Genomic DNA, 72,089 nt, shown 5'->3' on the forward strand with positions numbered 1-72,089 from the left:
CTATTGTAATGGATGAGTTAACTATAGTTAGAAGAGGTTCAGTTACCGCTGGTAATACCTCTTTTAATAACTTTGATGGAACCGAGTCTGCAGGTAGCACAATTTAAGGAAGATTTTTTTTTTCTAATTCTGATTGTGGGAGTGGATGAAAAGCATCAAGTTTTTCTCCCAGTATGCGATTTAAATCGATGTCAACCAAACCAGATGACATACCAGTTGTATTACTAATAAAAGGTTTTATATTTTGTCTAATATTCTCTATTTTATTATCAAAAAAATCTATAAATACATTACTAGTGAGGTTTACTGGAATCTGAGGTTCTGCGCCTGCTTGATTTTTTGTAAGTTTGGAAATAGTATTAAAAAGAAATCTAGGATTGTTTTTATTTTTCTCTATCAGTGAGGCTAGGTATGCTGAGCGTGCTTTAGCGAGTGCCCGTTTGTAGTCAATGACCACCTTTGGAGGTGACCGCCTACCAGGTGAAGAGGCAGTTGGAGAAGCTGAAGCCAGGAAAAGCTGCAGGCCCTCATGGAATTGTCCCAAGAGTCCTGAAGGTCTGTGCCTCTCAGCTGTGTGAGATCCTCCAGCAGGTGTTGGGGAAATCATCATGTCTGGTTCCTGTTGCAAAAAAAGTCTCAGACTTCCACTCTCAATGACTACAGACCAGTGGCTCTCACATCTCATGTCATGAAGGTCCTTGAAAGACTTGTTCTGACACATCTCAGACCTCAGGTCAGCCCTTTCCTGGACCCCCTGAAGTTTGCTTACCAGCAGAAGGCTGGAGTGGATCATGCTGTGATCAGGCTCACTATCATCTTGACCAGGCCAACACATCTGTGAGAGCCGCCTTTTTGACTTTTTCGTCTCAAGTGCTTTTAAGATATCTAAAATGACGTCACTGGATTCGTCATTTTATGAGTCACACATCCGTAATTCTTATTCAAGATATCTCTAACGTAATTATGACTAGTCAAAATGACATTTTTAGATATCTGAATTAAAGAAGTACGTGCATTACGCCCCTTTTGCGATGTTGCCGAGTCGTCGAAACTGCTGCCTGCGGAATTTTGGGTGGGTAAAATGGCGTTAGCTGTTCTTGAAAAAATTGACAGAAAATGCCACAATCTTGAAAGAGCTCAACAGTATGGATTATGCGGCACTAAAAATAGTATTAAAAACGCGAGAATGTGAGTTCGACTGTCCTGACATCGCGTACAGACCACTGATTAGCTAGAGTGACCAGATGTCCTCTTTTTCCCGGACATGTCCTACTTTTGAGACCTAAATAAATGTCCGGGGGGAATTTCAAAATCGTCCAGGGTTTTGTTCGACTGACTCAATCATAATACATGTACAGTGCATTGTGATTAGAATTGCCACTCCGTTCCATTCCACTTAATTCCAGGTTTTTCTGTATCGCAAATTAGTCACGTATTTCTCCTCAAATCTATCTACTTTATATTGTGTGTGTGTGAAGAAGAAAGTGTGGGCCTGTCAGTCTACCCCCGAGTGTTTACAAGCGAAAGCACGTGTGTCCGCCGGTTCTACGGCAATGCCGAAACTAAAGTGAACGTTTACGGAGGAGTTAAAGAAAAAAATTCCTGTGCTTCCGCCAGGGTCGTGAACCATATGAGGCAGAGTGCTTGATGTGTACGGCAGGTACTATGTGTAAAAATTGCATTTATTGAACACCACAAAACAACAGACACCATGTCATTTGTGTCATATCAAACACAGATACACCGATGACCCCGGCAAAAAAGGTGTCCTCCTTTTCAGAAACCCAAATCTGGTCACCCTAGATTAGCAAATACAAAGAGTGCCAAGTTTGGCGCCAAAATGCTACGTAAATCTGGGACGTATTGACTAGACAAAATGATTATTGAAGATATCTACAAACACATTCCGACTAGTCAGAATAATTATTCAAGATAACAGGAATAAAAAAAAACATCTAGATAAAAAATATTCAAGATATCTGCAATTTATTTGTAGACATTTTTAAATGACTTTTGACTAGTCAAAAATACAGTTCTGGATATCTCTAACTTTGTTATGCCTAGTCATTACTTACTTTCAAGATATCTGATATTTAATTTGCACTAGTCAAATCTTAGTTTAAGATATCTAAAAATATGTTTAAGATATCTTAAATAATGAGTATGTTTAAGATATCTTTAATTAGAATAATGAGTCAGAACAAAAAACGAGATATCTGTAATTGACTTTTTGACTAGTCATAATTGACTAGTCAGTAATTAATTGCAGATATCTTGAACTTGAGCCTCCATACAAATCAACGGTGAATATGACGTAATTTAGTCAGAATGTAATTGGAGATATCTCAAATTGACATTTTGCCTAGTTAAAATATAATTAGAGATATCTTAAATTAAATATACAGATATCTGTAATGTAGTTACAGATATCTCGAATGTAAGTGGGGTGAAGCCCATTTTATGTTAAAACGGCCTTCGATACAAACAGGACAGAAATACAGTGTGAGTCAGGCCTTATGTGACATCACAAACAGGACAGAACTACAGTGTGTCAGGCCTTATGTGACATCACAAACGGGACAGAACTACAGTGTGTCAGGCCTTATGTGACATCACAAACAGGACAGAACTACAGTGTGAGTCAGGCCTTATGTGACATCACAAACAGGACAGAACTATAGTGTGAGTCAGGCCTTATGTGACATCACAAACAGGACAGAACTACAGTGTGTCAGGCCTTACGTGACATCACAAACGGGACAGAACTACAGTGTGAGTCAGGCATTATGTGACATGACAAACAGGACAGAACTACAGTGTGTCAGGCCTTATGTGACATCACAAACGGGACAGAACTACAGTGTGTCAGGCTTTATGTGACATCACAAACAGGACAGAACTACAGTGTGAGTCAGGCCTTATGTGACATCACAAACAGGACAGAACTACAGTGTGAGTCAGGCCTTATGTGACATCACAAACAGGACAGAACTACAGTGTGAGTCAGGCCTTACGTGACATCACAAATGGGACAGAACTACAGTATGAGTCAGGCAATATGTGACATTACAAACAGGACAGAACTACAGTGTGTCAGGCCTTACGTGACATCACAAATAGGACAGAACTACAGTGTGAGTCAGGCCTTATGTGACATCACAAACGGGAAAAAACTACAGTGTGAGTCAGGCCTTATGTGACATCACAAACAGGACATAACTACATTATATATATATATATATATATATATATATATATATATATGTATGAAGAATTTGGTTCCAAAACGCTATAAATCCATTTTGATCAATTTGAGTAAAAATGTGTTTTCTTTAGCAAGAAAGTGGTAGGCTAAAAACCACTGTTTTCTGTTTCAAACTATCAAATACCATACTAAGGTTAAAAAACACAAACAAATCAAATCAAGATTTTAATATTTAAAGATTTATTAAAAAAAAACAATTCGTTTTTTCGCAAAAACGCAATAAATCCATGCCATGTTTTTTTCAAAATGTCTTGTATATCCTTTGGCATAAATAGAACATTTTTTTTACTGAAAATGTGCAAAATACAATAATAAATAACTGTAAATTGTACATCTTAATATAATAGTTTGACCCTTGGGCCTAAAAACACAAATTTCAAAACATTTCATTAACGAACAAGACATTGTCACGCTACAGCCCCGAACCCCTCCCTTCGAGCGTGTGTTAATGTTCTCCGTGTCTTTGTATGTACGTCTGTGTGTGTGTGTGTGTGTGTTCACTTGTCTCGTTAGACTAATGTGTTTCACGCGGTGCTTGTTAGGCTACGTGTATATAGTGTGTGTTTGTATCGTTTGGTGCTCGTCTTTAACGTGACATTCGTTGTGTGTGTTAAACCGTGTCAGCACGCCGTGAGCGTGTACTGTTTAGTGTATTCTACTGGTGTTATGATGCGCCGTGAGCGTTTACTGTTCAGTGTGATTGACACCTGTTTCAAGACGCCGTGAGTGTGTCCATCGTCAAGCTCAATACACGTAGCCTTTGAATGCACCTCGTCTTTGCATCCTCGACTCCCTCGCACCCGTTACAGACATAAATAGTAAAATAGTATAACTATTAACATAAATAGTATAGCTGCTATACGAACAGGCTCCTCTATACCATCAAAACCGTTCATTTTAGCGGACTTTGAGAGTGAAAAACGAGATATATTTTAACAAAGTAGGCTACAAGAAATGCCGGGCGGCTCAACAGGTCGCGTCTATGATGTTTCCATATGTGGTGGTGCGCTGTGATTGGATGAGTGGAGATGTGGCGTTCTGCGGGAAATCAGGATTGGCGTTTGTTGCATTTTGGAAAGAAAGAGAGAAAGCAGGGCAGTATTACACGGCGGATGTGGCGTTTAGATCAAAATTGAATATTGGCTTTTCAAGAGTGGTGAAATGAAAAAAATGTGAAATGTGCCATATTTTGTCAATTGTGATTTTTACACCCCAATCGAAATTTGTCCTCCGCTTTTAACCCATCTGTGCAGTCAGAACACACACACACACACACTAGTGATTACTAGGGGGCTGTGGATCACACGTGCCCAGAGCGGTGGGCAGCCCTAGCCCGGCGCCCGGGGAGCAGTTGGGGTTAGGTGCCTTGCTCAAGGGCACCTCAGTCATGGCCTGTCTGGGAATCGAACCCACGACCCTCCGGTCACAAGACCAGTTCCCTAACCGCCAGGCCATGACTGCCCCAACTGTCACATACCATTCTGATTCCGGCTCTAACTAATTTTTTTTTAATGGCGTTTATCGCGTTTTGGAACCAAACTCTTCATATATATATAGTGTGTGTGTGTGTGTGTGTGGGTATTACGTGAAGGGACCTTTCTGGACTTCCATAGCACAAAAAACATTTCTTGTTTGAAGTTACAGACCTATGTATGTTTTATTTAACTGCAGTAAATTTACAAAAAATTATTATTAATAAAATTATAATAATTATTATTATTGTTTGTAATAAATGCAAAAATTGTATTTGATGTCTGGAAATTTATTTATTTGAGTGGTAGTTAAGGAGGCTTATATTTTAAGTAATACAAAAGCAAATAAATTAAGGCAAGTGTTTGCATGGATTTTTCTATGTTGGTAGAATTAAAAGAAATTAGTTCTGACAACTTAAATTTGAGTGACTAAACTTTGAATTCATTTAGTTGTGTTTATTTAAAAAACTAAGTATGTTCAACTTAATTTCCAGCCCTCCGTCAACTCAAAATATTTAAGTTAACTCAACATATTGATTTTAGTTATACTGTGATAATTTATTTAAGTGTATTTATGTTACTTAGATGGGTTACATATACAGCAAGTTAAATCAACTCAAAAAGATCCATGCAAACACTTGCCTTCATTTTTTTTAAAGTAATTTTAACACTTCATTTTTTACAGTGTAGGCAGGACAGTATCTCCGCCAGAGACCGTATCTCCGCCCCGACATTCGTTAGGATACGCCCACCAGTATAGACACTTGACGTTTTACAAAATAAACAAAGGTAAAAGGTTTTAATACTGTTGTCGAGAGTTTTGCTGTTGAGCGCGTTCACGTTTGAGCGTCTGGTATTAGATGTCAACCAACATCTAGGTCAATCACCTTATCGACACACCCCTTTAGATAACACTCAATAACTTCTATAAAATCTGGGTCTTATAGAATTGACAAAATATAATTGCTCAAAAAACTTATTTTACGTGTAATAAAAATTCAAAGTTTCTCATCTGGCCCGTTCACTTACATGGGAATGGGCAGGGTTAAAACTTGTACTGCAGCCAGCCACTAGAGGGCAGCTGACACACGGAGGCTTCACTTTTCACTCGTGTCGTCCAGTCCACTTATATATACGGTCTCTGTTATGAACGTATGTAGAACTGTATTTTAAACACTAATTTGTCATTGTATGGTTTGGTAATGATACATATTGTGATGAGGTCAGAAGAACCTGTCTCATCCCCATTATTGCAAATACTCTATGATGTGATGAATTAATGTTATCACATGTTTTATGAATCATGTTGTGCACTGGGAAATGTATACTTACCTGTGTTGGAAATGCAAGGGAGTGCGGGCGCCTGTGTTGTGTATGTGTTATTATTTGTCATATGTGTGTTTTTTATGTTAAAGCCATTTTATTGCATACCCCTATGAACGCACCCCAGTCGGTAATTGGTTTGGTCCAATTAAGCAGATGGTGGGGTTATGGGTATATAGGGACAGAGTGCAGTGAGAAGAGAGGATTGGTTTTGTAGAGGTTGGTTTGGTTTCCTGAGTGTGTCCGTACTGGCTGCAGTAAGTCAGTGAGAAAGAGGTTGCTTTAACGTGCTATGGTTAGTGATGGGCAAATGAAGCCTCTTGAAGCAATGAAGCTTTCCAACCCTTTGCTTTGCAAAAAGGTTCATTACTCGAGGCTTCATTCATCACTCACTAGTGACATCTGCTGATGAAAATAACAGCCTCGTCATTCAGTTGGATCATACTTTCAAAGATTTGTAAATGCAATATTGTCACAAAGTTTCAATCAAACTCATGTTTAGTAACAGGAGAATCAATTAAATCATGTTTTAATTATTAAAATGATTTGTAGCCAATCTAATCCTTGACCATTAGTGGTTGTGTTGGGTTTTCTTGTATGTCACATGGACTTATTTGACAATGAAGATATGTTGTACTTTACTATATTGGGAATTGAGTGATTGTTGAGGCAGACTGAATATTTTGAGTTAGAAAATGATTTAAAAAAAAACAGAATGTGTTTAAAATAATTGCTTCTTGGGGGTTCTAGATCTGGTTTGGCAGTCATGGCCTGGTGGTTAGGGAAGGGAAGTGGTTAGGGAACTGGTCTTGTAACCGGAGGGTCGTGGGTTCGATCCCCAGACCTGAGGCCATGACCGAGGTGCCCCTTAACCCTCAATTGCTCACTTATATAAAAATGAGATAAAATGTAAGTCGCTCTGGATAAGGGCGTCTGCCAAACGTAAAATGTTTTTAACATTACAAATAAGGTTTGCCTCTTCCAATGGTTTTTAGTCTGTTTTTGATGTGTGAATCTGATATACATCCTGATCAAACAAAAAAGAATTTAGAACGTTCCAGATTTTAAATTTAACCACCTACTACAACCCACGAAGCAACAGGGTTCATAGCGCTTTTATTTAGAAAAACGATACGCAAAATGAAGCAATGACGTCGCCGATGTAATGCGAGGCCTCGTTTGTTGCTGATCACGTGATTTTGCTCAATATGACACAAGCTCCGAAGCGGGGCTTCATCGGACACGCCCCTTTTTACTCGGTACACGTCTCGAAGCCTCGCTTCAGATGTCCCATCACTAGCTATGGTGCAGTTTAAAAATCTGATGATAACCTCAAGATTTTAACATTCGTTTGTTTTCTTTGTGTGTACAAGTTTTTCATTTCTTTTTGTCCACGGGTGCTGTGAATAAACTTACCCATTGGGATTAGAAACATATCCTTCAAGCTTGTCTAAATCTCTCTGCGACCAGTGATGGCTTAGTTACCTTGAAAAAGTAATCCGATTACTGACTACTGATTACACCTTTTAAAAGTAACTTAGTTACGTTACTGATTACTTGATTTTAAAAGTAACTACGTTAGATTACAAGTTACTTTAGTAGTTACATTCAGCAGCAAAATTAATTTTTCCAATACACACTTTATTGGAAGTGCATTTTAAACAGTAACAATGTATTGAAACAGGTTCGGTAACTGAGGCAGAAACTGCTTAACAGATAACAGGAGGGAAACTTTATTGATAACGCACCCCTGGCGCGCGCAGGCCCCGCCCCCCCAGTGTCACTTAAAAGGCTAAGACTCCTTGAGTGGCCAAGTGTCTGTCCGTTAGGGAATTCGCTGTGAGCAGTAGTAATCGCTACAGTATCTCCTGACATTACGTTTGTGTAGCTGCGCGGTATTATTTGTAAATTTATTTGTAAACGTAATACAAGCGAACTATTCAGTCAGACACCTTGTGAAACGAAATACCATTACAAATTCAAGCATTTTAAAGTAGGCTACATTACCCAAAATTACAGCACTTTTCAAACATGGAACACAGTGCAACATTAAAATTCTATCAGGTAAATGTTCCTTCCCCTGTTTTTGAGGGGTATTTCTTTATACTACCACGTATCGTTACGGGAGGAGACCAAAAAATGACTTGTAAAACGTGCTCGCGCTCTCACAGGGTCGCGCGCATCATGCGGAGTCGAGCGCTACGGTCAGACTCAAAAGTAGAACTGAGCCAAGAAGAAAGCAAAAATATATATTTTTACTAGGGAAAATAAAAATAGTAACGCACAGTTACTTAGATAAGTAACTTTAATCTGATTACTGGACTGGAAATAGTAGCGCGTTATATTACTCGTTACCGAAAAAAGTGGTAAGATTACGCGTTACTAAGTAACGCGTTACTGACATCACTGTCTGCGACATAGACTCAGCACTCCGCTTAGGAATCATTACGACCAAAGTCTGGTATTTGAACACAAGGGACCTGCGGGCGACCGATGTACCCCCTCTCCCGATGACACACATTTAAGTAACTTACACTTTATCATGGATTATGGGAACAATGTCACAACATTAGACATGGCGAGGAGACTGGGATTGTGTCTGTAAGGAGGATATATCTGTTTCACATGGAAAGCAGTCAATATTTGTGTCAAATTAAATGTGTTTTGTTATAGCACATATTTCTATTGCAAAATATGCTGTCACGAAATGGAAAAGCATCACAAAAACCATAAAAACATTGTTTCTATATAATTCAGTCTGAAGGTGTTTTGCCATTATGGCCACTAGATGGTAGTCAAGCTACATTTATTTGATCATAACCAAAGGTCATTTGTCTTCTAGACTGTTTTTTTATTTGAATTGTTTGAATATATTTTTAAAAATACATACACTGAAATGTATACAGCCTTCATAAGCATTAGAAATGTAAGGAGTGTTGAATGCATTCATTGCAGTAGTGTTGAATGCATTCAAGTAGTGTTGAATGCATTCAATTGATTAGAAACAATAGTCTTGAATAGTTTTACCAACAAATTATATAAATAACAGTGAATAAGAATAAAATAACAAAACAACAACAAATAGAAACAAAACATGAAGCACATAAATCAGTGAATCATAAAATTTTAATCAATTTCACTTACATTAAAGACATCGAAATGAACATTTATCTCTTAAAGGAGCCAATTACTCATCAATCATTACTTAACGTGTGGTGTTGTAGACACTCCACCAACTTCTGTAAGGCCACAGTTTGCCTCTCACTTGACTTTTGACTATCAAATTATCACATTACTAGGCAAATGAGAATATTTGCCCTTCTGCTCTCTCCCAGAGACTAGATGGAGCCTTTCCTTTTGACCCACACACACAAACCTATATCAGCCCACATGTCAGTCTCATTCAGCCCTTGGTTATCTAGTAGAGTGGTGTGGGTATTGGCACGTGGTGGGGGCCCTGGGGTCACCCTTGTGATTTTCTGTGCAGCCATCCTGCCCTGTCTGTCATACTGGGAGTTGAATCATGTTTTTTTGCTATTTGAGGACAAAACACTTTCATTCAAAGGTGATAAACCATGCTGTGGGATGGACAGCTCTGCCGCCTCTTCTTTGTCATTGTCTTCTGCCTTCTGAAAACCTGAAAAATACACCCTGTGCCTAATTGAAATGATCACCCAGTTTCAGCACAGAGAGAACTAGGAGTAGTCTTCTGTAGCATGTTGACAGCCTCTGACTGCATATCCCCAATAGCAAACAACGATTTCAAGAAATGTAATTTTTACTTCTTTAGTCTGAAATTGCTTTTATTTTGTCTGAACTTGTGTGACCTATGTGTGAGGTCATAAAGTGGAATGTGTGGTATGTTCAGCAAGAGATTCTCTTTGTAGCAATAAGACCATCATCAATCAAATTTTATTTATATAGTGCTTTTTACAACAGTTGTTGTCACAAAGCAGCTTTACAAGTGTCCGAGTCCAAGCCCCCAATGAGCAAGCCAAGGGCGACAGTGGCAAGGAAAAACTTCCTAAGGGCATGAGGAAGAAACCTTGAGAGGAACCAAGACTCAGGGGGGGAACCCATCCTCCTCTGGCTGACGCCGGTCACCATGACAACAATTTAAAGAACGAGAGAAAAACAGAAAAGATGTGAGGGATAAAATCCATCTTGGTGTAGATTTATAAACACGAGTCCTTCATGTTATTCCTGTTTAGTTCTATCCATCATCCTTTATCCATCATCCACACTGGTTAGTCAGGGCAGTGGGTTGATCCTCCCTCATATCTGGTTAGGCAGGAGGTGGCCGGCCCAAGATGGATCTCTGGAAAGGCTCGTCTCTCCTCATCTCGGTGTGCCTCGAGTAGGCGGGCAGCCATGTGGAGAAGATAGAACAGGGAAAATTAGCTCTGTATAAGGACCTATACAGGACAGATGAGATTATAAACATTTCTGGAATGTGGCAAGAACTCCGGCATCAAGTTAAATTATTACAGCCTACCTGAAAAAGGCAGAACCAGAAGGTAACAGACTTGGGAGCATTCTGAGACATTAGCATCCATCCAATGCAACAAACTTGAGTGACCACATGCAGTGACAGGATGACAGCACCGGTGCCCCAGTCTACCATTAAATCCTTCGCCTATGAACCCCTGGATCTGTACCTTTATATAAGGGGGGATATTAATTATCAAACGCTAAACTAAACAAGTACGTTTTCAACCTAGACTTAAAGATTGAGACTGTGTCAGAGTTCCGGACACATTCTGGAAGGTTATTCCATAGTTGGAGGGCCTTAGAAGAAAAGGCTCTTCCCCCTGCTGTTACCTTATTAATTGTTGGAACTAATAGGAGGAACCAGCACCCTGTGATGATAACTTCCTGGAGGTACTAAGGAGCAAGCCCGTGCAGTGCTTTATAAGTCAATAAAAGACTTGGATCAGTCTGTTTTCAGAGCCCTCCACAGCACTGAATCTATGCGCTATGAGCATCCAGCAAACTAACAGTTTCCACATATCCATGGCCCGTCCTTTCTACATTTTCGACAGGTGTACTTGGCACACACAGCACACCGCTCTGAGCTGTGATTTCTGTTGCAGTGTATCTGCACCTGACACTGCGTCTTCTTTCCAGGAGCAGGTGGAGGTCGTTGCTTTTTCGCCATTGTCTTTTCCTGTAAGAACCGACGCCGAAGTTCCTCAGCAAGACCATGTAAAAAGTCTCTTCTTCTCTCCGTGGACCCTGTGCATGCCTTGTATAAAATGTGTGCGTTCATTGCTGCCAAGTCTAGCATGTTGTAGAACACTGCAACTGGCCACCTGCGTGTTCCTGCGCGGACGGTATACCCACGCACCTTCTGGTCCATGACATCCACACCGCACTGCAAAGAAGTAAAAAGGTTATATATATGTTATATGTCAGAAAAAATGTTTTCATAATGTATGACCAAAATTCAATAATGTGACATTTATCAACATACCTTCATGATGTTGTAGTCTGTGATCGTGTTTGGTTTCCTTTTGCGCCCTTCGGAGATCGTGACTTGTTTGTGCATTGTGCTGAGAATGCAGACTACTTTGTTTTTTTTCGCAGCGTACGTTGTCAGTATGACACTTCCTGATGTGTAAACATGTGTGGAGAATTCCTCACGTCCCATGGTGTTTTTTGCTGGAGGAGGAATTTCCCTTCTGATCTTGTTGATTGTCCCAAGCAGAGCTGTGTTGCGTGCTAGTAGTCTGTTGGCCAGAGACAGGGATGTGAAGAAGTTGTCGGTGGTGACTGTTCTGCCCTTGTCCAGATATGGCTCCATGAGTCTCATGACGACATTTTCAGGCAGTCTTTCTCCCTTGGAACGACTGGGGTCCTTTCCCAAATATGGAAGAGCATTGCACATGTACTTGGTCTTCAAATCAGCAGCAATCCAAAACTTTATGCCAAACTTGTCAGGTTTTGTAGCGATGTATTGCAGGAAAGGACAGCACACCTTAGTTGGAAAGAGCTGCTCATCAACGGTGATGTGTTGTCCTGGCGTGTAACACAGAGTGCAGTTACGTACAAAACATTGCCAGATGTCCGAGATTGCAGCAAATCTGTCGCTCTTTACACGTTCTGCACGGGTGTCCTTGTCATCAAAGCGCAAGTAACGCATAATTTCTGTATAGCGGTCACGCGACATCGTGTCCCTGACTGCGGGCACAGCGTACTTCCTAGACCAACAATCGGCCATCGCTCCAACTGGACAGAGTATTGCCCGCAGAAAAAGCACTGCGATGAAAGCCATCAACTCGCTGACAGACAGGTTCCAGCTCTGATCCGCTCTGTGGGCTTCATGGACCGTGCAGTGTGTGATGGTCCTCAGCATATCTATGTCGATCAAACACAGAAAGCTCTGCAACCTGCTTGTGATTCTGCGCTGTATGAGTAAAAGAAAAACATTACTTACATGCAATTAAAATAGCAGGCACAATTCAGTTTAGTGTTTTCTTCTATACATCTACAAAAACAGGAAATATAGCTGGCCAAATTCACCTCGGTACTTTTCTTGTATACATCTACGAAAAGAGTTTTACGTTACCTTGGCATGCTCTGTAGGTCCTGCGGTCTCACTGAACGTAAAAGTAGTGTTGTCGTGTCCACGACTGTGTACAATATCTGTCTTTTCCCAGGCGGTTCCATCTTTTGCGTTTATGTTTGTTGCAGGCCTACTGACATCCTTAGCAACAGAACGCTTCTTTCGTGGAGGGCTAAGGTTTTCATCATCCGATTGTCCACTCATATCTGTGCCACTTGAAAAAGCCAGATCAGAGTCTTCAGCACTAAAAGAAAGTTCCTCTCCTCCATCGGAATCGCAATCATCCATGGCTTTCAGAAGAGTCAAAGCTTGCAAAGGAGTGCAAATCAATCAATCAATCAATCAAAGTTTATTTGTATAGCGCTTTTCACAACACATGTTGTCACAAAGCGCCTTACAGGATTTAAAAGGTTAACAATACTACGGGTCCAGAACCCTAATGAGCAAGCCAAGGGCGACAGTGGCGAGGAAAAACTCCCTAAGATAGTGGGGAATAGGAAGAAACCTCGGGAGAACCAAGACTCAAAAGGGAACCCATCCTCCATTGGGCAGCCCGTTAACACACAGATTACACAAAATACAGACAAATACACAAGTCACACACAAATCACACAATCAGACTAAGTAAAGGTAAAAATGAAAGTTCTGGGTTATGATATTGTCACTGTAAATGTCTGTTGATGAACGCCAGGCTTTCATTCCGTGTCGGAGCAGCGATGCTGGTATTGTAGGCTCCGACTGCAATGTTACTCTCCAGGTGAACCTCGGAGAAAAGATACGAGATGTAGTAAATATGTAACAGATTAATCAAAGGCCAAACTAAACAGATGAGTCTTTAATCGAGTTTTAAACATTGAGACTGTGTCTGAGTCCCGAATAGAGGCAGGAAGATTATTCCACAATTGTGGAGCTTTAAAAGAAAAGGCTCTTCCACCTGCTGTGATCTTTTTGATCCTAGGAACAGTTAATAACCCTGCGTCCTGCGAGCGAAGTGAACGCGCTGGGTTATATTGTTCAATAAGTTCACTAAGATAGTCTGGAGCTAAGCCATGCAGCGTTTTATATGTTAATAAAAGTATTTTATAGTCAATACGGAATCTAATTGGCAGCCAGTGTAATGACGATAGTACGGGACTAATGTGATCAAACTTTTTAGTTTTTGTTAAAACTCGTGCTGCTGCGTTCTGAACCAGCTGGAGTTTGTTTATCGATTTACCAGAACATCCAGCTAGGAGACTGTTGCAATAATCTAAACGAGAGGATATGAATGCATGGATTAGTTTTTCTGCATCACTAATATTTAATATGTTTCTAATTTTGGCAATGTTGCGCAAGTGAAAGAACGCTACCCTAGTTATATTATTAATATGTGTATCGAACGAGAGATCTGGGTCTATTGTGACGCCCAAGTTCTTTACCTCTGCGCTGGGGGTTATAGTAAAAGAATGTAGATTCAATGCTGCATTATGTATCTTGTCTCTCGCAGCCCTAGACCCAACTATTATCAATTCTGTTTTATCGGCATTTAGTGCTAGAAAGTTACATGCCATCCAATGTTTTATCTCTTCTACACATTTCTCAATCTTACTGTTTGCGCCTAAATCATCGGGTTTTGCCGATAAATATAGCTGAGTGTCGTCTGCGTAGGAATGGAAACTGATGTCATGCTTATGCATAATTTCGCCTAAGGGTAACATGTACAGTGTGAATAGAAGTGGTCCTAGGACTGTCCCTTGTGGGACACCATATTTAACCTGCACAGATTTAGAGGTTTTATTATTAACAGGATATTAAATCCTCTTGTGTGCCATCGTAGTGTCCGTGTCTTCCTCGCAGAACAGGAAAAATATATGAAACGATTCACCTGTGTTCGTCTGTCCTTTTTAATCCCAGCTTGGAGAAGACCACACCCCACCCATCTTCGACAGTCTTATTCTTGTGTTTAGCAGTAGTAGTAACAGTAAGAGTTGTAGGACGGCATTTGTCGCGCTTAACTGTGCTTGCCTAAACTATCTCATATTGTAAAATTGTACTTTTTGTGACTTAGCGTGGAGTCCTTGTTCCAGTTGGTCTAAATGTGGTGCTGGAGGCTTTGGAGGAACGTGGCATTTAGCTCCGCCTCCTCCAGTGCTCCAGTGTCTTCAAGCAGGTCCTGTAGAGAAGTATAACAGAGGCGCGCTGGGTGTTACAGCTTTATTGTTTCACTTTAAAGTAGCGTAAGAAACGTTTAGCGATGTCTGGAAGAGGTAAGGGTGGTAAAGCTTTGTTCACACGGCGCTGTTGTTAGAATTATGAGCGGCAGAGGGAAAACCGGTGGTAAGGCTAGGGCCAAGGCCAAGACCGGTGGACTGAACTTCTGAACTTGTCAGTGTGATGTTGAGGAGCTCCCTGTGGGCGTTGTGAAATGGAGCCCAGGGGAGTTTCCCCACCAGTGGCCGCGAGGCACTGGGTTAGACTCCGCTTTACCGGAGAAGGAGTCACACCGAACCGCTCCAAGGTCGGGGCGAACCTACTACATAGCCAGTGGATTAATGCAGCTGATATACATTCTTTTATTTTCCTTCAGAATAGAAAAGACTATGAGATCTGCTTCACTAATGAATCAGCTTTACTGAGATTCACAGACATTTTTAACAATTCTTCAGGAAATGAGTTTTGGAGATTGTGGGTTATGACAACATCAGCCCCACAGGATGTAAAGTACATTGTAGTAAAATTCTGGACTGGACGTGTCTCCGATGGGGACATAGAGTGTTACATCACACGCTACTGTGAAATATTACAGCCTGTACACAAACCCGTAGATCAATTCGGTTTATGGTACGGAGTTAGGCGTTACAAAGTCAAGGTAAAGAAGTCTCCGGATGGAAGCTTGACCACAATTCCCAACTCCATCTCCATAGGCCCATACAACGGCACTATCTCATACCCAGGACAAGTGCAGAGATGTTTCGTGTGCATGAGTGCTGACCACCAGGCAAAAGATTGCGACGAAACCAAGTGTTGGAAATGCGGTAATTTTGGCCACAAAGGGAAAGAGTGTACAAACACCGTGGTGTGCAACCTTTGCCAAACAGCAGGGCATCTTTATTTCCAGTGCCCGAATTCGTATAGCAACAAACTTAAAGCACTCAGGCCGACCGAGGAGGTGATCAATGAGATCTTGGAGGAAAACCGCACTATCGAGTCTACACAGCAAACAGCGCAGGAGACGGTGGCAGATCCGGACACCGGAACAGCAGAGACACCGACGGAAGGACAGCTGATGGGCATCGACAGCTCATGGGAGAGTGACAAGCAGCAAACCAGCGCTGATGACTCCTCTACTTCAGCTACTACAACGACCTCTACATCTACCAGCTCATCGGATGGTACAGAGGACTCCGTAGGAACCCAGTACACCCCGCTACCAGGGACCATCACCGTGGATAAGGAGACATCTACATCTCGCTCCGGATCATCCGAGACCGCGCAGAAACTTCAATGTAAACAAGGTGACGCTTTAAATTCTTCCACTGTGATAATAACTGCTGAAATTGACAATAAGAGCGATAAAAGACGTAAGAGGGAATCCCCCTTGCAATCTATTTCTAAAAAAGCTCGTGAATGTCCTTCTGTTAAAAATAAAAAAAGATGACGAACCTTAATGTAACCTCTCTAAATATAAGAGGTATACAATCCGAAAAAAACCGAGTAAAGAAAATAGCTGCTCTTTTGCAGAAGAAAACTGACATTTTTTGCCTTCAAGAACTAAGACTGACCTCTGCACAGGATGTGGAAGATGTTAAAAAAATGTGGATTAATGAAAATATCATAATTTCTATTGGTGAAAACCGAGCAGATGGAGTTGCTGTACTGTTTAACATTGATGTAGAAATAATTAAGATTCGGCATATTATACCAGGAAGACTGCTGATGGTTGATTGCTATATAAAAAACCAAAAGATTAGAATAATTAATGTGTACACCCCACCAGATAGAGCAGGAAAAATGAGGATCCTTCACAAGCTGTATGAATTATCTGTTGGATACAGTACTATATTATGTGGAGATTTTAACACCACCACACACAGAAATGATAAATTTCCACCTAGCAACTCCATTTCTAGAGAGGGTAAACTGCTGAAAAGGGTTTCAGAAACATGTAAACTCAAAGATTCATTCAGAGAAAAATTCCCGGAAGATTTTGGGTTTACTAGATTTGACAAAAAAATAAAAACTAGAATAGACAGGATCTATGTATCTGACAAAATCCATGTCATGATTTATAAAACTGAATACCTGGTCGAGTCGGATCACCTAGGTGTTTCTGTTAAATTAAGCTTTGACAACAGAGCTCAAATTGGGTATTGGAAATTAAATACAAACTGTTTAAAAAATAAAGAATTAGTTGGTGAATTAACAGACGAAATAAATAGAATTAAGGATCTAAGAGTTTTAACGAAATCAGACAACCACATGTGGGCTATTTTTAAAAAACAAATAACTGCTTTCTTTAAAAGGAAATGCAAAGATCTTAACATTCAAAAAAATGAAAAATATTACTCATTGATTTCAAAATACATAGAACTCCAGACTAAACAGATTAGAGATGAAGAAGAAGAGGAGGAATTATACAAAATCAAATCAGAAATAACGCAGATAAATGATGATCTTACTTTAAATATTCAAATACAAGCCGGTGTAGATACAATTCACTCAGGAAATTTACAAACCATCATCAAACAGTTACAAAAACGCAAAGAAAGTAAGTATATAAAAGGCATTAAGGATGATTTAGGTAATGTGATAACTGATGAAAATGATAAACGGAACTTAATAGCTAAGACATGTCGTGAAGGTTCGACTAGGGTTAACGTCGATGATCATGACATTTTGAAATTTTTAAGCAATTGTAAAATAACACCAAGCATAAACGATGATGGTCTGACAAACCCAATCACCATTAAAGAAGTTTTAACTGCTATATCTGAGTTAAACGTAGGGAAAAGCCCTGGCCCAGATGGCCTTCCATCAGAATTTTATAAATTATGCAGCTCAAACATCGCCGACTTATTGGTTAAAATGTATAACGAAGGTATCAAAACAGGAGAGATGCAAAAAGATTTTTATCATTCTGTTGTCTCCTTGATCTTTAAGAAGGGAAATGAGAATGATTTGGACAACTGGAGACAAATAAGTGTAATGAATATTGATTATAAGATTTTAGCAAAAATTGTGATGAACAGAATGACTAAAACATTACAGAATATAATAGATAGTGAACAAACATGTGCAATTAAAGGAAGATTCATGTGGGATAATCTTGGTATGTTAAGGGAATTGATTACAAACAATATTGGAAGAGAGTTTTTTATTGTTGCCTTAGACCAAAAGAAAGCTTTTGATTTTATATCAAGAGAATATCTGTGGTGTGTGTTAAAATATTATGGCTTTCCTGACAAATTTATTAACATTATTAGATTGCTGTACATGAGATCCAATGTTCAGATTAATGTGAATGGGATTTTAACTGAAGGATTTGAGGTACAGAGAGGGGTTAAACAGGGCTGCCCTTTAAGCGCAGCTCTGTATGTTATTGCAATCAGTCCTCTTTTAAACATTATTAAAAATGATAATAGGCTCCAAGGCGCCCGAACTGCCTCTAACCAAATAATAAAGGTCTCTGCCTATGCAGATGACGTGACTATATTCATCAAAAACCAAACAGAATTAGAGGTGATTAAACAGCTTTTTAAAGAATATGAAAGTGTCTCAGGAGCCAAACTCAATTCAAACAAGACTGAAGTTGTGTGGATGGGTAAAAATCCAGCTCCTCCTTTAGATATGGAGTGCAAAAAAGAGATTAAAATTTTAGGTATAATATTAACAAACGGAAAGTGTGCTGAAGAAAACTGGAAACAGAAAGAAATTGAAGTCCAGAACGAAATTGACTTGTGGAAAGTATCAAATTTTAAAAGTAGAATAAAAATAATTAAAACCTTTGTGCTCTCAAAATTGTTGTTTTTAGCCACTGTCTTTCCACCAGATAAAAAAACCATTAACAGATTGAACAAAATGTGCGTCAGATTTATCTGGGGCTCAAACAGAGAGGTCACAAAGAGAGAACTATTGTTTAAACCTATTGAGAAAGGAGGCCTGAACGCAATGGAAATGGGAAACAAATTAACGATAGCCTTTTGTAAAAATGTGGCACAGGCTATAGATAGACGCGCAGATTGGGTAGGTGACAGAAAAGACTGGACTAAAAAACGAGGGAGAGGGAGACACAAAATACCTGATTTTAAGCTTTTATATGGTGACTTTATATCAAAACACTCTGAAACCAACATAGACTGGCTAAATATGACAAACAAAGTAATCTATAACAAAATCATAGCAAAAGAATACGGGGGTAATTTTTGTTTTAAATACCTTACACCTAACGAAATGGATGTAGGGATAAAAAACCTCAGATGTAAAGATCTCTCAGAAAATATGAGAGACGTAATGTGGTTGATTGGTGTGGGTAGATTATCAGTCAGGTGCGTTGTGAAATGGAGTTGCTACGTTACCACCAAACTGTGCCCTATAAATGGATGTAACAACGATGAGACTGTTGAGCACCTTTTGCTATATTGTCCCCGCTCAGCAGAGATATGGCAATACATGAAAGAAATCGGGCTTAATATTACCATAAACGAAAAAGCTGTCATGCATGGCATATTCATAGAAACACTTCCAAAAAAAGTTCACAACCTGTTTTGGCTAACAATCTGCATAATAAACAATAAAATTTGGAAAACAAGATGCAAAATGATAATAAACCAGTGCCATATCTCTGCTGAGACGGTTTTTAAACAGATAAAAATCGAATTGAGGAGACAACGGACGGTCGATAGAAGGACAATTAACACACTGCCATGGGACATTTTGGATTTTTGATAGTGAGTAATTGAATGTAAAGGAAAAAAAAAAAAAAAAAAAAAAAAAAAAAAAAAAAAAAAAGGATGTATGTGTGTATTTTGTTTATTGGTGTATATTCCCACATGTTTTTTTTTTTGAATAGCTGCTGAAAACCAATAATAAAGATTCAGTAAAAAGTAAGGGTGGTAAAGGTCTTGGGAAAGGAGGGGCTAAGCGTCATCGCAAGGTTCTCCGTCCAGGGCATTACTAAACCCGCTATTCGCCGTCTGGCTCGTCGTGGCGGTGTCAAGCGTATCTCCGGTCTGATTTACGAGGAGACCCGTGGTGTGCTCAAAGTGTTCCTGGAGAACGTTATCAGGGACGCGGTTACCTACACCGAACATGCCAAGAGAAAGACCGTCACCGCTATGGATGTGGTTTATGCTCTGAAACGCCAAGGACGCACTCTGTACGGATTCGGAGGTTAAACGCTTAACTCAACACGAAACCAACGGCTCTTTTAAGAGCCACCCATATACTCATTTAAAGAGCTGTTTCAGGCGTTTACTGGTAACCACAAGCGTCAATTACTTAAACGCGCACAGAGAACGTTTTGTCCGACTTTGCTTTTTGAATGTACTTTTATTAAAATCATGGAAGGGTCAATACACAATCATTGCAAGATTCATAATGTCAAACATACTATTAAAACACAGCATACACATTAAACCATTTACATTTTATAGGCTACATGAACTCTTGTTACTTGTTATTTCCCCATATAATTTCTACACAATTTATCACACACAATGTCCGACTTTGCCGTGACCTACAACAATTTTAAAATGCACGTTGTAGTCTCTGAATCCTAAAACATTTAAATGAATGGACATATTGAATAAATGAAGACGCTTTATGACGAATAATGCAATAATAACCAACGTTATGACCTAACTAGTTTAGAACCTCATCCAAAGAATTTTAGTATAATAAAATGATAAAATAGAAATTCCTTTTGTAAGCAAAACTAATCAGGAGGTTTTGAGGCTCTATTATAGTTTTTGTTTGAAAATTGAAGGCAGAAATGGCTGGGGCAGGATTAAGAGGTAAACGTTATGGCTCGTTTATATATATATATAAATTTGAGTTGACTTGACTAGATATTAGATTATTAGACTCATTTTCTTCACTATAGTGAATGTAAAATTTAGTTCATTGAAAACGAGTGTTTTGTGAGACGAAAAGTGAATGGAACAAAATAACATTCAAAAAGGTCTTTACGTGGATTTAAATACATAGGCTACTGTTATCTAAGGGGTGACTAACAACATCGGATGATGTTGTTTTTGAGTATTTTCAAGCTGATTTGAATTGGGTCAAAACTAACCCGCTAACACCAAAGATGTGTGCAGTTTTCTAATACAATACAAGTTAAAGATCTACACCAATCAAGGTTCTGATTCCTATATTTAAATTGAAAGTCCCCATATACTAATTTATTTAGGTTCTTTTAATGTTTTTATTTATTTATTCTGTATAAACGATATTTAACTGTCTTCCAATTTCTACAGCTCCGAAGCTTACATTATTCCTCATTTTATACATTCACTCAATCTTTGTTACTTCTGTTATTTCCCCAGATAAACCGTACACACAATTTATCACCCAAAATGTCCGACTTTGCCGTGCACTACTACAATTTGCCACAATTTAAAATGCACGTTGTAGTCTCTGAATCCTAAAACTGTCACGTTGAGGACCCCGGCCCCTCCCTTTTGGGCGTGTTTACGTAGTCTACGTGCATCTTCTGCGTCTGTGGATATTCCGTGGTGATGGCTATGTCATGTGATAATCCGTCTCACCTGTGAATCGTCTCGTAATCACGTGGGGTTAATGTGGTTTGTCTATTTAATGTGCGCTCGCGCAGTGTCCTGTGCTCGTCGTTGTCTAGAGTCTACACGTTTCTGTGTAAGTGTCAGATGTTCCTCGTGCGCTATTGCGCAATCTATGTGTGATTCATTAAAAGTGACGTCCCTGCAAGGATTGTGTGTCTCGTCCTTCGCTCCACCCCGATCGTCACAGAACGACGAGCCGAACAGAGACACCCGAACATGCCAGGATACGCCACCCGGCCTAAGAAGGCGTTGCGTCCCAGCAAAAGGCACCACCGCTCTTCCTCCTCGCCCCCGCGCCGCATAACCTCGCCGACTCGGGAACAGCTGATGTCAGACCCTGTATGCGCCCTCCAGCTGACCTCAGCCCAGAAGGTCGAGGAGAGAGACCCTGATCTGGCAGAGATCTTCCGGCAGGGCGCGGTGAGAATCTGGAGGGAGAGAAACGCTCCTCCAGCCCGCGCTCTCTCGCCTCTGAGGGTGGGCTCGTTCGTCATGGGTGCTACCGAGTCCACCCCAGAGAGCGAGTTCGGAGAGGAGGACTCCGACGAGGAGCAGGAGGAGGAGGGAGAGTACCCCCCCTCGATGAATGACGCATCCACGGTGGACTATGGTGGAGAGGAGGAGGACTACCCCCCATCTCTGGACGATACCTCCACCGTGGACTACTGTGGAGACGGAGAGGGCTACCCCCTGTCGCTGGAAGACGCGTCAGGACTCGACTACGGGTCAGAGGAGGAGGAGGAGTCCGAGGAAGAGGACTACCTCCCTCCGCCCGTTGGTTCCTCTTCCGTCAAAGGAGAGGGGGAGGAGGTCGACGTTGGAGACTACCCTCCGTCGGAGCACTCGGCATACCCCGCCGATTACGGTGAGGAAGAGGAGGAAGAACGTCCGCGGTCCGTGCACTCGGATGTCTCAGAGTGCACGGACAGCGACATGTACTCCGAGGAGGAGGTCAGTCCACCCCCCTCTGAGTGTTCGGTTGGGACGGTAAAGGGAGGGTGGAGTACACCCTCCGGTCGCTCCGGAGGAGAGAACATGGACTGCTCTCGGGGTGGCAGTCCGGAGCAGCCCATGAGTTGGAGCCGGGGCAGCGAGGCGGAAGACATGGAGGTGGAAGAGCCCACAGCCGACTCCGGAGAGCGGTCGCGAGGCGAGAGGGACATCCCCTACGACCAGCTGGGGGGAGAGTCCACCCGCCGCGCTGCGCCGGGCACGTCCGCCAGCCGCACTGCGTCCGGTGGAGGGACTGCAGCAAGGGCAGGAGGAGCACCGCCACCCGCAGTGCCAACTGCACCAGTAGCTCCCGACCTCTCGCCCCTCATCACTCTCCTGCTGGCGCGCAGCCTGGCGCCCATGTCGTGTGTGTGTGTTCCCGTGTTTGTCAGTCTTGCCCTTTGTGTACCAAACCCGTTTTTCCCTCTTGTGCCACTGTGTGTGAACGTGCCTGTGTGTGTGTTTGTGAATGTGCCGTTTAATGTGTTTAACGTCTTTTCCCCCGTCTTTCCAGGGAGGGTGTGCTAGGCGATTCGTGACGGACGCTTCGCCAAGGGCAGTCACCTCCCAGACGCAGGACTGAGCGCGTCGGATCCGCCCATCGTCGTGGGTTCAGGGCACTCGGTCCTGTTGGCACCCCGGGACGGGTAGTGCCCTTGGAGGGGGCGTCTGTCACGTTGAGGACCCCGGCCCCTCCCTTTTGGGCGTGTGTTTACGTAGTCTACGTGCATCGTCTGCGTCTGTGGATATTCCGTGGTGATGGCTATGTCATGTGATAATCCGTCTCACCTGTGAATCGTCTCGTAATCACGTGGGGTTAATGTGGTTTGTCTATTTAATGTGCGCTCGCGCAGTGTCCTGTGCTCGTCGTTGTCTAGAGTCTACACGTTTCTGTGTAAGTGTCAGATGTTCCTCGTGCGCTATTGCGCAATCTATGTGTGATTCATTAAAAGTGACGTCTCTGCAAGGATTCTGTGTCTCGTCCTTCGCTCCACCCCGATCGTCACAAAAACACGTTTTATAAAATAAATGGAGACGCTTTATGACAAAATAATGCAAGGAAACTGCATTATTGAAACTCTAATGGTAAATAATTTTATGACAATATGACATTATTTAACATTCTATGTCTGTTCTAATTATTTCAAGTCTTGCCATCTTATTTACTTTATTACATTACTTTGTCTATTTTAATAAATTGTCATTTTATTATTTTATTTTATTATGTATGTTTCCTTTTTTTAGGTTCTTTTAATGGTTTTATTTATTTATTCTGTAAAGCACTTTGAGTATAAATGAAAGGTGCTATTCAAATAAAGATTATTATTACGTTTGTAATGATAATCAAAGTAATGACCTAGCTAGTTTGAACCTCATCCAAAGTATTTTAGTATAATAAAATGATAAGATATTCCTTGTGCAAGCAGAACTAAAGAGGAGGTTGAAGGTAGAAATGGCTGGGGCGGGAGTTAAATGTGTCCATCTGTGCAGTTAGAACACACACACACTAGTGATTATTAGGGGGCTGTGGATCACACGTGCCCAGAGCGGTGGGCAGCCCTAGCCCAGTGCCCGGGGAGCAGTTGGGGTTAGGTGCCTTGCTCAAGGGCACCTCAGTCATGGCCTCAGGTCTGGGAATCGAACCCACGACCCTCCAGTCACAAGACCAGTTCCCTACCACCAGGCCATGACTATGTTTTCTTTTACAGTATCTCAGCTTGAGTATATGTGCGTGTGTGTTCAAATACACCTGTATGTTGACGTGTGAGAAATAGTGCGAGAGTATATTTAATATACTACAGGTGGAGAGTTGTAACACCATGAATTCCACCGATCATGGATCAGATATGAATCATATGATCATTCCAGTATTTACCCAATTCCTCCCTGATCCCATATGGTGAATATCAAGGATGGAAACAGGCACATGCAGATTCCATTTAGAAAAAACTGATTTCGAGGTAATAAAGAAGGGCAAGTCAGTCAGATCAGTTGTGAAGGCACATAGTATCTGTGATATAACACACACACACACACACACACATTGACATTGCTTATTATTTGACCTCCATGTTCTTTACACAGGTACAATGTATTAGAGTGTTCATCAGGGCCGGCGCCAGAACATATACAGTGAGGGGGCGTCAGAAAATTTCGGGGGGGGCGAACGTAAGTTAACAAGCATGTAACGATTGTCGAGCGGCCGAGGGGGCACCATGTAGCGATTGTTGTAAAATAAATGGGTCTTATTTTTTACATTGAGGGGGCGGGACACCTCGCCTGAGGGGGCGACGCCCCCATTCGCCCCCCCGTGGCGCCGGCCCTGGTGTTCATTAAGTATAATGAACCTATATTGTTAAATAAGTTTGTTCTATTACACAAATTTACACACACACTTGAATAAAACCAAGTGGATATGAGTTATGGTCAGTCACAGAGAGAGAGAGAGAGAGAGAGAGAGAGACATTGTTCTGGATTGTTCTTTCTTTATTTTATTTCAAAAACCTCTTTTTAAAGCATATTGCATGGTGTGGCCTCTGTTGTTGCTTGTTTTGTCTAATTGTTACAATTTACCCCAGCATGTGTTGTAACCTACCCTGGTAGTGGGGTAGATTGTAACAAAGGAACACAATGTATTCAACTCACGAGGCCAGTGCTATTTGAATTGAGTTGCCATTTGGTGCCATTTGTAGTAAACACATGTGTGTACTTTGTATAAAAGTTTGAGAACTCTAGCTTAACCCTCCTATTATGTGCATCCTTGTAAAACAGCCGTACTGTTTAGGGTCACTTTAACCCTGGTGCATGTTTAATTGTTCAAAAGATGTCTGAAACCAAAAAAATCCTAACAAACAGTGTGAATATTTAATTACTAACTACATTACTAATTATTCTATCAATATTTAGTGCAATGGTGTTCCTTAGTTGTAACAGGTAATGGTTCAATTAGGATCGTTTTTCATAAAAATGTGAAAATTTCCATGTTCAAACTATGATACCAAACACACACAACAATCTCATACACTTATACACACACAAAAACACACAGACAAAAACACACACACACAAACACACACACATACACATACACACACACACATTGACATTGCTTATTATTATTCTTTACACAGGTACATTGTATTAGAATGTTCATTAAGCATACATATTGTTAAATAAGTTTGTTCTAGTACACTAATTTACACAAACACTCCTGAATAAAACAAGTAAATGGCCGAATAGTGCAACTTAACCAACCCAAAGGCTCTTTTAAGAGCCACCCACACTTTTCACTGAAAGGTATTTAAATCTTATGGTCCATGTACAATGAATATTTCCATCTTCTCCTTCCTGGGTACTTTAAAGGTGGGTACATGCTGAACACACCCCCATTAGCCTTGTGTTAATATGCTTAGGCTATGTGACATATATAATATATATTTGACTATAGGCTCTGCTCTAGCCTACAAGCACATCAAATCATCTTGCACACTATTATGTTGTAATGTCCATTGCCCACATTGACATGATTTCCATTTGTTACATTTCATTAGTTGTAAATTCTTTGTACAGCCCTCCATAACTTATAGAATCACAGCATATAAAATCCTTTACTCCTTATTTTTTAAATAGAACTTCAAAATGTTCTTTAGATTTTTTTTTTACATAGAATGAAGAATAATAAGGCAATAATGTTAGCAGTTTTCAAACACAACATCAATTCAAAGTACAGAACACAATACAGAAGGTGAGGGGTAAACAAATGAGAAGGCCTCCCAGTATTATTCTAATGGATTTACTGTTATTGTAAGAGTTCAGCTGTCTGCTATCTTGTGGATAACTTTTCATAATTTGTTTTCTGTCATATCTTGGTTTCTCAGATTTCATGTACACATTTGCTGACATGGACACAAACAAAACATACTAACAGTGATAATATTACAAAATAATTTTCATTCTTCAATTTTCATTTCATTCTTATTCTTTCTACAGTGGTTCTGTAAAACCAACTATTGCTCCTGACATCTCTGATTCAATGGGTCATTTATGAATGGTTAGGAATGTTATTAATTGTGTTCTTCGTTTTTTGTCATCTTCCTTCTTTATCAAAACCCAATTCACAAAACCTCTATAAACACAATATTTATTGTCCACAAAAGCAAATGCTGTTCACTGTAAAAACAAAACTCTTGTTTTGCAAAAAATAATAATTATGTATTGTGCATTATATAGATTGTATTGAACCAAGGCTTCCCTGTACAGTTGCTTCATGCGAATTTTGTTGCGTATCAGGATTCGATCACTGGTGTCTATGGTGAATCTACTGTATGTTGGAAATGACACAAAGGACACATCATTTTAAATTGAAGGGCTCATCTCATCCTGCTTACCAGATTTGTTGCCTACACACTTTCTCAAAAATAATTCTCCCTATAGCAATTGATCCTTTACTAAATAAATAAAAAACTCTTCCCTGAACATTTGCTATGTATCCAAGTCATTCAAATGAGCAGTAATCCTACCACTTATCAAAACGACTAAACTTGACAGGCCATTTATTTCAAAGATCTGAGAAAGTTTTAGCTTAACAACTAAGCTCATGAATACCTGATTCAGAACAAGTTAAAGGAAATCTTTCAGTCAGGGTTTAGGCCTCAACAGCAATGCTGATCAAAATAATTCATTCATACTAGATGTGAAAACAGCAATTTCCTGGTTTAAATCTTATTTAGCTTCAGAGAATCATTCCTCTGCTGAGTGAACTTGCTCGTTTTGCAGTGAAACAATTAGGTGGCTCTTAAAAGAGCCTTTGTGTTTTTGGGGCTTTTACTCCGAGCTCAGTTTAAGCACGCTCTCCGCGAATGCGACGGGCCAGCTGGATGTCTTTGGGCATGATGGTGACTCTCTTGGCGTGGATGGCGCACAAGTTAGTGTCCTCGAACAGACCAACCAGGTATGCCTCACTAGCCTCCTGCAAGGCCATGACAGCGGAGCTCTGGAAGCGGAGATCGGTCTTGAAGTCCTGAGCGATTTCTCTCACCAGGCGCTGGAAAGGCAGCTTACGGATCAGCAGCTCAGTAGATTTCTGATAACGACGAATCTCCCTCAGAGCGACAGTACCGGGCCTGTAACGATGAGGCTTCTTCACGCCGCCAGTGGCCGGCGCGCTCTTGCGAGCAGCCTTAGTGGCGAGCTGCTTCCTCGGGGCTTTGCCACCGGTGGATTTACGGGCGGTCTGCTTGGTTCGTGCCATAGTGACAGAAGTCGACTGTTCACCAACAAGGAGGAACGAGAATAGGAACCTAGTAAGGCGACGTCCTTTTTAAGCCCTAACGACGACCAGCGCTCATTGGGCGTCTTCAACACGAAGACCATCCATTGGACAATCAAGTGTGCGTCACCGCTCGACAATTGGCCCGTAGAGCGCACACATAAAAAAAACGCCTACTTTTCAGGCGGGTTCACGGCAAGACTTTGTTTGGATTTTTCTGCCCATAATGTACCATAATCAGTCTCCTTAATTCGCATACAATCTGCTAGAGCTCCTAGAGAAGCGAAAAATTTCACAGGGCTTGGTAGGGTCCATGTAGCCCACTCCCCTGCTGTGAAGGGATTAACGCCCATTGTCTTGGTAATGCGATGTAAGCGGCTCACCCCCAGCTCATACGCCTGCCAAAGCACAAGCTGGCTCACCCCCAAGCTCATATGACCAAAACACCAAACGTGATACTTCACAAAAAAGTTGAAGTTACAAGCAGACTGTATGTTACCGATACTACAACAAACGGCAGAAAATTTGTAGACTCGTGTTTCAAAAGTTACAATTCAATCGCACGTAGAGACGACAGTTTCTCTAATGAGTCCCGTCAAACAATAAAAATAAATAAAAATGTTTGAATCTTGCTCTTTGTATATTTCATATACTATACTATATAATATTTGTTGTAATCAAACACTTTCTGTTTCCGCGTTTGAATTCGCGTTTGAAAAGCTAAGAAATTATATGGCGCAGTTAGCTTGATGCTAATGTTATATAGGAAATCCCATATCATTGCTAGCGAAAATTAGCATGGTCGCGTTGCATCACTGCATCACTGATAAATGTTGTGATCTAAACAGCAGGCTGGAAAAGGAGAGGAAAAGACAGGAAAACAAATTCATGTGCTCTCTATCTATCTATCTATCTATCTATCTAGATAGATAGATAGTTAGAAGCATTTGATAGAAGCATTTGTGTTTCTGCTTGTTTGTGATCTAAACAGCAGGCTTGAATCTTGCTCTTTGTACATTTCTTATACTATCTATCTATCTATATTTGTGTTAGAAGCATTTGATAGAAGCATTTGTGTTTCTGCTTGTTTGATCTAAACAGCAGGCTTGAATCTTGCTCTTTGTACATTTCTCATACTATCTATCTATCTATCTATCTATCTATCTATCTATCTATCTATCTATCTATCTATCTATCTTTGTGTTAGAAGCATTTGATAGAAGCATTTGTGTTTCTGCTTGTTTGTGATCTAAACAGCAGGCTTGAATCTTACTCTTTGTACATTTCTTATACTATCTATCTATCTATATTTGTGTTAGAAGCATTTGATAGAAGCATTTGTGTTTCTGCTTATTTGTGATCTGTGATCTCTGTGATCAGAGACTTTCTGGGTGAGGCTGCTGCCTCAGTCTTGCTCTGTGAATTAACATAATAAAGGGTGATGTTTGGCTTTGCTAATTGCTGGCAAGAAGGAGAAGAAGGAGGGGTGATGTCCTCAGAATCCTGAATTCTCAGGAGCTCTAGTGTTAAAAACAGACTCTGCACATAACACTGTTATTTTATGTCTCTGGTACCATATAATCCTACATTTCTCACCTGCCAACACTGCTGGCTTTCATTAGTTGCCAGCAGCTTATGCTTACTGTCCTATATTCTGTTCATAGGAGCAACATCATGTCTGTCTTTATGCACACGTATAAATTCATATGTGCATATGCAACATTACTGAGTGATTGTGCGCATTTAAACGAAGTGTGCGAATGCTTAGACGTGAAACAGCAGCATCCAATAATGACACAAGAGCACATACTAAAATCTGCATGAATGAAAAGTTGCACTTCATAAGTCGATGTGGGTGGCTCTTAAAAGAGCCGTTGGATTCTGAAAACAGAAGGGAAATTTACTTGGATTTAACGGTCTTCTCGGTCTTTTTGGGCAGCAAAACAGCCTGAATGTTGGGCAGCACGCCACCCTGAGCGATGGTCACTCCTCCCAACAGCTTGTTCAACTCCTCGTCGTTACGCACGGCGAGCTGCAGGTGACGAGGAATGATACGAGTCTTCTTGTTGTCGCGGGCGGCGTTGCCTGCCAACTCGAGAATCTCAGCAGTTAGATACTCCAACACGGCAGCCAAGTAGACGGGAGCACCGGCACCGACGCGCTCGGCGTAGTTACCCTTGCGCAAAAGCCTGTGTACACGGCCCACAGGAAACTGTAGTCCGGCGCGAGACGAACGAGTCTTGGCCTTGGCCCTAGCCTTACCACCGGTCTTGCCTCTGCCACTCATAATGTCAACCACAGCGCTGTAAGCAAAGATGAAATAATCACGCCTGCTCTAAGAGCGCTGGAGATATAGCTAAATAAGCTGCTCTCCTATTGGCTTAAAAAAGGCATGACGAATAACCAACCCGAAGCGGTCGACATCCAAAGCCAGCCTCCATCTCTTTACCCTGCAACACTCCATGTGGCACGTCTTTTCTTGTCCTTCGTATATGCATTTCAATATTGAATCAAGTTTTAGAAATCTTCTAAGCTATTCAGGGTACACGCATATGTATGACAAGGACAGGAGAGATTGGCAAATTAAAAAATATCATACAATAGAATATTACTGTGTACATGTCCATATGTTGAATGAGATGCAAAATGTTTTACGCGCGTTTACTCTACAAAACTCCCTCTCGTAATAACGTTTTTCTATATGTATGCACTTCAATTTAATGTAGAAATGTACTCAAGTTATTCAAGCTACGTACATGTATGACAAGGAGAGGAGAGATGGGCAGACTAATGTATTCATAGCATACAATAAAATCTTATTATATACAATATTTCTGTGAATAATGAAATGCAACATGTTTACTATGGATACAGTAAGAAAAACTGATTTTCGTTGGACCCTAATAGATATATAAAGTTATATATATGTTGTTTTACCGTCATATTGATATTGTAATGTTATGAGTATGGATTGCTTGAAATGCTTGTGTATTGACTTTTCATTCTCCATTTTAATAAAGTACACTTGGGCAAATAAAACATACGTATATAAAATAGAATCTTATTCTACACAGTATTTCTGTATTTAGGACGGGATGAATGTTTTAGGTTGTCATTTTTCTTCCCAATGTCCACGCACTTAATGTAGAGCAATGGATGAAACTGCACCTTAAAATCCACCAACGACACAAAATATTTAGTTTAAAGAAAAGCGCTCTTTAGAAAAAAAGGTGGGTGGCTCTTAAAAGAGCCTTTTGGGGAGACCAAGACATGAAAACATGCACGTTTACTTCTTCTTGGGGGCTGCTTTTTTCGCCTTTGCTGCTTTTGGCTTGGCGGTCTTGGGCTTCGCAACCTTTGCCTTCTTGGGGCTCTTGGCTGCTTTCTTCGGAGCGGCCGGCTTCTTCGCTTTCTTGGGACTCTTGGTAGCTTTGGCGGCAGCGGGCTTCTTCGCCTTCTTGGGCGACTTCTTTGCAGCGGCGGCGGGCTTCTTTGCCGCGACCTTCTTGGGCTTTTTAGCCGCGGCAGGCTTCTTAACGGGGGACTTTTTCGCCTTAGGCGCGGCTTTCTTGGCGGGCTTCTTCTTAGTTTCCGCTTGCTTGTTGATCTTAAACGAGCCAGACGCTCCGGTGCCTTTGGTCTGCACCAAAGTCCCTTTCGTCACTAGGCTCTTGATGGCGAGCTTGACGCGAGAGTTGTTCTTCTCCACGTCGTAACCGCCAGCAGCCAAAGCTTTCTTCAGCGCGGCGAGAGACACGCCGCTCCGTTCTTTGGAAGCAGAAACAGCTTTAACGATAAGCTCACCGACGCTGGGTCCCGCTTTCTTGGGTCTAGCAGCAGCTTTCTTCTTGGGCGCTTTAGCCGGCGCGGCAGCGGTTGAGACTGGAGCCACTTCTGCCATCCTTGAATTTTCTAAGAGAAACAAACACTGAACGAACTGATCTGTGAATGTGAACCTCCCTCCTCGCGACGGACTGTGGTCTTAAAATACACATGAGGACGGTGTAGACTCAACTCGCCCGACACTGCGTGCCTGTGCTTCCGTGAGTAGATGGTACTTGTGTTTTCTCACGACAAATCTCGACCTAAATATGCATCCAAACACTATTTGCAGTGCATCAAAAAACGCGAATGGCAAGAGAAGGCTCTCTCGTTTATTTGCGTGCCAGGGAAGCCCATGCAGTTTCGGGTCGTTTTTCACAACTGCCACAAAAACGCAACCTGCGACTGTCGCACCTAAGAAGACATGCTGTGTTTTGTGTGATGTGTGGGGTGAAATTGACAGAAATGAAGGAGTAGGTCTAACAGCTCATAGTGTGTGCTATGAAGGAGAGTCTGAGTAAAGGCATGGAGGTGTTTTGAACGTGGCAATGGTGTGTTTATTAGTTAAAAAATCCCTTGTGTAGGTGTGACTAAAACACAAGCATGGGGTGCAGGAGGCCGTGGCCATATGTACAAATACTATGAGATAATAGTGGTGGTCTCAAGAATCAGGAAAAATTAAACTTATGAACAGGTATGTTTAAAAAAATAAGAGTAAGAACTAATGGAAAAGTAAATGTTTATCTGTCAAAGGTGTAAACTTGTGGAACAGTTGTGACAAGGACATAAAAATCTGCAGTTCACTTGTCAAATTTGAAAAACATGCTTAAAAATAAGGTAATAGATACTTATAATAAAGATAAATAATTTTATATATGTATAACTTGATATTGATTTTTAATAGTAATGTATGATTGTTCTGTAGATGAGCAAAGTTTATTATTAATAACATAATTGGAAATATATATATTTGATTAAAAAGGGTAGTCAATATAATTTAATGCTTCAAACTGTACATTTTTCGGTTATCATTATTTTCACCATTATAACCATTATTATTTATTAAATATTATTATTTTACTTTCGTTTTCTTTCTTTTTTATGTAAATGTATGTGTACATATGTGTTTATATATATATATATATATATATATATATATATATATATATATATATATATATGTTTATACGTATATGTACATGTTTCTCTAAAATCCGAAATAAACTCTAAACTCTAGTCAGTTTATTCTCTTTCCAGCCTACCAGTTCTTTAAAATCCCAGTAGCATTTCCAGTGCCATACGTCTATGTATGTCAGACAAGTAGGCGTGTTTCTACTCCAAGGACTCTCTGAACTGTTTTCTCCCAACTGGTTTTTTATGATGGTGCAAAATCCTTAAATTTATCAGAAGCCTAAATGACAGACTGTATTTGTCTGTATGTTTCCTTTTGTATTTTGTAGTGTTCTTACAATTGCTGTTGTGTTTGAAAAGTGCTATTCATATTTATAGTATGTATTATTATAAATACATATATTTCCTAAAATTTACTAGATGTAAATTACAAATAATTCCATATGCATTTCAAAGGCTTCAGTCAAAACACCATTAACATTAACCTGTACCTTTGATTTGGCATAACATTTTTATCATTAACCAGTGCTTCTGGTACTCTAAATTACTCCATAACCTTTCATATATGTTCCTTTTGCACAAGACCAAAACCTTTCGTCTGGTCCAAGCCCACAATAAAGTAGTTTTTCTCTTCTCCTTCACACAACAGATGCTTTAATGTACACAAGTTATCCCTCATATGATGACCCCTAATTGCACACGTCTGTTCCTTGCCAATTATATTGGGTAATATTATTGCAAACCTGTTTACAATTCTGTATTACCACTCCCAGAATGTGGACATATGTGGGCAAAGAATATTAATTATTATAATTATATATAATAGGGGAAGACTGGGTTTGGTTGTAACACTTTTTGCTTCTGAACCTTTATCTCACTGAATTCTTGAGCTAGACTTCTCAAACTTTTATACAAAGTACACACATTTGTTTACTACAAATGGCACCAATTCAAAACTCAATTCAAATATCACAATAGACAAAAGAAGCAACAACAGAGGCCACACCATGCAATATGCTTCAAAAAGAGGTTTTTGAAATAAAATAATGAAACAACAATCTAGAACAATGTCTCTCTCTCTGTGACTGACCATAACTCATATCCACTTTCTGTTTTGTTTGAGTGTGTGTAAATTAGTGTACTAGAACAAACTTATTCAAAAATATGTATATACCTGTGTAAAGAACATGAATGTCAAATAAACAATGTCAATGTGTGTGTGTGTTATATGGCAGATACCATGTGCCTTCGCAACTGATCTGACTGACTTGCCCTTCTTTGTGACCTCATCAGATGCTTTAAGAAAAAACATTTGTCTTTCATGTCAGTCTTTCTTTTACACTGCCTAGGCATTCTGTAAAATAATTAAATTCAATAATGTTTTCTTAGTTAGTAAGGTGTAAGGTGTATGTAAGGTGATGGTTGTAACACTTTTAAAAGCTGTTACAACCCACCCCACCCCTGTCAGCCATTGTTTAGCTAGCTGTTTTAGCAAGGTGATTTGAACTTAACAGGGCAAAATGCATCACAATTTACCTACTACAATTAATGTAATAGTTCAATGTAATATAATTCTTATACTATTGCAGATAAACCTTAAGTACTAAACTAAAAACTCTTTACTCTTTCACCTCATTTTTTTCTCTATGGAATCTGCATGTGTCTGTTTCCATCCTTGATATTCACCATGTGTGATCAGGGAGTAATTGGGTAAATACCGAAATGATCATATGACTCATATCTGATCCATGATCGGTGGAATTGATGGTGTTACAACTCTCCCCATGTTACAACAATACCCGGTCTCTCCATACAGTATATTATATTCTCCTTTCTCACACGTCAACATGCAGGTGTCTTGACCCTCCATCATCCAGGACACATGGGAGACAAGCATCCAGACTTTTCTCTGTCCTGGCTCCAAGGTGGTGGAATGAACTTCCCTTGTGTGTCCGAACATCGGAGTCACTTGCTGTCTTCAGACGCCGACTGAAGACCCACCTCTTTCAAGTGCACTTTGCATAATTATGCTTCGTCTATTGTGCTTTCATGTCTCTTTCCTCAGGTGTTTGTTACAGGTATTGTTTACTGTCTTTTTCCTCAGGTGATGTGTATGTTCTAGTGCTGTCAATTCCAGGTGCCGCGATTAAAAGTCCTGACCAGGATTTTGCTCAAGCTTGCTAGATTTTCTAATTAGCAATCCAGGTAAAATTAGTGGAATCAATACAATCCAGGAAGCCAGAGCAAAATCCTGGTGAGGACTTTTAATCGCGGCACCTGGAATTGACAGCACTAGTATGTTCAGGTATAATTGTTAGGTATCATTTGACTTTCATCTAGTGGTTTTTCCAGCTTAGAGTACCTTGTGTTCAGGACTATCTATTCTTGGAGATTCCAAGCAACTACGTAGCACTTTTGTAAGTCGCTCTGGATAAGAGCGTCTGCTAAATGCCATAAATGTAAATGTAACACGCGCACACACACAAGCTGAGATGCTAAGAAAACGTACAGCAGTGGATACAAAGTTGTACAGATCATATACATTATAGAACACAACATAAAATACATTCTAGGCTGCCCAACAAAGCACAGCACGTGGGAAAACTAACAGGACAGAAATAGCTTTAATCTAATTATTGTGCAAACACATTCCTAAGGGAAAAACTCTTTGGGTGAAAATGTGGGTGGCTCTTAAAAGAGCCTTTGGGTTGGTTAAGTCGCACTATTTGGCCATTTACTTGGAGCTGGTGTACTTGGTGACGGCCTTTGTGCCTTCAGACACGGCGTGTTTGGCCAGTTCACCGGGAAGCAGCAGGCGCACGGCGGTCTGGATCTCCCTGGAGGTGATGGTAGAGCGCTTGTTGTAGTGGGCGAGACGAGAAGCCTCACCAGCGATGCGCTCGAAAATGTCATTGACGAAAGAATTCATGATTCCCATCGCCTTGGAAGAGATACCGGTGTCGGGGTGGACCTGCTTCAGGACTTTGTACACGTAGATAGCGTAGCTCTCCTTCCTGGTCTTTCTGCGCTTCTTGCCTCCTTTACTGGCCGTCTTGGTCACGGCTTTCTTAGATCCCTTCTTCGGGGCGGACTTTGCTGGCTCAGGCATGATGCTCGGTGATGAGTGAAACACCGTTGAATTAACAACAACTCTCCAGCACCTCCTACATTAAGAGTTTGGTATTCTAATTAGGTCACGCCCTCCCTCCACGCTCATGACTAAGCATCATTGGTCAAAAACAAGCCCTCCTCTGACAGGACCTCCTATCGTGGCTCCGCCACCCCACTGTGCCGTAGCGTTTACCTCTTAATCCCGCCCAGCCATTTCTGCCTTCAACTTTCAAACGAAAACTATGATAGAGCTTCAAAATCTGTTTAGTTCTGCTTGCGCAAGGAATTTCTAGCTTATCATTTTATTATACTAAAATTCTTTGGATGTGGTTCTAAACTAGCTAGGTCATAACTTTGATTATCATTACAAAAAAAAAAATCTTTATTTGTATAGTATCTTTCATAGATACATGAAACTCAAAGTGCTTTACAAAATAAATAAAAAACATTTTAAAAAACCTAAAGAAAAAAAGGAAACAAACAATAAAATAATATAAAAATGAGAATTTATTAAAATAGACAGAGTAATGTAATAAAGTAAATAAGACAACTTAAAATAATTGGAACAGACATAGAATGTTAAATAATGTCATAACGTCATAAAATTATTTACCATTAGTTTCAATAATGCAGTTTCATTGCATTATTTCGTCATAAAGCATCTCCATTCATTTAATATGTCCATTTATTTAAATGTTTTAGGATTCAGAGACTACAACGGGCATTTTAAAACTGTTGTAGTACACGGCAACGTCGGACATTGTGTGTGATAAATGGTGTAGAAATTATCTGGGGGTTCATGTAACAGAGAGTTCATGTAGCCTATAAAAAAAGAAATGGTATAAAGCGTATGCTGTGTTTTAATATTGTAATGTTTGACATGGACTTTGCAATGATTATGTATGGACCCTTCCATAATTTTAATAAAAGTACATTCAAAAAGCAAAGTCGGACAAAACGTTCTCTGTGCGCGTTTAAGTAATTGACGTTTGTGGTTACCAGTAAACGCATGAAACAGCTCTTTAAATGAGTATATGGGTGGCTCTTAAAAGAGCCGTTGGTTTCGTGTCGAGTTGAGCGTTTAACCTCCGAATCCGTACAGAGTGCGTCCCTGGCGTTTCAGAGCATAAACCACATCCATAGCGGTGACGGTCTTTCTCTTGGCGTGTTCGGTGTAGGTAACCGCGTCCCTGATAACGTTCTCCAGGAACACTTTGAGCACACCACGGGTCTCCTCGTAAATCAGACCGGAGATACGCTTGACACCGCCACGACGAGCCAGACGGCGAATAGCGGGTTTAGTAATGCCCTGGATGTTGTCACGGAGAACCTTGCGATGACGCTTAGCACCTCCTTTCCCAAGACCTTTGCCACCCTTCCCTCTTCCTGACATCGCTAAACGTTTCTTTCACTACTCACAGAAAAGTGAAACAATAAAGCTGCAACACCCAGCGCGCCTCTGTTATACTTCTCTACAGGACCTCTTTGAAGACACTGGCGCACTGGAGGAGGCGGAGCTAAATGCCACGTTCCTCCAAAGCCTCCAGCACCACATTTAGACCAACTGGAACAAGGACTCCACGCTAAGTCACAAAAAGTACAATTTTACAATTTGAGATAGTTTAGGCAAGCACAACAAGCAGCAAATAAAAGGGAAAAGAGAAAGCAAAGAAAGACAGCAACAGCCGGCCTACAACTCTTACTGTTACTACTACTGCTAATAACAAGAATAAGACTTGGCATAGAAGTACACTATATTGCCAAAAGTATTTGCTCACCCATCCAAATGATCAGGATGAGGTATTTCAATCACTTCCTTGGCCACAGGGGTATAAAATTAAGCACCTTTGCATGCAGACTGTTTTTACAAAGTATTTGTGAAATAATGGGTTGTTCAATGAATCCAGCATGAAATTGTAATAGGATGCCACCTGTGCAACAAATCCAGTCCTGAAATGTCCTTGCTCCAAAATATTCTGCAGTCAACTGTCAGCTGTATTATAAGAAGATTGAAGTGTTTGTGAACCACAGCAACTCAGCCACTAAGTAGTAGGCCAGGTGAACTGATGGAGCAGGTTCAGCGGATGCTGAAGCACATTGTGTAAAGAGGACATCCAAAATGCATGTGGCCTTCAGATTAACTCAAGAACAGTGTGCAGAGACCTTCATGGAATGGGGTTCCATGGCTGAGCAGCTGCATCCAAGCCATACATCACCAAGTGCAATGCAAAGCATCAGATGCAGTGGTGTAAAGCACTCCACCTCTGTACTCTAGAGCAGTCGAGGCGTGTTCTCTGGAGTGACAAATCACGTTTCTCTATCACGTTTCTGGCAATCTGATGGACCAGGCCTTCTGCTCCAACATCAGTATATGACCTCACAAGTGCGCTTCTGGAAGAATGATCAAAATCTCCATGAACACACTCCTAAACTTTGTGCACAGCCTTCCCAGAAGAGATGAAGCTGTTCTAGATGCAAAGAGTGGACCAACGTCAAATTGAACCCTATGGATTAGGAATGAGATGTCACTTAAGCTCATATGTGAGTCAAGGAAGGTGAGCGAATACTTTTGGCAATATAGTGTAGATTCTCAGCACTGGGAACTAGAGTTTCAAACATCTACGTTAGAGGAGTCCTGCTGTAAAATGGAGAAATATGCACTCTTTCTTTAAAATGAGAAGTCTGAAACCTGTTCCTCAGGGCAACCTGAACACAGCTCAGGAAAATTATTTTATAATAATAAATATTATTATTATTAGAGGGCTTGAAAAGTCTTATTTTGTTATGCCTCATACTTCTTCTTATTGTAGGACTTGTGGTATGTTTTTTTTTTTTGAGTTGACAGCATTTGTAATTGTTTATGAATTTAAACATTCTTAAAGCCCCATAGAAATTAATGGCGAAATTTTCAGAATTTAAAATTATAACTGCCAGTTAGTGTGCTGTAGTGAAAAATGATCAAAAATCTCCTGGATAAACTGCTGTAAAATCTTTAAGCATTTACCTAGAAGCTCCATTTACATTTTACATAGGAGAGAAACTTGTCCTTTCCGGAAGTCCTAAATATCTATCAATTGAATAATTACTTTTTAAAGTTATGACCATTTGTTTGGCCCTATGCGCCACAAATTGCCCCATGGGCTCTCATGTAAACTTATCAAAATAAGAGTTAAGCTTTTTCTCAATTTGCCTCGGTGTTTAACTTGTCATAAATCAGACAATACATACATACATCTCTCTCATACACACTCCACACAGACACACACATACAGTTGTGATCAAATTTATTCAACCCCCACTGAAATAAAGTGTTTTGGCCAGTTTGACATTGATTTTGATCATTTCAGTCATCTTATTTACAATTATATCAAAGAGGCACTTATAAATTAGACAAACATAACATAATATTTATGATGGAATAACCACAAATGTCTTTACTGTGCTCACATCATTATCAGTTTTATTCAACCCCCTAGTGACATTATTTTTTAGTACTTAGTACAACATCTTTTTCCAGTTATGACAGCTTTCAAGCGTGAAGCATAGCTTGACACAAGTGTCTTGCAGCGACCTATGGGTATCTTAGCCCATTCTTCATGGGCAAAAGCCTCCAGTTCAGTCACATTCTTAGGCTTGCGCACTGCAACTGCCTTCTTTAGGTCCCACCAGAGGTTCTCAATTGGATTTAAGTCTGGTGATTGCGATGGCCACTCTAGAATGTTCCAGCCTTTCATGTTCAACCATGCTCTAGTGGACTTGGATGTGTGCTTCGGATCATTGTCCTGTTGGAAGGTCCAACGTCTCCCAAGCCGCAGGTTTGTGACTGACTCCATCACATTTTCCTCCAAGATCTCCTGGTACTGAAGGGAATTCATGGTACCCTGCACACGTTGAAGCTTTCCTGTACCATTAGAAGCAAAACAGCCCCAAAGCATAATTGACCCCCCGCCATGCTTCACAGTAGGCAAGGTGTTCTTTTGTTCATAAGCCTGGTTCTTCCTTCTCCAAACATAGCGCTGGTCCATTGTCCCAAACAGTTCTAATTTAGTTTCATCTGACCACAGTACACTGTTCCAAAACCTTTGTGGCTTGTCCACATGACTTTTGGCATACTGCAGTCGACTTTTCTTGTTCTTTGGAGTCAGCAAGGGGGTGCGTCTGGGCGTTCTGGCATGGAGGTCTTCGTTATGCAGTGCGCGCCTTATTGTCTGAGCTGAAACTTCAGTGCCCACATCTGACAGGTCTTTTTTCAGTTCCTTAGCAGTCACGCGGGGATTTTTCTCCACATTACGCTTCAGGTAGCGCACAGCAGTCGCGGTCAGGATCTTCTTTCTGCCACGACCAGGTAACGTTTCCACTGTGCCCTTTAACTTGAACTTGCGAATGATACTTCCGATAGTGTCTCTTGGAATATTTAACAACTTCGCAATCTTTTTATATCCATTGCCATTCTTGTGAAGAGCAATAACCTCTTCTCTTGTCTTCTGGGACCATTCTCTTGCCTTCACCATGCTTGGAAACACACCAGTAGATGTCTAGAAGGAGCTGAGTATCACAGTCCTTTTAAATCTGCCTAATTGGTGCTTATCATGCTTGATTGCTGCTCGTTGACATCCACAGATGTTTTCAATACCTGATGGAAAACACTGGAATGAACCTCTGTTCTTAGGAGTGGTAGTCGTAAAGGGGTTGAATAATTGTGTCAATGAAGAAATCACAAAAAGGCCATTTAATACTTTATGACAAAAAAAATTTATGCTATCTTAGTTGCATTTAGTTCTTTAACAAGTCCTTGTAAGATTTCATTATGAACACAATTACAAATGTGCACTGAATTCCATAAAACCCTTCGCAGCATTGGGGGTTGAATAAATTTGATCACAACTGTACCTACATCTCTCTCATACCCATGCCACGTACACAGACAGATACATAGCTAAGGAGGTGGTCATACATACAATACACCTTCATACACACAACATATGCATCATATATGCCATAAACATACACACCACATACAATCCCATGAACCATAACACACAACTAGACTCTACACACATTGCACTCTAATCCTGTCACAACAGGTAGCTTCCCCCACACACCCACACACATACATCTGTCTCTTACCCATTCCACACAGACACACACACCACACAGACACATACATACATACATCTCTCTCATACCCACAGCACACAGACATACAGCACACTGTGCACCTTCATACACATCACACTATACACACTATTCACCTTCATGAACTACACGCATCTGGGCTTTAGAAAGTCCTAGAGCAGGGGTACTCAACTGGCGGACCGCGGTCCGGATCCGGACCCAATCTCATTCTTGATTAACTGGATACGGACCAAAAAAAAAAAAACGGAGCATTTATTTCAGGGCTATTGAAAAATAAACACTCCGTCACGAGTGTTCCGTTTGCCACCCCCGCTCAACAACTTACGTTCGCCACCCCCGCCGCACCGGACCTCAGGTCACAGGTATCTGCCAAAATTGGACCGTGGACAAATTTAGTTGAGTACTCCTGTCCTAGGAGGAGTAGTTAATGGGGATTGACAAACCAGAGCCGAGGCCAGGCAGCAGACACACAGACTAGGCCGACTGTCACTTAACTAGTCACACCGGATTGAAACTGTGTCTGTTCTAGTGTTGTGTTGTTCGCGAACAATTCGTTGAAATGAACGAATCATTTGAGTGAACGAACTGAATCGATTCACTTCCTCAGCGGATTCGTTCCTTTTTCAGTTCAGTAGTTGAGCTCAGCAGCGACCGTGCAGGCCGGCAGGGGGAACTGCTGTGTGGCCTGTGAATCACTGATTCACCCGTGAATCTAGAGGCGGAGACATTCATTGTGAGGGAACTGCGCATGCTCAGTGATTCGTTCACTGTACTGAGGGATCTCGTTCACTCTGATTCATTCACTGTACTGAGAGCTCTCGTTCACTCTCTGATTCGTTCACTGAACTGAGGGCTCTCGTTCACTCTCTGATTCGTTCACTGAACTGAGGGCTCTCGTTCACTCTCTGATTCGTTCACTCAACTGAGGGCTCTCGTTCACTCTCTGTTTCTTTCATGAACTGAGGACTCTCGTTCATTCTCTGATTCGTTCACTGTACTGTGGGCTCTCGTTCATTCACTGATTCGTTCACTGAACATACTGTCACCCAGAGAACTGTTGCTAAGGACGTGATTTACGTTTGCACTGCCACTCACTCACATTTTCTTTTTGATTGCATATTTAAGTTGATATTTTCTTCTGAATGTACAGTTTTTATCTTAATTTTATATTTATTTTGCACTCAGTTGTAGGTTAGTTCATACTTATTTTTTGTATTAAGTTACAGTGATCCCACGCCACTTCATGCTTCAGCTTTTGCAAATTCACTCTTTCACAGGTTTTTATAAGATATTAATGGGGAAAAATAATTTGTGGGTCTTCACTTTTTCGCCGGTTGTCTGCGGAATTCGATCGGCTGAAAAAAATTTTTTTATGATTTTTTACATGACATAATCCCAAAATGTATAAAAATATATTATAAGTATTAATTCTAACAATTAACAAGGAATCTTATAAATAATAAAATAGTACGAATTACAGGAAATTGTGCATATTTACTCTCGGAAACGAGAACCAGCATCACTTGCCTGAGACTCTACTCGCCTACATGAGATTGTATAGAATATAATAGAATAGAATAGGTACTTTATTAATCCCGAAGGAAATTAAGTATACAACACGACTGCTCGCTGGACAAGCACACATGCACAGAACAGTGTGGGAATGGTTATTAAGTGAATGGGAAAAGTTTATGTAAAGGTGTGGGGAGGGTTTATAAAGCCTTAATATAGTGTATAAAAACTTAAATAAATATACCATTTCTACTTCGTGGATTGCAGGTAGTTCTGGAATCTCCAGAATGTGATAAAGTACCGGGAGTACCTGGAGTGCAGTGTGCTGTGCTTTTCTGAGACCTGGCTGTGTACTGACTGTCCGTACTCTAACGTGTCGGTGCCTGGCTTTCGGATCGTGAGGGCCGACATGAAAAATGGTGCCATCAGGGCTATTGAAAAATAAACACTCCGTCACGAGTGTTCCGTTTGCCACCCCCGCTCAACAACTTACGTTCGCCACCCCCGCCGCACCGGACCTCAGGTCACAGGTATCTGCCAAAATTGGACCGTGGACAAATTTAGTTGAGTACTCCTGTCCTAGGAGGAGTAGTTAATGGGGATTGACAAACCAGAGCCGAGGCCAGGCAGCAGACACACAGACTAGGCCGACTGTCACTTAACTAGTCACACCGGATTGAAACTGTGTCTGTTCTAGTGTTGTGTTGTTCGCGAACAATTCGTTGAAATGAACGAATCATTTGAGTGAACGAACTGAATCGATTCACTTCCTCAGCGGATTCGTTCCTTTTTCAGTTCAGTAGTTGAGCTCAGCAGCGACCGTGCAGGCCGGCAGGGGGAACTGCTGTGTGGCCTGTGAATCACTGATTCACCCGTGAATCTAGAGGCGGAGACATTCATTGTGAGGGAACTGCGCATGCTCAGTGATTCGTTCACTGTACTGAGGGATCTCGTTCACTCTGATTCATTCACTGTACTGAGAGCTCTCGTTCACTCTCTGATTCGTTCACTGAACTGAGGGCTCTCGTTCACTCTCTGATTCGTTCACTGAACTGAGGGCTCTCGTTCACTCTCTGATTCGTTCACTCAACTGAGGGCTCTCGTTCACTCTCTGTTTCTTTCATGAACTGAGGACTCTCGTTCATTCTCTGATTCGTTCACTGTACTGTGGGCTCTCGTTCATTCACTGATTCGTTCACTGAACATACTGTCACCCAGAGAACTGTTGCTAAGGACGTGATTTACGTTTGCACTGCCACTCACTCACATTTTCTTTTTGATTGCATATTTAAGTTGATATTTTCTTCTGAATGTACAGTTTTTATCTTAATTTTATATTTATTTTGCACTCAGTTGTAGGTTAGTTCATACTTATTTTTTGTATTAAGTTACAGTGATCCCACGCCACTTCATGCTTCAGCTTTTGCAAATTCACTCTTTCACAGGTTTTTATAAGATATTAATGGGGAAAAATAATTTGTGGGTCTTCACTTTTTCGCCGGTTGTCTGCGGAATTCGATCGGCTGAAAAAAAATTTTTTATGATTTTTTACATGACATAATCCCAAAATGTATAAAAATATATTATAAGTATTAATTCTAACAATTAACAAGGAATCTTATAAATAATAAAATAGTACGAATTACAGGAAATTGTGCATATTTACTCTCGGAAACGAGAACCAGCATCACTTGCCTGAGACTCTACTCGCCTACATGAGATTGTATAGAATATAATAGAATAGAATAGGTACTTTATTAATCCCGAAGGAAATTAAGTATACAACACGACTGCTCGCTGGACAAGCACACATGCACAGAACAGTGTGGGAATGGTTATTAAGTGAATGGGAAAAGTTTATGTAAAGGTGTGGGGAGGGTTTATAAAGCCTTAATATAGTGTATAAAAACTTAAATAAATATACCATTTCTACTTCGTGGATTGCAGGTAGTTCTGGAATCTCCAGAATGTGATAAAGTACCGGGAGTACCTGGAGTGCAGTGTGCTGTGCTTTTCTGAGACCTGGCTGTGTACTGACTGTCCGTACTCTAACGTGTCGGTGCCTGGCTTTCGGATCGTGAGGGCCGACATGAAAAATGGTGCCATCAGGGCTATTGAAAAATAAACACTCCGTCACGAGTGTTCCGTTTGCCACCCCCGCTCAACAACTTACGTTCGCCACCCCCGCCGCACCGGACCTCAGGTCACAGGTATCTGCCAAAATTGGACCGTGGACAAATTTAGTTGAGTACTCCTGTCCTAGGAGGAGTAGTTAATGGGGATTGACAAACCAGAGCCGAGGCCAGGCAGCAGACACACAGACTAGGCCGACTGTCACTTAACTAGTCACACCGGATTGAAACTGTGTCTGTTCTAGTGTTGTGTTGTTCGCGAACAATTCGTTGAAATGAACGAATCATTTGAGTGAACGAACTGAATCGATTCACTTCCTCAGCGGATTCGTTCCTTTTTCAGTTCAGTAGTTGAGCTCAGCAGCGACCGTGCAGGCCGGCAGGGGGAACTGCTGTGTGGCCTGTGAATCACTGATTCACCCGTGAATCTAGAGGCGGAGACATTCATTGTGAGGGAACTGCGCATGCTCAGTGATTCGTTCACTGTACTGAGGGATCTCGTTCACTCTGATTCATTCACTGTACTGAGAGCTCTCGTTCACTCTCTGATTCGTTCACTGAACTGAGGGCTCTCGTTCACTCTCTGATTCGTTCACTGAACTGAGGGCTCTCGTTCACTCTCTGATTCGTTCACTCAACTGAGGGCTCTCGTTCACTCTCTGTTTCTTTCATGAACTGAGGACTCTCGTTCATTCTCTGATTCGTTCACTGTACTGTGGGCTCTCGTTCATTCACTGATTCGTTCACTGAACATACTGTCACCCAGAGAACTGTTGCTAAGGACGTGATTTACGTTTGCACTGCCACTCACTCACATTTTCTTTTTGATTGCATATTTAAGTTGATATTTTCTTCTGAATGTACAGTTTTTATCTTAATTTTATATTTATTTTGCACTCAGTTGTAGGTTAGTTCATACTTATTTTTTGTATTAAGTTACAGTGATCCCACGCCACTTCATGCTTCAGCTTTTGCAAATTCACTCTTTCACAGGTTTTTATAAGATATTAATGGGGAAAAATAATTTGTGGGTCTTCACTTTTTCGCCGGTTGTCTGCGGAATTCGATCGGCTGAAAAAATTTTTTTTATGATTTTTTACATGACATAATCCCAAAATGTATAAAAATATATTATAAGTATTAATTCTAACAATTAACAAGGAATCTTATAAATAATAAAATAGTACGAATTACAGGAAATTGTGCATATTTACTCTCGGAAACGAGAACCAGCATCACTTGCCTGAGACTCTACTCGCCTACATGAGATTGTATAGAATATAATAGAATAGAATAGGTACTTTATTAATCCCGAAGGAAATTAAGTATACAACACGACTGCTCGCTGGACAAGCACACATGCACAGAACAGTGTGGGAATGGTTATTAAGTGAATGGGAAAAGTTTATGTAAAGGTGTGGGGAGGGTTTATAAAGCCTTAATATAGTGTATAAAAACTTAAATAAATATACCATTTCTACTTCGTGGATTGCAGGTAGTTCTGGAATCTCCAGAATGTGATAAAGTACCGGGAGTACCTGGAGTGCAGTGTGCTGTGCTTTTCTGAGACCTGGCTGTGTACTGACTGTCCGTACTCTAACGTGTCGGTGCCTGGCTTTCGGATCGTGAGGGCCGACATGAAAAATGGTGCCATCCGCAACATCTTATTATTAAGGAGAGTCATTGTTGCTCAAACGCTGAACTTTTAGCAGTCAGTTCACATCCGTACTACCTGGCGAGGGAATTCACCGCCACCATCTTTGTTATTGTTTACATTCCACCAATTGCGGATGCGGAGGTAGCGTGTGACGTTATACTCTCATGTATCGCAAAACTTCAGACTCTGTATCCAAATGCTCTTCAATCATGACTTCAATTACGTCACACTCTCCACCACCTTACCAAAGTTTTACCAGTTTGTAAAGTGTGCAACAAGGGAGAATAAAGTCCTGGATCTTCTGTATGCAAATGTAAAAAATGCATACAGCTCATCTGCACTTCCCCCACTTGGTAGGTCACAATTTGGTCCTGCTGACCCCCACATACCGACCAGTGGTCTTAAGACAGCCTGTGACAGTAAAGACCATCAGGAGGTGGACTCCAGAGGCAGAGGAGGCTCTGCAATTCTGCTTTGAGACCACAAACTGGGGAGTTTTGTATGAGTCAGCTGGAGAGGACATTAACAATGTGACGAACCGCATCACTGACTACATCAACTTCTGTACTGACACCATTGTTCCAGTCAGGCGGGTGTTTTCCCAACAACAAAGCATGGATCACCAGTTATATGAAAGAACTTTTAAATAAAAAGAAGCAGGCTTTCAAGCTGAGAGACAAAGATCTTCTTAGGAGTGTGCAAAAGCAGCTGAAGGTGAGACTGAGGGTGAACAAGGAGGCATACAAAAGGAAGCTGGAAGGCCAACTACAGCAGAACAATGCCAAGGAAGTCTGGTCAGGAATGAAGATGATCATGGGCTTCAGTTCACAACAACAAGTTGCTGGGGGTAGTCTGGACACAGCCAATGAGCTAAATGCTTTCTTCAATAGATTTAGCACACCCACACCCATCACCAGCAGCACCCTGTTCACACCCTTGTCACCTCAACAGCTTTCTCATTCCTTTTCGCACCCCACCACTTCACAGCCATTGTCTGCAGACACACATCCACCTCCACCTTTGGAGGTGACCGCCTACCAGGTGAAGAGGCAGTTGGAGAAGCTGAAGCCAGGCAAAGCTGCAGGCCCTCATGGAATTGTCCCAAGAGTCCTGAAAGGTCTGTGCCTCTCAGCTGTGTGAGATCTGGTTCCTGTTCCAAAAAAAGTCTCAGATTCCACTCTCAATGACTACAGACCAGTGGCTCTCACATCTCATGTCATGAAGGTCCTTGAAAGACTTGTTCTGACATATCTCAGACCTCAGGTCAGCTCTTTGCTGGACCCCCTGAAGTTTGCTTACCAGCAGAAGATTTGAGTGGATGATGCTGTGATCTACTTACTGCAGAAGGCTCACTATCATCTTGACCAGACCAACACATCTGTGAGAGCCACCTTTTTGACTTTTTCGTCTCAAGTGCTTTTAACACTATTCAACCCATCATACTGAAGGAAAAACTGATTAAGATGATGGTGGATAAGCCCATGATCCACTGGTTCCGGGACTACCTGTCTGCTAGACCCCAGTATGTGAGAACCGGAACCTGCCAGTCTTATCGTCTGGTCAGCAACATCGGTGTCCACAGGGAACTGTGCTCTCCCCCTTCCTTTTCACCCTGTACACCACTGACTTCCAGTACAGGTCTGACCTCTGTCACCTTCAGAAATTTTCTGACGACGCAGTGGTGGTTGGGTGCATCAAGGATGAACAGGAAGGAGAATACAGATACCTCATGGACAGATTTGTTGGGTGGTGTAAAAGGAACCACTTGATCATCAATGTGACCAAAACCAAGAAGATGGTGGTGGACTTCAGAAGGAAGAGATCCACAATCTGCCCTGTCACCATCATGGGTCAGAATGTTGAGCTGGTGGACTCCTACAAATACCTGGGTATGCTGCTGGACAACAAACTGGACTGGAAGGCCAACACTGATGCTGTCTACAAGAAGGGGATGAGCAGACTATACTTTCTGAGACGACTCAGGTCCTTTAATGTGTGCAGCAAGTTGTTGGAGATCTTCTACCAGTCTGTTGTTGCTGATACTATCTTCTTCGCAGCAGTCTGCTGGGGAAGCATCATCAGGGGAGGAAACACCAGGAAGCTCATCAAACTGATCAGGAAAGTCAGCTCAGTTTTGGGATGCCCACTGGTTGGTTTTGAGGAAGTGGTGGAAAAAAGGTCACTCAACAAACTCACTTCTATACTAGATAACACATCAAACCCTCTCCATGAGCTACCGGTCAGACAGAGGAGCACCTTTAGCAACAGACTCATCCAGCTCCGCTGCAAAAAAGATTGGTACAGGAGATCATTCATATCAACTGCGACCACGCTGTACAACAGCTCTCCACTGTGCCAGTCGTTACTGCACGACAATGACTTATCAGGTCCTTGTAACATACTGATCAGACAGACAAGGTTTCAAGTGCGGGTAATAGCCGCTTATTGAAACAACGATCACAGAGCAATCAAACAGGTGGGTTACTCCATTCAGGGTGTGTTGTGCAGGAGTATTGTAATCATAGTCAGGATCAGTCCAGGGTCACGCCTGTGAGACAGAAGCCAGGAGGTATAGAGGGACTAGGCAGGGAACAACGTCTAGGAGGAGAGCAGAGGTCGGTACACAGAAAGGCAGTAACACAGAAAGAACGCTTGGTATGTGGCATGGCAACAATACTTCGCAACCCGGAAGAGAGCGGAGGAAACTTAATTAGTTGTGAAGGGGGAGGGGCAATGCGTAGCAGGTGAACTGCATCTGCATGGAGATTATGTGCTATTCCTGACAGTCCTGCTCAATTGCACTCAGTCTACACCAGCTGGTCTTTATAACATTCTCCATGCACTTTGTCCTTCATCAATTTTAACTGTTAATATTACTGCTGTTACTGAGCTTAGTCACTGCGCTTAGTTAAAACACTAGTACTTACTGCACTATTACGGCATAATACTCATGCCACTACCTTGCACATCAATCTCATGTCATTAGATGTAGATCTCATGTAATCTATTACTTTCATACTGTTATATTTAATATTTTTTATTCTACTTAATCCTAGCTATATCATATATTCATTCCTACTGATACTTTTATATTATTCTTGTATTATTTTATTATATTCTTTGTATCTGTGCTGCTGTAATAACTGACTTTCCCTCTGGGATTAATAAAGTTCAATCTAATCTAAACTATCTGTGACGCTGGGTGGGAGGCAAAGGATGAGACAGGAATCCAGGTCTCAGACACAACGACACGTTTAATAATACGAATAAGCGCCGTTAGCGCACGTATAACATACACACGATCACACGGAGAACGACGAGCACAGGACACTGCGCGAACGCACATTAGGTAGACAAACCACATAAGACCCACGTGATTACGAGACGAGCCACAGGTGAGACGAATCAGCACAAGACACAACTGCACCCACGGAGAATCACTGACGCAGACTAGGAGACGTAGATGACGTAAACACACACCCAAAAGGGAGGGGCTGGGGTCCTCAATGTGACCAAGGGCACTACCCGTCCCAGGGTGCCAACAGGACTGAGTGCCCTGAACCCACATCGATGGGCGGATCCGATGCGTTCAGTCCTGCGCCTGGGAGATGACCGCCCTCGGTGGAGAGTCCGCCACGAACCGCCTAGAACATCCTCCCTGGGAAGACCGTGGAAAACACATTAGACCAGTGGTTCCCAAACTTTTTCTGCCGTGCCCCCCTTTAGTAGATGAGAATATTTTTGCGCCCCCCCACATTGACTAGGGATTCATCGATTCACGTTTTTCACTTCCGATACCGATTCAGATATCTGAGGCTTAGTATCGGCCGATACTGATCCGATACCGATGTGATAAGAGCAAAACAGTGCTGAATTGACTTAAAACATTTTTTTTAAAACACAGACATACTGAATTACAAGTTTATTGAAAACTCTGCACCAGTATAGCACACTTAAACACACATATAAATATGTAAAAACAACACAACTTGCATTTGTTCAGTCAGTGCAATTATGAATATAACATTGAATGTAAAATTAATAATACCAAAGAACCTGAAACTTACAAAAACAATAGGTTCACAACTTTGGTCAAACATGAAAAAAATAAACTGCAAGAAACTTTTGAAATGGTTCAAGAATTTTAAATATATTTTAAAATAAATAAGGAGATGAAATAAGAGAAACAGCAATACATATGCGGCTAGTTTGCTAGCGCAGACCAGAGCCCTATAGAGAGAGAGTCGCGTCAACTCCGTTCACTCCAATGGACCAGTTTTTTACAGCAATGGCGGATCGTGGAGCCTGTCAATAGTTCCCGGAAGTTAGCAGCAAATACGAGCAGCGCAGTCAAACCTGGAGCAGTGGACCATCTGTGATACACTTTTACAGGTTAGTACGCTTAAAAAATCAGATTGTGTATTATAAGGACATCAGAATCAAATTAGCATGTGCATTAAAATGTGAATTAAAGCATTTTAGTGAATTATCCACCTCTTAATAAGAAGATTTAGGGAACTAAATCTATGCTAAGACAACGCGAATACGGTTAGCGAGATTTCACATTAACGACCGACAGCCTATTAATTGTAAATTCCTCTCTTAATGCCATTTCACCTAAACGCGATGTTTTTGCGGGGTAGCTATAAGTATTGGTTAAATATAACATTTGAGTGTGATTGTAGAGTGTGTTGGGTCGAGGAGGTGAAATTAGGATATCCATTTTGGAGTACCAACTAACGTTTTATTTCCTTTTATTTTATTTATTTATCCCTTTATTTATTTTATTTTCCTTTTTATTTCGTTTTATTTATTTATTTTTTATTTTATTAACGTATTTCCTCAGTTTTTGAAACTGCTGGATATAAAAGACGTATACTATTTAGTGTGATTAAGTTTTAAATATTCTATCACTTAAAGAAATAATATAATTATTAGGAGTTCATACTTATTATACCTGTGTCAACACTATAGCTGTGATCAGCAGCTATGGGCCCTGTCTTTACAGGTCCAGTGGTGCATCGTAGTGCAGGGGGGTTCCTCTTTCTGAGTGCGGGGCGATGCACAAAAATGGTGGGAACAGCATCTGCTCTCAGCCTAGTCTTGCCCTGTTTGGTTTTGATGAACTGGTCTGCCTCAAAATGTGCCTGCAGAGTGATGTGAGTTTACTCCTCACACATGACAACTCAGTTTTGTCTACCCATATACATATTCCATAGTGGGTGAATACACAGTATTAGAGAACACTTACTGGATACGTATACACTCATTACACATATAAAAAACAACCAAGGATGTGCAACAAGTTCAAATTCATATCACATCAATACTCATAATAATCATTTTCTCCTGTCTTTTTCTCCTCTCTCTCTTTAAGTCAAAGAACCATAGGGGATTCAATGGAGCCTGCAACTAGATAGCACCCTCACCCTGCACCCGAGTCTGTCTGGAGTCTTAGATTTTTTTTGTTCACTATTCTGTATTTTAATAAATCAGGCATTAAGCTTTCCAATAGTGTGTTTATTGTGAAAAGTGCAAATGCAGTGTTTGATGATTACCTCACATATATATTTGCTGTTGTAATCTTTAGTGAGGGTAAGATTGCTCCTGCTTAGTTGAGACAACCATTTTTTTCTCCTCTCAGTATCAGTGGGGAAACCATACATTTTTGCTCGATTGGAGCATCCCCATGCAACACAGCAAACCATGGTGGACACTACACAAACAACATGGAGGAAAGGACCCAGAAAAACTGCTTGACATGATATTCATATTTGAGATTATTAGAGATTTATTTAATGAATTAATTGCTGTAAATAAGTGTGTATTAAAAAGACAAGATATATATATATATAATTTATCTATGTATTTTAATATGTCATATACTGTCTGGATGTAAATGTAATGTGTTTTAATGTACCCTTTTAAAGCATATTTCTGCACAATGAAGTCAAAGAAAATTTTCCTTCTGTCAGAAAATGTACATCAGTCATTTAGATTACTTAGGTCACCAATACCATGGGATTACAGAAATTACCATGAATGTTAGAAGATTAATCTCATCTGAATTTCTCACCCCTTCCTGTCCCTCTAAATATATAAATGAACGTAATATATAACAATTATAAAACAATCAAAGCATTAAACAGCAATGTGCTCTAAAATTAGCCTAAAGTTGGTCGTTATATGTTCACAATAATCCTCAAATCGCAGTTCTGTCTCTGTGTTTATGCGCTCAAATTGAACTTCCTGGAACTATCTGAAGCCTCCGTGAATCACGTGACCATCAAGCGTTTTGAACTTCCGTTGTCGCGACTCTCTCTCTATACGGCTCTGGCGCAGACATCACGCAGAGCACAAAGCATGTAACGGCCAGAAATATGTGTACTGTCTCTTTAAGGGAGCAAGTTGAGCGAGTGTATGGAATATTGTTGTTTTTTAGCTTTCTGCCGTAGACCGACTGAGATCACTGCTCTTTATTTTATCTTATTTTATTTCTGTAAGTAACGCATTCAATGAGCTTTGGACAACTCATCAGTTCATGTATGAACAGTCAAGTAGTGCTGGAGCCTAGGTTTATTTTGGTCAACCAGCAAATAAACGGACTAAGTGGAATACCACCAGCGCGAGTACGAGTCAGTGATTCATCTCTCCTCTGTGTACTTCGTGTTTCACTCGCCTGTTAACTGTCCAAGTTCACTTCTATTCGGGACAGAGTGGATATTTAAGGTTGAACTAACTCCGAAAATCGTTACAAGCATAGAATTAGACTGAATAGATCTGTTTTTATGTATCGGTCACATTGTCACCGATACTCAATCTAGAATTTTTTCAGATATTAATATCGGAATCGGTGCATCCCCCATATTGACACATGTGCACATGTTTTACTTCCAAGCTCCGCGCCCCCCCTGCAATAGCTCCGCACCCCACCTAGGGGGCGCGCCCCCCACTTTGGGAACCACTGCATTAGACAAACATAAAGGGACGGTCACGAATACACACACAGGTACATTAACACACAGAGGCATAAACGGGAAAAGGGGGTTTGGGAGACACACGGGAAGACATACGAACACAGGAACAGACACACACAACACCGGCGCCAAGCTACGCGCCAGGAGAAGGGCAAAGGGAGAGAGACCGGGAGCTGCTGGTGCTGCGGTGGGCGGTCCTCCTCCTGCCCTCGCTGCAAACCCTCCACCGGGTGCGGTGCGGCTGGCGGAGGCGCCGGGTGCAGCGCGGCTGGCGGATGCGTCGGGTGCAGCGTAGCTGAAGGACACTTCAGGCAGCCCGCATGGGAGTCCCCTGCGGTCTCCCTCTGCTCCTCCTCCTCTCCCAGGCTCCATTTCATAGACTCTGCCGGGCTCTCACCCTGGGAGTAGTCCATGGTACTGGCCTCAGATGGTCTGGAGGACACGCCCTTCTCAGGAGTCCTCCTTCCCTTCACGGTCCCCGAGGAGAGCTCCGAGAGGGGAGGACTCTCCTCTTCCTCCTCCGTGTAGGACACCTCTTCCTCCTCCATGTAGGACTCCTCATCTTCCTCCTCTTTCCCACCGTAGTCCACGGTGGGAGCGGAGCCCACGGACGGAGGGTAGTCCTCTTCCTTTGAATCCACGGAGACCCTCCTCCATGGTACCTGCACATTTTAAAATCTCAAATTCAATGACTTTTAAGACCTTTTTAATACCTCTCACAAGGAAAAATAATACCAGACTTGCCAACATTTCAAGATCGCTTGGAGTGAAATTTGAACCAGGAGGTGGTGGCGAGTGTAAATTGTTTGGGGGGGGGGGTGGCGACCGTAAGTTGTTGAGGGGGGGAGGGGATGTGGACGACCTCGCAAAGCGACAGCACTCGGGGACCTCGCGCAGGGGCAGAGCCACCACGATTACGTAATTGTCGGCACGCGGAACCTCGCGCCGGTCGCGTTGCGTCATGTATAAACCAAGCTTGACGCAGCTCAGGGATTACGGCACATACAGCGCCGTGCGCAGTGCCCTAGTGCCTGTACATTTAAATTGTAATGGTCCAATGAAGGTAATTTAAAAACCAGGACATTTCCTCACTTAAAAAAAAACCCGGGACAGGACGTGAAATACGTCCCGGGAAATACAGACGTTTGGTCACACTACACAGTAGACAAATCATTTTTGGCACTTACAGTTAAACTGCAGTTAGCAGCGAATGACTCGATATACATATTACCAGTGTTGCCATAGTTACTTTGAAACAGTAATCCGACTACTGACTACTGACTACTTCTTTAAAAAGTAACTCAGTTAAGTTACTGACTACTTGCTTTTAAAAGTAACTAAGTTAGATTACTTTTAGTTACTTTCAGCAGAGGCTGATCCCCCGCCCCTATAACATGAAAATGACTACCAGTTCTGCCAATACTCACTTTATTGACATGTATTTTAACCGGAACATCAAAAATGACACTGGCATTTGTAAACTTTTTCTTGAAATAGGCTTACATGTTTTTTAAATAAATAAGACAGTCTTTCTGTTCAACTCCGCCCACTTACAGGGTTGCCAACTGTCACGCATTGAGACACACGCATTTGACTGTCTTCACACGCTTACGCCACACTTCCGATATCTCACGCCGAAAAAAAAATCCAGTTTATTTACCTCTGATCCACATCTATGATTCAATGAGTTACTAGTTCGATCTGGCGCCAACCACCGGCGATCGATCGATCGCGATATAATACTGAATTTAGTCAATTTTACACCCCGACCGGTAACAATTTACGTTCGCCGCCAAGCCCCGGTTTTTTTTTTTTTTTTTCAGGTTTGACGTTGTGTTTTTGAAAGTAGACAGCACTCTGTCGCCAGGACAGAGTGTACAACGGACCTTAATGTTGTCTTCCTTAGCCGAAATAAAATCAAAATAATGCCTGTATTTCCAGCTGCTAAAGGCGAACCTCTCCTTCCATCTGACTTTGGCGCCGCAGAGCAGAGATGACGTAACCGCGTAAGAAACGTGTAGCCAAAAAATAAGAATGAATAAATATAACCTACGTTCCCCCGAAATGCAGAAATAGTAACGCACGATGTTTTAGATAAGTAACTTTAATCTGACTACTAGTTTTTAAATAGTAGTTGCGTTAGACTACTCGTTACTGAAAAAAGTAGTCCGACTACAGTAACGCGTTACCGGCATCACTGCATATTACTATTACGAGTGCTAACATATCGCTTGTGTTTTTCAGATTTCATATGAGAATCCAACACTTTACAGCTCATTGTACCAAGTTTGAATGTTTTTCGGCAAGTTCACATTGCGCCTCATACGAATCACTGGAAGGTTTCAGCTAGCCACAATATTTTTCATCCTCCAGCCACTTCATTGAATCGACATTTACCCATGTCTGCATCAGAGCCTTGCATTGTTGTTCCCGCCGCAGCCCTCAAATAAGAAAAGCAGCGTGTTAGGCAGCTAAAGCATCGTCTGCTATTTCCACCTGTTAGGTGTCGTACTACTGCCATCTACCATGCGGAGTATACGGCCGTTGCGGAAACGATAATTATTGTGGGATATACATCGGTAAAATAAAACAGAAAAACTGAGCAACACACTTATTTAATGCCTCGCCTCCTAAAATTCCAGATATTTTAAGACATTTTAGGACCTTGAATATGTAAAACTAAATTTAAGACATTTAAAGACTTTTTAAGGACCCGCGGGTACCCTGCCTCCTCCCTGAATTCGCTCTCTGGGGTTGTGTCCGTGGCGGAGATCACGCAAGCACCCACTCTCAGAGGTGAGAGCTCGCGGGAAGGAGAGGGGTGTTACTCTCTCCACATCCTCACCACCCCCTTGCGGAGTATCTTCGCCACCTCTGGGACATTGCACTCCCGCGCTGAAGCCAGCTGGAAAGCACACACCGGGTCTCTCTCCATCTCCTCGAGCGATACTGCGGCTTCGCGGTGCGGGGGGGAGGTAGAGGCACGGTGGTGCTGCTTGCTGGGGCGCTTGCCCTTCTTTGGCCGGGTGGCATAGCCTGGCATGCTGTCTCTTGCGGCTCGTTGTTCTGTGACGCTGGGTGCGAGGCAAAGGACGAGACAGGAATCCAGATCTCAGACACGAATAAGTGCTGTTAGCGCACATATAACATACACATGATCACACGGAGAATGTGTAGACTCAGACAACGACGAGCAAAGGACACTGCGCGAAACCACATAAGCCCCATGTGATTATGAGACGAGCCACAGGTGAGATGAATCAGCACAAGACACAACCGCACCCACAGAGAACCACAGACGCAGACTAGGAGACGTAGAACAACAATGACTGTTTTTTGCCAAGTTGGGGAAAACTGTGAAAGGATTTGTTCATTGTATAGTAGCAGACAATCTTGGGGCCCACAGTATTGCAGGTTTTGTGGAAAATTTTTCAGGTAAATATGTTTGCAGATTTTGTACAGCAGAAAATGCAGATATACAAACCAAAGAAGTCAGGTCAGGAGTGTTTTGCCTAAGAAGCAGTGTTCTTCATACTTCTCATCTCAAAGCTATTGAAGAAAATTCATTTCCTACTCATTTTGGTGTAAAAAGGAAATGTGTGCTGTCAGAAAATCTGTCCTATTTTAGTGTGACACAGAGTTTCCCCCCAGATATAGTTCATGATCTCTTTGAAGGAATTATCTCTGTTGAAATTGCTCTGTGTCTTACAAAGCTAATTTCTAAAAAATATTTTACATTATCTGAACTGAATGAAGCAATAGCCACATTTCCAAGTGGACTGATAAGACAAACCGTCCCCATTCTGTGCCCCTCACCTTCACAACAAAGAAAACAATCGGAGGAAATGCACATGAAAATTGGAGCCTCTTGAGATTTCTTCCTTTCTTGATCGGAACCAGAGTTCCTTTAAATGAACCAGCATGGGAGGTCCTCTGTGAATTAAAGGACTTGTTGTTGCACCTTTTCACACTGAGGAGTCTATTTCCTATCTTGACTTCAAGATCGGAACACAGGACAGTACTTCAAGAAGTTTTTCCTGTTGGAAAAATACTGCCTAAACATCATTACCTGGAGCATTATCCACAGTTGATACGCTAGTGTGGCCCCCTTGTTGCACTATGGACTATGAGATTTGAAGCAAGTTTCTTCAAAAGAGTAATCCGTCATACAAACTGTTATAAAAATGTACTGTATTCGTTAGCTCAGAGGCATCAATTTCAGGCTGCCCATTATCTGTATCCAGGGTTCTCAAGTCTCACGCATTGAGCGTGTAACACACGCATTTGACCGTCTTCACACGCTCACATGCCACACCTCCGATTTCACACGGCGAGAAAAAAAATCTAGTTTATTTACCTCCGATCCATATCTATGTCGCCCTCCACTGGCGATCGATCGCGATATGCAACGTATACAACCACCCCCCCCCCCCCCCCGCTCAACAGCTGACGTTCGCCACATACCCCCCCGCCCCCGCTCAACAATTAACGTTTTAATTGCTTCTAAACTATTTCAATTCTTATAAAACGGGCAGATATTTTATAGTATGTGATATAACTTTGCAACAGACTATCAACTTAGATTTCAGATTTGAATTACGTTGCATTTAAAACAGATTTCTTTAAATGGTTCATTGTACATTTTGTACACCCATTCCTGGTTCTGCAGATCTACCCCCTACAGAGTTTAGCTCTAACCTTGATCTAACACATTTGATCCAGGTAATGAGGGGCTTCAGAGGCAACTGAATATCAGGTGTGTTGGATCCGATCTCTTCAAGGTGGTAGATACCCAGGGCCAGGTTTGAGCAACCTTGCTATAAGTTGTAAAATTAAATGGGAAGTTTCATATTTCACATTTGAGTGAAATGTATTGATGTTTGAACACTAACTGATTTTTCAACCTCAATTACCTGATTTAAATTTTTTTTAAAGGCAGTAAAACAAAAAGCATTTGTTGTGACTACTGGATTTGCTATATTAAGAACACCTTTAGGATTTGTTTTAGGTCTGGATGCACAATATTGTCTAGAAAAAGTGTGCTTTTTACTCTAACTTTATAAATGAACTACTTAATTCTTGTCAGGAATGCCACCTGATCTTCCTTAATCAACCTCACCTGCCCCTCATTACCACGCCCCCTTCAGCCTTACTTAAGCACTTCACCAGCACATCTCAGTTGCGAAGTATTGCCGACTCATGCCGCGTACCAAGCCTTTCTATATCCTGTCTGCTCTCCTGTGTCCTGACCCTCGCTTACGTCCCCGACCTTGTCTCCTGCCTAATCCCTCTGTACCTCCTGACTTCTGCTCCCCCGGTATGACCCTGGACCGTCCTGACCACACCAAGAAAACGCTGTTACTACTGATCCTAGTACTCGTGATTCACCTGCCTGTGTTTGTACCAGTGTCTCATTTCAATAAAAGCGGTGTTCTTCCGCATTTGGATCCCTCTCTGCCTGTTCAATACGTTACAATTCTTGTTTTGATAAAGTCTTTTAGACAGGTACAGTTTGCTCAAATGTGAAAAAAGGTTAATTTAACCTTCTGAAACAGGTTTTGCCCTTTATTGCAGGTCTTGCGTTATGATATTAGGGGAAAAAACCTTTCATTGCAATGTATTTTTTCAGTGATAATTAGGGGTGTATTCAACTAAGGATTTTCATAGTCGAATCTGATTCGTCAGCTTTTCCCTTTAGTCGACTAATAGTCGAATCGGGTTTATTTTTATTTATTTTTTATTTAGAGCACCTTAAACGGGATCCCGTTCTCGTTCAGGACTTTTTTCCTCTTAAAAGTAAAAACCTAAAACACTCAGATAAATGAATAAACATGGTAGGTTGGCTTTATTCAGTTTTTATTTATTTACTTATTTATTTTTTAATGAAACGTTGTCACGTTGAGGACCCCGGCGCCTCCCTTTTGGGCGTGTGTTAACGTTGTCCACGTGCTTTGTCTGTGTCAGTGAATCTCCGTGGTTATGGTTATGTCGTGTGATAATCTGTCTCACCTGTGAATCGTCTCGTAATCACGTGGGACTAATGTGGTTTGTCTATTTAATGTGCGTTCGCGCAGTGTCCTGTGCTCATCGTTGTCTAGAGTCTACAGGTTTCTGTGTGAATGTTTCAGTGTTACTCGTGCGCTATTGCGCAATCTCTGTTAAAAATTTAAGTGACCAACAGAAAGCGAGGATTCTCATCCTTCGCCCTGCCCGAGCATCACAAACATTAGAGAACATTAACCGTCAGTGCGCATTGCGCATATCGAAGTGTCAGACAGGCACTGTGCAAAATGTCAAAAATATTTTAAATAAAATATGCCTGCCTGAAAATATAAAAAAATTGCCACACAACAGCAAAAAAATATAAGGAAAGGTTCAAGTAACGGGGTTTAATGTCACGCCCAGCTCCGCCCTCCTCCCTTGTCCCGCCTTGTTTCCCTGTTGCCTTAGTCCTTTCTGTCTGTCACACCCACGTCTTTAGTATTTCCACCTGTGTCTCGTTTCTCCTCCTTGTTTTCTGTGTATTTAGGTTCTTTGTTTCTCTGTGTTCAAGCATTGTGTTCCGCTATTTCTTGTCTAGTTAATGCCCTAGTTCCTGTCTTGGTTTGTGTTTTACATTGTAGCCTGCTCATGTCCTTAGCTCTGTAGCCCTCCTTGTTACGTATGTGTGCACTGGGTTCGTTTTCCATTGTTTATCTATTGTAGTATTGGTTCTTGTTAAGTATTCCCCGTATGAGTGTTGTCTGGTTGGCTATGGTTTGGTTCCTTCTGTTTTGCGTTTCTGGTTCTCTCCCTGGGCTCTGTGTATTGTAGGTAGTTTGGTCATCTTTTGAATAAATTAGTTAAATTCCTGCGTTTGCGTCATGCCTGCCCGTCGAAATCGTTACAGAATGACCGACCCTAGTAATGCAACGCAGCAGGTGAATCTTTCCCGGGACTATTTGTGTGTACACCGCGGCAGTGGTAACCAGTTACAACGGAGGTTAGAGACCCTACAGTCATTCCTAGATAAAGATTCTCGTGGTAACCCCATCTCCTTGCCTTCCCTTGCCCGTTGCCCTGACGTGTACAGTGGCTTATATTCATCCGCCGACCATTTTATTCGCCAATGTAACACGTACATTCGGTTGCTCACCTGTCCCTCTCCACCGGAGTATGTCTTGGTTTTGTTTATCAGATCCTTACTAACCGACAAGGCACTTGAGTGGGCAGATATAATCTTAACGACTCGAGGAGAGGAAGCCTGGTCTGTAGAGGGGTTTGGCACCCTGATGCGTCTTCGGTTTGCATCGGGTGTACTCCAGTTCGTCTCACCCCAAGGACCGAATTGTAATGCAGCGGTGCTCCCCAAGGAAAATTTTGGGGTGGGCTGTGCCCTGATGCACTGCCCCCTCGTGGCCAAGGTATTTGATCCCATCCACCATGTGAGGGGTATCAGTGGCCTGAGGCTCACACCCTCGAAGGTCTCCACGCCCGCATACCAGGCCCAGGTCTCCACGCCCGCCTGCCCGGCCCAGGTCTCCACGCCCGCCTGCCCGGCCCAGGTCTCCACGCCCGCCTGCCCGGCCCAGGTCTCCACACCGCAGCCAAGCAGTCTGGCGGCTCCTGATGATGTCTGCCCGGCTGCTCCGCCCCCGGACGACGACGTCTGCCCGGCTGCTCCGCCCCCGGACGAAGACGTCTGCCCGGCTGCTCCGCCCCCGGGCGAAGACGTCTGCCCGGCTGCTCCGCCCCCAGACGAAGACGTCTGCCCGGCTGCTCCGCCCCCTGGCGACGACGCCTGCCCGGCTGCTCCGCCCCCTGGCGACGACGCCTGCCCGGCTGCTCCGCCCCCTGGCGACGACGCCTGCCCGGCTGCTCCGCCCCCTGGCGACGACGCCGTCTCTGCGTCTCCGCCCCCTGCAGACGACGCCGTCTCTGCGTCTCCGCCCCCTGCAGACGACGCCGTCTCTGCGTCTCCGGCTCCTGCAGACGACGCCGTCTCTGCGTCTCCGGCTCCTGCAGACGACGCCGTCTCTGCGTCTCCGGCTCCTGCAGACGACGCCGTCTCTGCGTCTCCGGCTCCTGCAGACGACGCCGTCTCTGCGTCTCCGGCTCCTGCAGACAACACTGGCCCTGCGTTCCTGCCTGCTCCAGACGACGCCTGCCCGGTGTCTCCTACTCCAGACGACGCCTGCCCGGTGTCTCCTACTCCAGACGACGCCTGCCCGGTGTCTCCTACTCCAGACGACGCCTGCCCGGTGTCTCCTACTCCAGACGACGCCTGCCCGGTGTCTCCTACTCCAGACGACGCCTGCCCGGTGTCTCCTACTCCAGACGACGCCTGCCCGGCGTCCCCGACCGCTCCAGACGACGCCTGCCCGGCGTCCCCGACCGCTCCAGACGACGCCTGCCCGGCGTCCCCGGCCCCAGACGACGCCTGCCCGGCGTCCCCGGCCCCAGACGACGCCTGCCCGGCGTCCCCGGCCCCAGACGACGCCTACCCGGCGTCCCCGGCCCCAGACGACGCCTGCCCGGCGTCCCCTGCATCCCCGGCCCCTGACGACGCCGTCCCGGCGTCCCCTGCATCCCCGGCTCCTGATGACGCCGTCCCGGCCTCCCCAGCTCCTCTACCTTCTGACAACGTCTCACTGGTGGTCCTGCCTGTGGCTACGCCACTTGTGACCATCTCACGGACCCAGTCTCCTCCAGCCGTCTCCTCGCCGGCCTCAATGCCCCTGAACACCTCCTCACTGGCCCCAATGCTTTCCCTAGACAATGCCCAGAGAGGGTTACCTACAGCTCCTGGCCCTGCAACCCCGAGGGGGTTGTCCACGGCCCATCCGCCGGACCTACCTGTCCCCGTGGATCTTCCTCCGGCTCTGCCAGCTCTTACGGACAATCCTCGGTCTGCACAGGCCCCCACAATGACTGCCTTGCCCGCATGTGGGTCTGGGACTGATTCGGTGCCTGTTTTGTGTAATGCTACTCCCTGTGTTGGTCCTGTTCTGCGCTTACCTATGTTCCCTTTGTTGCCCTGTTCCGTTCCTGGTTTCCTGTTGGTGCCTGTCCCTGTGTGCGTTTTTGTTCGTGTCCACGTGCCCGTCCCTGTGTCTGTCTTTGGAGGCTTTCTCCAGGTCCCTGTGCCTGTATCTGTCCCCCAGGTCATCACCCACTTTGTTCCCGTCCCTGTCTCCGTCATCCTCCACCTATTTGCCTCTGTGTCCCAGTCTCCCCAAGTGTCCAGTCCTGTGCCCTCGGCCCCATCCTGTCCGATCCCCTCGGTTCCGCCTCCTGTACCTGTCCCCGGTCCTGTCCCATCTTGTTCTGTTCCCGTGTCCCTGCCGATTCCTGGTCCTCCCTTGGGTTTGGCCCGTAGTTCCTTGCCCCTGTCCTGCCCTGTGCCTGTTGCCCCTACCTCGCCCCTTGGTTCCCCTCGGCGGCCCGCTTATTGTGTCTCTGGTGTCTGTTCTCCCCTCCCTGTTTTGGCGTGCTCCGGAGTTGCACGCCTTGAGGGGGGGCTCTGTCACGCCCAGCTCCGCCCTCCTCCCTTGTCCCGCCTTGTTTCCCTGTTGCCTTAGTCCTTTCTGTCTGTCACACCCACGTCTTTAGTATTTCCACCTGTGTCTCGTTTCTCCTCCTTGTTTTCTGTGTATTTAGGTTCCCCTGCCCCATTCCTCCTGGTCGGTCATTGTTTGTATATTCTCCAGGTCTCCTTGCTTCTTTGCCTTGCTCTCCCTCCTGTTGCTACTTTATGTTTCGTGTGTTTTGCAGTCCCGGTTGTTTCGTTCCTTGGTGGTATGTTTTCTGTGTGTTTTAGCTCCTTTGTTTCTCTGTGTTCAAGCATTGTGTTCCGCTATTTCTTGTCTAGTTAATGCCCTAGTTCCTGTCTTGGTTTGTGTTTTACATTGTAGCCTGCTCATGTCCTTAGCTCTGTAGCCCTCCTTGTTACGTATGTGTGCACTGGGTTCGTTTTCCATTGTTTATCTATTGTAGTATTGGTTCTTGTTAAGTATTCCCCGTATGAGTGTTGTCTGGTTGGCTATGGTTTGGTTCCTTCTGTTTTGCGTTTCTGGTTCTCTCCCTGGGCTCTGTGTATTGTAGGTAGTTTGGTCATCTTTTGAATAAATTAGTTAAATTCCTGCGTTTGCGTCATGCCTGCCCGTCGAAATCGTTACATTTAAAAGCAAACAACAACAAAAAATGTATAGGCCTACTTGCCGAGACGCGACGAGACGACACGACTGAAACGGCAAACGTTTTTTTTCGCCTTGCGCGTTTTAAATTGTATGCCATGTTGGTTGTTGTCGTGTGAAATGAAAGACATTGATGACATAACTTGCACTTTACTTTGTTTGATTCATCTTTATGTTTTTCAAAATACTTTTGAAGTTTTTTAGTAGCCATTATAATCTCGGCAGATGCTGCGCGTATGCTGCGCGTATTCTGTAGCGTGTTCAGCTCCGCTCGTTTGGATTGTGCAACAGCAGGGTGTGATTTATGAATGTGTAGTAAGGAAGATGCCTATTGTTAATGCGCAAACATAATTTTTAAATATTTACTAACAGAAATTAGGATGATTTTATTTGACAAAAGGCTATATATAACGAAAACAAAAACATTTCATGTAACAACTAATGCTTAGTTGTATCTGTTGAGAAAATAAGTTCTTGCTTAGCAATAACATTAGCAAAAGTATATTTTGCTCATCAATGAAATGGATATTAAAATTAGATATAACTATTAATTAGATAAATAATTGCTGCCTTAAACTATTAGTTTATACGTAATCTTAAGAAGGGCCTCACAAGGGGCCATATAGCATATTGTTGGATCAGAGAACAGTTTGGTCTATAGGGAGTGAAGTGTCTGTAGAATATGTTCTATACTGATAAGCTCCACAGAAGGTGACTTGCACCAACTGCCTGTAAGGACATCCTATTAGGTTGGGACACAGTGGACATGAAATAATGCAGAGTCATGCATGTAGGTTGAGAACTCTAACTATGACCATGCAAGAGCACTGAGGGGGTGGAGCCATACCATATATAACTTACATGTTACTAGTAACTTTCAGATCTCTCTGGTGTACATGTTTGGTGTGTGTGAGATCTCCAGAGATATCTCTGTTTTAATAAAGGCCTTTTTGTTATTGCTATAATTTTGGTGTGTTGTTCCTACTATCTCTTTCCCATCAAACGAACACGCTGGGCTAAAGTGGTTGATAGAAGTTAAAGCCCCAACAATTTGGTGACCTCCCGACGTGATGGGAAGAGAGATTTTTGGAACACATCTTCTAAAATACTGTTAGTTCATCCGAGCCGGCTCAATTAAAGGTAAAGCAGAATACCTGTTACAACAAAATGTCTGCACATTTGTATAATACCAAATTGTGATGAACTAATGGTGTTTGGTCGATGCTAAATTAAATGGCAACTTTTAATTTTTTTTATTATCTTTTTTTTGGTTTGGTTTAAAGGTAAACAAGGAAATAAAGGTAAAATATATGGTTTAAAGGTAAACAAGGAAATAAAGGTAAAAAATTTATGGTTTAAAAGGAAAAAGGAATAAGGAATAAAATAAGGTAAATCGCGTAAAGTATATTTGTACTGACAAGTGATTTTTGTTTTCCCGGGTGTGGCAAACCCCCCCGTTTGTCTGACGAGGCGACGGTAAACCGCGGGTGGCGTCCCGTGGTAGCTGGGTCGTTGGTGTCCCGGAGCCCTGGGGTAGCCCCGAATCACCAATATTGGGACAGGATCCTGAATTGATTGAGGGTGATGCAACCTTACGGTGTCTCAGTCTGGTAACTATGGTTGAAGGCTACTTCTGGTGAGTACCGGTTTTTTATCAACTTGGCTGGTGAGGAAATATGAAATGTATGCATATTGTTTGATGTAAAATGGTTGGTTTATGGTGTTGGTTTATGTGAGTGGAAAACTTTATAGGAACAAATGACTAGGACTTGTAAAGTAATTCATACAATTACTGTTATGTGACGTTAAAAGTATGAGTGACCAAAGCAGGACCGTGTGTCCTTAGTTGATGTAATTGACTACAAAATGTTAGAATTTCGTCTGTCACCGGTGACTCCTCCCTCCTTTGTATTTAATTTATTTAATTTCCCCTTTGGTTTGGTCTCGCATATATTTAGAATTAGCTGTTCATTGTGTCTTTGGTATTTCTCTTCATTTTGAGTAAGGCCCGGTCTGGGTCATTTTGTATAATTGAGCCTGTTACATTCGTTTCTGTTCCACACATTGTATATTGTGTGTGAGTTCTGTCTGGTCGGTAAACTTGGTGATCTTTCGTGGGCATTTTCTTGTCCTGTGATTTCTTGTATTTAAGTTCAGAGTTAAGTTCTTAAATTCTGCACCCTCCCCTAGTGTTGGACTATACCTATGAGGTTCATATATTGTGTTTGGTTAACCGAGTCTTAAGTCTTTTTATTCGTTGGTCTGGCTTTCGTATGAGTTCTTTTAGTCTACGTTATAGTTTGTTTTGGTCTCAGACTACAGGGATGATAAATCAAGTTCAGTTGTTAATAAGTTCGTGTATCGTTTATTGTGTTGATTAGTTGGGTTCGCCACGCCGAGGCTCTTTTTCATGTTTGGTTGTTGGTTCATTTTTATTTTTTATTTTATTGTCAAGTTTGTCCTGTTGATGTTGTTGGTTGTTTCTCTGTATCCCATTGGTATATTGTCTGAGTCATCTGTTCGATTTCTTCCTTCGTTCTTTAACAAATAGCATAGTCTGTTCGTTGTCTGAGGTGTTGTAGTTTTGTTTAGAAGGGGGTGTATTTACTTCTAATTTCCCTATGTGTCTTCATTCTTATGTCTTAATGCTAGGTTACGTCATTTGTTTGAAATTAGGACTGATTGTATTTTGTAGTTTGATTTTCGTGTACGTTATGCTTTGGTTTTGTCCTTCCTCTGTGTTTAGTAAATTTTAGTTGGTACTCATGAGAAATGCCTCGTAGCGCGTGCACCTGTTGTGTGCCTAGACAAGCATTCCTGCCGCTCTAAAAGTTAAATTTCATTCGCTAGTGTATTTGCCTCCGCCCCTAACCGAGAATCGTTACATCGCTGCAAAATAGAACGGACTGGCTAAAAGTGTGCACGTTTAACACGCAAAATCATCAAACGCTGAAAAGATTTAGCTCTGTGACACATGTGCAAACACTGTTTCCTGGGGGTTGTCCACAACCAGGGGTGCACACAGCAGATAGTCAGGAAAATACACCACTGTATGAGCCAAACTCGTTAACACCCATTAACGTGCAGCAAGAGGTAAAAAGGGATTTATCCAGTAATTAATGTAAAAGCAGGAACCGTACAAATAAATAAAACCGATGACGCGCCCTTAATAGTAGGTATGCTGACGAACCAACGTTCGATGCGAAAAATTCTGGCTCAGTAATGTGTTCCAAACTACGTTGTACTTTTGTACAGGTGTCATATAACATCACTCCTCACCGCCTAGCAGGTGTATGTTTTTTCCTGAATACTACTGTGACTTCGTTAAGCACAACCCAGCCAATCATCAGGCACTGCTAATAGTGAACTCTGAGGCGATTTCAGGTCGGGAGACCAGCGATAAGATACTTTGTTGTTTTCAAGCGGTCTGTTTTCTTCATCAACGCTCCGGACACCATCGAAATATATGTGGACCTAAAAATACAGCTTTTATCTCAATACTGACCAAATGTAATCGAAATCCGTGCAGGCGAAAGTATTTTACTAGACCGCGGAAAATAAGTAGTCATGATTGACATTGGTGTATCGAACGTCACGGTAGCTAGCAACTTTAGGCTAAAAGCGGCGTCTCGGTTTAACTCGTTCCCACAGTGTTTTCTTGAAATCGGTACTGATACCAGTGTTGTGTAGTTTAATCTCATTGTTTTCTGATATAACTTGTTGTTAAATGGTAATATAGTTAACATCACTTCGAATTAGATTATGATTATGATTAATTATTAATTATAATTAATTAGAATTAGATTATGTGAATTTCAGTCACACGACTTCTATTGTAATTAATGTATTATATTTTAATGTGATACATGATATTATAAATATCATAACTTTATCAATTCTCAACCAATTTTCAAAATCCAGGTATCATTTTAAAGGAATATTTCAGCTCTGTCTAGATATGTGATTCTTGTAAAGCTTGGGGCTGTTTGAAAATTTTGTCATCATACCTATTAATAGTAGATATTAATATTTAAGGCTAGAAAAAGGGAGCTCAGGCTGTGGGGTAAAGTGTTAACTGCATGTTAGAAGGGACTTGGGTGGAGTTAGTTATAGATAGTGCACACACTAGCTAAGTGAGGTAGATGTGTCCGAGGAAAGATCTTGGCCTTGGGAGACTTTAGAGGTCTGGTAGTACGTTGTTGCACTGTCACGCTTGGCTCCGCACCCTCCTGTCTGTCACACCTGCCTTCATTTGCAGTCTCAGCTGTTTCTAGGTTATATCTCATTAGGTTTAGTAATTTAGTTCTTGGTTTTCTATGTTCTGATCGTGGGTTATTGTGCTTGTGATCTTGAGTATTTTCCCCAGTTATTTTTGTCATTTAGGTCATAAGTTTGTTTAGGTAAATGTTTAGAAGCTTTGCCGGTATTGGATTTTTACTGGTTTAAATAGCCCCGTTCTTAGTTTGTTTTGATGTCTGGTTAATACTGAAAGTATGATAGATGTTCATGCATTATTAGTTTTGCATCCGCCTGTCTAGAAGTTTTGTCTTTGGTTTAGGTTATTGATATGTTCCCTTCCGTATACGTTTTTAGCAGTCTGGATTTGTTACTAAGGTTATGTTTTGTTTCTGTATTGTTAGTTTGCTTAGTTCCTATGGTGTTTTCCCTATGCTTTGTGTATGTGAACATTCCCTTACATAAATTTCTCTTCCTTGCATAGTCACAGTGGTCCTTTATATTCGTAGTGTTAAAGTGAAGTTACTGTTTAAGTTAAGTGTTTTTCAGTATGCAGCAGGCACAACCCACCTGTTACATGAAGTACCCCTCACTAGACATAATGGAGCATTAGGTGATGCCCTCTGTAAAATGGCCAATACGTGCAGCATCCGTCATTTCTAGTCACATGGTTGGATAAGTCAACTCCCACAAGTTATCTGAGCCAAGCAGCATACATCTGGGTGTCCCAAACTGGTATACACCCAGGGTCCTAACGCTCACACCTTAACTGGTTTAGAAAAGGGTGTACGCAGGCAGTGTACGTGTACAGGGGCCCGCCCCAGACTCCTCAATATGTTCCCTATCTGCAACAGGGGTGGGATTACCCACCAATGAGATTTAACTCAAGTTTAAGAGGGAGGGGTCGGGCAAGGGGCAGGGGTGGTCAGGGTTGTCCTGGCAACTATGGTCGTGGCATGTTGGGTGGATGTTTCTTTGTGGGCAGGAGTGTCACTGGTTCGAGGGAGTGTCCTCAGAACGCCATTGGACAAGGGAGGTCCAGAAGTCCGTATGTACCAGCACCAAACCCTTCAGTGGCCTCAGGGTGGTTCCCCTTGGAGAGTGTGGAGTTAACCAGTGGGCATGATGGGGCCCAGATGAGAACTCTGACAGCAAAGCTGCGACAGACCCCATGCTGTCCCTCACTGTCTGTACTCAAAGGTTGTCATTTCTGGTTGACACTAAGGAGCAACTCATTCAGCAATCAACTGCGTTTTACCTGATGCTGATTCTGTGACTGTTATACAGAATATCAAAGTCTGCATAAAACTGTCCCAATGTCGCCAGTTCCTCATATCAGAGACTGCACCTGATAACCTCTGCGGAAGAGACATTTTTTGAACTAGGAGCTACTGTGTTATGTAGCCCTCTAGGACTGGTGATCTCCACGGAATGGTCTCCCACAGTTCACATCTTCTGGAGCCAGACTCCTGCACTGCGAGGGGCGTCCACTCTGTGTTCATGGCCTGGAAGCTGTGGGTTACTCTTATTGGTCCCTGCGTCCTGCCACCCGACCCACTGCATGTTCCTTTGTTTTATGACCCAATACGGGATCTAGTTTATGGGGAGGAATTTGAGGAGTAGCTACAGTATCAGCTATGGGAGATTGCAACCAGGAGCATATTGGTGACACCTGAGGGTGTGGTGGTCCCTGTGAGGCTGACACCTGCTTAGCGACACTAGTATGATTAGGAGAGCCACTATAGTTAAGCATTAGGTAATAACTAACATTCTATGTGTGAACTATGCTAAGTCTTGGAATACTTGGTTTATTAAAACAATGTCATTTGTCAAAGTTACTCTAATGTGATATGTTGAGCAGATTCCATGGGAGAGACTGCTGTGATCGTCTTGACCCTAACTTAATTTTAGATCAGATACCAGCTTCTCTGTGGTCAGAGGGACCTCATGACGTTGGCCTTATCTCACAGCCACCAGCTACGTTTGAGACACAGGCAGATTACCTTAGATGTTTCTGAAACACCCTTTTGTGTTTCAGAAAAGGGGGGGTGGGCTGTTAGACAGCAAAACTTGTTTAAATAAATAGATAAATAAAACGGCACACGTAATCACAAGACATTCATTATATATTCTAACAAGTCACAGCATTATGGCTCATGTAAATTTACAAATGTTAACACATACAGAAGGTTTTGATGGTCCCAAACTTAATGTTTTCACTTGAAGGAATTAATATGGTATGTTGAAGGGTCCGGCACATGAGTGTGTAACTGAGGTGGCATATGCAGCTAAATTGAACCAATTCCTGGGGTAGAGAACATGTAGACAGACAGGTGCGGGTTCAGGAGTCGAGATGGTGGTGTTGAATCAGGATTTGTGGTGGTAATGGAAGCTCAGGGAGACGCAGGCGAGTTCTTGGTAGCACATTCAGGTAAAACTGGGTAGTACAATCAGCACAGAGGGCTGAGATTTTGGCTGTTATTGCAGCACTAAGGTGGGTGAAAGGCAAGAAAGTTAACATCTGTACACACTCTGCGTACGTGGTAGGAGTGGTTCATGTAGAACTCGGTATGAAGAGAGTAGGTTATACCACTTCAGGAGGTAAATTCATTAAATATTATGATGTAAAAGGTGTCACTATTGGTAAGAGTTGCTATCATTAAATGTTCAAGTTATCAAAAGGGGGCAGTTTAATACAGAGTTAATGCAGCTGCGGACGTGGATGCTAAAAAGAGGCAGGATATGTTACAGGAGCCCATCAGATGGTTTGCAGGGCAGAGGACAGTGGTCTCATCTGCCATAGGATTCAGAGCTACGTAAACTACAGGAAAAATGTTGTGGTTAAACAAAGGTGGTAAATGAGGTAAGGAGGTTTGGAAAGGACCTAATGGGAGACCGTTTTTACCAAGTCAATTGATTTAATCAGTGTTATCTGAAGCACACGGGACAGCAAAAATGAAGGAAAATGTGTTACTGGTCGCACCCATACTTAACTGACTTAATAGCAGACTGGACTGAAAATGTGAATATTTGTAATGCACATAACTTGTGTTTTAAGACCAGGTCTAAGCAGGTTTCCTGGGCAATAGGAGCCAGGAGATCCAGACTGACTACACTGACATGTTAATACCATACAGGGACTAAGGTATTTGTTAGTGGTCGTGGTCAAGTTCTTATGTTGGGTAGAAGCATTTCCCACCAAGCCAGAGGACTCCAAGTTGGTCTGCAAAAGGTTGATAAATTACTGGATACTGCATCATAGTTTTACTAAATTAGGGCGCTTAGATTATGGGAAGCATTTCATTAGCAAGGGTTTCAAACAAAATTTGGGTTTGAGACGCAAATACAGGTTGGCTTATCATTCTCAATCTCAGGCTAAATTGGAATTATAAATGGTAACAAAGGATAAAGGTAAAGGTATGTGCACAAATGTATGTGTTTGTATTGTTGGCCAGAAGATCTTCAGTGAATTTTGTTACAGAATTCACTCCGTATGAGCTCAAGACAGGAAGAAGTTTTATGGGGGCCCCAATGCGCTTGCGACGTCCGACAGGAAAACTACAAGGTTGTACAACAACGGTATAATGCACTAATACGCAATCTGTGAAGCTTATTCTGTTCAGGTACGAGGAGAGGAGCCAGCACCAGTCCCACAACCAGACCCACACGAGGAGTCAGAACCGAAGCCACGAGCAGATCTACCCGTCACCAAGTGGGTCCTGCTGAAGATCATCAAAAGGAAGTGGTCGGAACCCAGGTGGACTGGTCCATTCAAAGTCGTTGAGAGGACATCACACGCCGTCCGACTGAGAGGCAGAGGAGAGACGTGGTACCATCTCAGCCAGTGCCGAGCGTCAGAACCACCGCTGGAGCGCGCAGAGATACGGAGCTCACAATAGGGTCACAATACCACCTTAAGTGAAGCACCAGGGGCTCTTCAAGGTAAAGTCCACCTTGCCCCCAACGAGGGAAAAGGAACGGAAGTTGGGGTCGGCGAAGAAAAAAACAGAACATACTTTGTGGGCCACTTACGTTTTAATAAAAGAGGTCTTGAGTTGGGTGCTCTTCTTTTCTTAATACTGGTACAGGTGTTGTGTGGAGTGTGACCAACATTTATATTTTGTTTGGCCTTTGGCATTGTTAAAAAAAAATTTTTTCTATTTTTTTTTTTTTCTATTGTATTAAACTGTGCTTGTCGTAAGGTTAAAAGGAGTGTAGGAGTGTGAGGTTGAGAGCATACATGATCCAGACACCCTCTCTTTTCACTTAAAAGATAAGAGGTTCCAGCATCCTATAGTGTTGCAATCGCAGTACAACATTAGGCAGGAAGTCAAATAAAGATTTAAAACTAAGTATCAAAGTAATGTAGTAACAAAGCAGTAATTTGGATTGGATTGGGTCTTGGGTTTTTGTTTTGCCGTAGCGCCGGACGGAGAACCAAGTTTAAGGGGTTTCGGGGTTAGAATCAAATTCGCTTGTGATAACAATAGACGATACCCACCGGGAACTTTAGACTTTAAATTATAGTAAATA

At 42.2% G+C, this 72,089-nt stretch overlaps 4 protein-coding genes, 1 long non-coding RNA gene and 1 pseudogene across 5 annotated transcripts; 1 reads left to right on the forward strand and 5 right to left on the reverse strand.

The window, feature by feature from the left end:
- Positions 1-27,238: 27,238 nt before the first annotated feature.
- On the reverse strand, positions 27,239-27,660 carry LOC143500542 (histone H3). The gene has a single exon (XM_076994693.1). The coding sequence runs from the start codon at positions 27,647-27,649 to the stop codon at positions 27,239-27,241; it is 411 nt and encodes a 136-aa protein (XP_076850808.1). The 5' UTR covers positions 27,650-27,660.
- Positions 27,661-29,507: 1,847 nt separating this feature from the next.
- LOC143500544 (histone H2A-like) lies at positions 29,508-29,954 on the reverse strand. Its single transcript, XM_076994696.1, has one exon. It carries the CDS (start codon positions 29,952-29,954, stop codon positions 29,568-29,570), a length of 387 nt encoding a protein of 128 aa, XP_076850811.1. The 3' UTR covers positions 29,508-29,567.
- A 683-nt stretch (positions 29,955-30,637) lies between these two features.
- Positions 30,638-31,676, reverse strand: LOC143500553 (histone H1 pseudogene; annotated as a pseudogene).
- A 3,661-nt stretch (positions 31,677-35,337) lies between these two features.
- LOC143500556 (histone H2B 1/2) lies at positions 35,338-35,759 on the reverse strand. The gene has a single exon (XM_076994704.1). It carries the CDS (start codon positions 35,727-35,729, stop codon positions 35,355-35,357), a length of 375 nt encoding a protein of 124 aa, XP_076850819.1. The 5' UTR covers positions 35,730-35,759; the 3' UTR covers positions 35,338-35,354.
- A 978-nt stretch (positions 35,760-36,737) lies between these two features.
- On the reverse strand, positions 36,738-37,124 carry LOC143500545 (histone H4). The gene has a single exon (XM_076994697.1). It carries the CDS (start codon positions 37,122-37,124, stop codon positions 36,813-36,815), a length of 312 nt encoding a protein of 103 aa, XP_076850812.1. The 3' UTR covers positions 36,738-36,812.
- A 13,288-nt stretch (positions 37,125-50,412) lies between these two features.
- On the forward strand, positions 50,413-51,676 carry LOC143500561 (uncharacterized). The gene is made up of 3 exons (XR_013126830.1): positions 50,413-50,560; positions 51,143-51,327; positions 51,546-51,676. It is a non-coding gene; the product is annotated as an uncharacterized LOC143500561 (long non-coding RNA).
- Positions 51,677-72,089: the final 20,413 nt, after the last annotated feature.

Source organism: Brachyhypopomus gauderio, unplaced genomic scaffold (assembly GCF_052324685.1).
Source record: "Brachyhypopomus gauderio isolate BG-103 unplaced genomic scaffold, BGAUD_0.2 sc156, whole genome shotgun sequence".
NCBI lineage: Eukaryota > Metazoa > Chordata > Actinopteri > Gymnotiformes > Hypopomidae > Brachyhypopomus > Brachyhypopomus gauderio.

Excerpts from the sequence above, each read along its gene's own strand:
- LOC143500542 (XM_076994693.1), bottom strand. The coding sequence starts at position 27,649 with ATGGCACGAACCAAGCAGACCGCCCGTAAATCCACCGGTGGCAAAGCC.
- LOC143500545 (XM_076994697.1), bottom strand. The coding sequence starts at position 37,124 with ATGTCAGGAAGAGGGAAGGGTGGCAAAGGTCTTGGGAAAGGAGGTGCT.
- LOC143500544 (XM_076994696.1), bottom strand. The coding sequence starts at position 29,954 with ATGAGTGGCAGAGGCAAGACCGGTGGTAAGGCTAGGGCCAAGGCCAAG.
- LOC143500556 (XM_076994704.1), bottom strand. The coding sequence starts at position 35,729 with ATGCCTGAGCCAGCAAAGTCCGCCCCGAAGAAGGGATCTAAGAAAGCC.